Source organism: Cajanus cajan, chromosome 10 (assembly GCF_000230855.2).
Source record: "Cajanus cajan strain Asha chromosome 10, NIPB_CcT2T_4, whole genome shotgun sequence".
In the NCBI taxonomy this organism is placed as follows: domain Eukaryota; kingdom Viridiplantae; phylum Streptophyta; class Magnoliopsida; order Fabales; family Fabaceae; genus Cajanus; species Cajanus cajan.
In genome coordinates this window covers 33,424,390-33,496,478 of record NC_138526.1, presented here as the reverse complement: position 1 = coordinate 33,496,478, position 72,089 = coordinate 33,424,390, and the positions used below count along the sequence as shown (strand labels likewise).

Here is a 72,089-nt window from a genome sequence, read left to right as displayed (position 1 = left end):
ACAGACAAAATAGTTACCCAAAATGGTAACTCTAACACGAGGACAAAACTACTCATCCCGCAGCGGTCACAGCAACCAGCTCCAACCTAACCCCGACCTGCTCACATACATGATCATCGCAGCCCATCAACATGAAAACAGAAGGGTAAGTTAAAGTTCAAAAAGCAACCATATAAGTACAAAATAAAATTTATACTACACATGCATCCAAATCAAGTCCCAATGGGACTCCCATCTCAAATCAATCATCATTTCATCAAACATGAAGTCAATACTACACACTTCATCATACTAGAAATCATGCAATAATAGCAACTCATTACATATATCAATGCATATCAATCATCTAATGCGTCGTCACGCATTCACCTAAGAGATCTCCCTAACAGCAGAGCAGTATAAGTGACATCCCAATCCTATTGAAACCACCCCAACCGTTTTTACGCCCAATGTGCCTGCTCGGTCACAGCTAAACAGGATATAAATCCTCACTCAGGTTTACTCGGATGTTACTTACACACTTGGAAGTCCGATTCTACCGTCAGGTATAGCACAACTGGATACAAGCTTACCACGACCTTGGCATGCATTACCAAGTCATTTGTGGTGTTCGCCCACCGACTATCCGCAAGGAACTACACACCTTCCCCAGTACTTGGTTAAGGGAATAACCCTCGACCTCATACTCCGCTCCAACACTAGCTAAGGACTTAGAGGAGACTCACCCAAACCAGTGGTCTATCTAAGCATCACTCTCACCCAAAACCAATGGCCTATCGAAACACCACTCTCATTTATATCAGTGGCCTATCCAAGCAACACTCTCAAGAAACTCTATATGAACTCTTCTAGTTCGAAAATATTTCCCTCTCCTCAAGTCCTAGGCTAAACACATGTCTTAAGGCATCACATGCAATAATGCATCATACATCATACATGTCCAATCCACCATCATGATCAATATCATCCTCATATGAACATACACACATGTCATATCATGTTTAAACATTCATATATATATCACCACCAAGCATACATATGAATCATACATCACCATACATCATATATCATACATACATGATCAAATCTTCAACTTTAAACATGTATAAGCATCATTTACAATCAATACTTCTAAACATACTCACGCCCGGCACAGCCATCTCGCGCCCGGCCTAACATCCAACCCGAGAGCTCTAAGGCTCATTCATGCTCGACGCAATCAACTTACGCCCGGCTTCATTCAAACAAAGACTCACGCGAGTCTCCATGCCCGGCTCGCTTACCCTGCGCCAAATCAAATAGAGACCTCCAAGGGTCTCCACGCCCGGCGCACCCACCCTGCGCCCGGCGCCATATCAGTAAAATGCCCAACAAGGTCACTATTTGATATCACGCTCGACATGATTCTCTTCACGCCCGGCGTGACTCATCCAGAGACTCCCATCTAAATTCGCACCCGGCGTGGATTTAAAATGGTTTCCTTTGATGAATGCACGCCTGGTGCCAAGAACATGCGTCCGGTGCAAATTCAAACAGCAACCTCCTAAACTTCGAAAATTTCATAAAAACCTGAAAATCAGAAAATTTCCACCACATGCAATCCATGCAATATAATACTTAAACCCCATAAAATTCAAAAACGTCCCTAGATTTAACATGCACCCACCCGATGCATCAAAATCACCAAAAATCCCATTTTTTCCAAAACCTGGAAAATGAGCAATTTCTCCAATCCAACCATGGATTCTCAAAATTCATGCATCAATTGAGTTCCTAAACTTATATGCAACCAAACAACATACATTCTAGCTTCCCTCACCTGAAGATTGACTCAAGGTAGCCAAGAACTGAGAAGAAGAATTTCTTTTCGAAGCTCGACTCGTGAACTTCAATCCTCCAAAAGCAAGCTTCCTAGCCTAAATTCCAAGAGAAGACAGAAGAGATTAGAAATCTAGAAGAAAAGAGGAATCAAACAGAGAAATTTGGGAGAAAAAGAAGTTCACGGACCCAGAGTCCTTCTCTCTAAAACTTCTCTCTAAGTTTCTTTGAGAATGAACTTATGAAATTTCATTCTCAGATAAACTCTTATATACTCTTCTCTCTAGAGTTAACTAAACTCTAAAATCTACTTACTACGTTACAATTACAAAGACATGATACATATTATTGAATCACATTTAAAATTATTATTAAAATTAAGCATAATTATATGTCAAATAGATATCGATTTATATTTATATTATATATATAACGATAGTGATAATTTTTTTGTATGTATCATTATATATAATATTTCTTTTAGTATTATTTAACATAGTGAATTGACTTTCAGTGAATTTAAACCGGTTTTGAACTAGTTCAATGTAGAACCGGTTTTAAACCAATCTCCATAATAGAACCAGTTTTTCTATAAATCAATTTAGACCAGTTTTCCAACTTTTAATATTTTAGTCTTCGGACTTTGAAATATTTTTGAATTTATATTATAATTGTTTCTTTTTTATATTAATTTATATTTTAAATTTTCTGCTAATTTTCTTTAAGTACCTTTAACATGCATAAAATTTACCGACAAAAACTAAATAAAAGCAGACTCTCACTCAACTTAATATTTGGTATGATAATAAAATAAAAATAAAAATAAATCAAAAGAAGCACACTAGATTCACATCCCTAACGGAAGGAAAAACACTTCAAAGTAAAACAAATAATTATTAGATTTAATGGTCATGGGTAATCACAACAATTCACATAAATAATACTTTGTTAACTTTTACAGTAATTACTTTAAAATTTCTACAGATTGTGACTTCTGATAAATTAACTAAAACTTTTTATACCATACTGCATGATCATCAAACCATCAAACCATAATTATTATAGTATGTAAAATATGTATAAAAAATAAATATATATCAGGATCATGACTAAGGTAAGATCAATGAGATCATTGTCTAAGTCCCCGACCCAAGTTCTTATTTTTTTATATTTTAAAAATAATTAATTTCATTTAAATAATTAAATAATATATTTTACTATAATTAATTTGTTAATATATAAAATCATACAATTATTTAAAAATTATATAAATACACACATAAATATTATTATAAAAATATTAATTTGAGAAATTTTATTATAATTTAAAAATTATTTTACTTTTTTTGAATTTCAATAAAAAAAATGGTATTGAAAATGAATATAAGGATTAATTTCTATAAAAATAATATGATCTATATGAAAATGATAGTGATAAGATCATAAGAATATCATGCTAAGTTGGTTCATCTAAAAAATATATTTTATAATTTTACTTATTTTGTATAAATATCAAATTATTTTATTTTATTTTATTAACACCATATTAGAAAATACTTTAAAATATGAAATCACTTTAAGAAAATTATTTTAATTTGATCAATAAATAATTTTTTAAAAATAAATATTGTCTTAATTTTATATTAGTTATCATGAATTTTTTTCTCTAATTTGAAATTTTTTTAAAGCAATACTAACAAAAACAAGTTAGTGTTCCATTAGAAACATTAAACTATATTAAAAAATTAATTGGTTAAATGTGTACCGTATATGTTTATAGAATACACTACAAAATAGTGATTAAATGAATTATCATTGAGTGAGAAGTTGAAATTTCTTAATTATTAAATTTAACTAACAATTTTATTAATTAAAAATAAAAATAAAAATTATTTAATTAAATGAAAGTAAAATTTAAATAAAAAAAATTGCATTAAACTTAAAATTTGTTAGACACAGACATGGTGTATATATAGAGAGAGACTAAATGAACTGGTTTTATTGTAAAGAGTCTAGGATAAGCCCAGGCCCAGTGTTTAAATAATAAATGAGCTTTGGCCCAAATGCATCAGTAACAAGAAGCATAGAATGAAATATAAAAATAAAATAAAATAAAAAGGAATTGAGATATGGAGCTGATAGATGCAACCTTGTTAAAATAAGGAGAAGGACTGAACCGAAGTGTGATGTGATTCCACTATAATTTCATTTTGTTTAAAATTAGAGTGCAGGCAGCACCAAACCCTATTAAAGGGCTATTTGGAGTGATTTTTACTTTTTAGTTGCATGTTTTAAAAATTATAATTAATTTTAGTTTTTTAAAATTATTTTTTTAAGGTTTTCAAGTTCTAAAATTAATTAATTTGTTTTGAAAGTTCTTATCATACTAAAATTAATTTAAAAAGTGTTTTGTGTGGTAATAACAATTATGATAACAGTAGTGATTACTATAGCACTATAATAACAACAATGATAATAATAATATTATTAAAAATAGTAATGATAACATTGTCAAAAGAGTGATAATGGTATCAATAGTGGTAAAAATGTTATTATTAATAGTGATAACGACAATAACAACTATGAAAGTCATTGTGGTAATAATGGTAATAACAAGGAACAATTGTTAAAATTAGAAGGTGTGTTTTTTAAAATTAAAAATCAATTTCACAAATCATTTCTTTTTGTTTTAAAAATGAATGTAAAATGCTTTGAAATTGAATTAAAAATTGTTTCAACACCATTTTAACCAAATGAATTTTATTTTAAAAATTGCATTTGAAAACCAAAATCAAAAACCCATAACCACCCCCACCCCCAAAGATTTGATTTTTAAAATCTATTAAAAGAAATAAATGTTGTTCATTTAAAAAATGGTTCTATTTTTTTTTGTTTAACATATATAGTGTGGTTTAATGTTACTTTAGTTTGGTTCTAATGGTTTTTTTCTAACCTTCATCGGGCAATGATTCAAACATATGCGTAGTTTATGATTTAATGTGCATGTTTCTTTTCTCTAAATATGATTTCAAACATGCAATTATACTTAGATCTATTCAGGAAAGAATTTGTATTAAATTTTTACAAGAAAAAACATTTTACTAAATATTAATAATAAAAAAATAGATCATGGATGCGATGCACGAATAAATAAATTATTGATCCATAAACAATTATATAAAATCGTATGATAATTACCCATTGGTTCAAACTTGTCTCAAACTAAATACTTGTATAAGCACCTATTTCATCAAATTGCAAGTGATCCTTCATTTCTTCAAGTAGCATGCATAAACAACCTATAGAACATAAATGAATTTCCTTTGATCGCAATAACTTAGGATAAAATTTTGTATACTTCAAGTAGGTGTTTTATTCTTATTGTTAAGCATAATATATTTTGTAGATGATTTATTTGATAAGGAGACAATTGTGCGAAAATAAGATCTTTCCTAATTAATAAGAAGACTCTCTCATTAATTAGAGAAAAATCACCATATTTTTAAGATATTAAATGATGATTATTAAGAAGTATAATTTTTTAATCATTGAAAAATAACTATCTAGGATTTGACCTAATGGATCTGGCCTAAAGAGCCATGGTGGACGTAAAGGTTAGCTTGACACAAGTACTAATACAAGAAAAATAACAATAACATATAAATTATATTTATTATTTCTAAAGAATCACTGTATATCCACTATAATTGAGAAGAAGAAAAAAAAGTCTACATAAAATCTTAGATTTGAAACTTATAACTATCATCGTATTAAACAAAAATCGTTATACATATAATTATGAATTAATCCCGATCCGAACGATCGACAACAATTAGTAGAATTACTCAGGAGACTTTTACGAAGTTAGCATCATATGTTATATTAAAAACTGGTTGGGTTCATGTGCCATTGTCTTAAGCCATCTTTTCAACTAAGAAACCACTTGCATGCTTACCCAGCTGTATCACTAGACCTGGCATTCACATTATGATACACTACTTATTATAAAGGCAACAATAAGATAACCTCAAAATCGCTCTAACCCACATATACTTTAGTTTCAACAAGCTTAACAAGTAATTACAAGTTACAACCTTAATATATGAATGGATCGGTTTGATGTATATATATCGATCATTGTGATTCATATACAACAGTGTCACTCATGCACACCCAAAATTGAAAACTATGGTCACATACTATGCTCTATATCTTCCAATATTGTGTGTATATATATAAAACAAAAAACCCCATCCAAAACGCAAACCTTGTTACCTAACCTTATGACTATCTTGAACATAATGATAATAATAATTATTACTATAGTGGGAAAACAAATTATATGTACTGATCCCGTTACTCCTCACAGCATGGCCAAGCCTCTTCCACCAACACCTCCTCTTCTTGACAGTAGTCACGTGGGACTTGTTTCTCTTGAGAACCAATCCCTTAACTTCCGGTGGCCGGTAAGTCCTAATCAAAGGCCACTTAATCCCATAGAAAAACGCGTGTCGTTTAACATCAGTGGCACCCTTAAGAGACCCAAGCCTTCTCCTAGGGTCCTTCACGAGCAACTTCTCAATCAAATCCCTAGCCTCACCCATCCCCGCCTCCTCCCGTTCCGCCACGTGGCGGAACCTCACGCCTTCGCTCGACGCGATGTTCCTCAGCGTCCCCTCCTTGCTGCACCCCTTAAACGGCGTCGTCCCGTACAACAACTCGTGGATGAAAACCCCCAAAGCCCACCAGTCCACGCCGTTACCGTGTCCGTTACCCGAAACCAGCTCGGGCGCCAGATACTCGTGCGTCCCCACGCACGACCGTGAAAACGCCGTCACCGGCTCGGCAACGAACTCCGCGAGGAAAGTGCTTGCTCTGTCGGTTTTTCTGTTGTAACTGAAACAACCGTTTGTGGGGCCGGGTTTGTTACGCGTGTGGGCCCGGAGGGAGAACGAGGGTGCCACGTCGGATTTGAAGCATAAATCGAAATCTGAGAGCATTACGTGGCCGTCTTCGCGTAGGAGCACGTTCTCGGGTTTGAGGTCGCGGTAGACGATGCCGAGCGCGTGGAGGTACTCGAGGGCGAGGAGGACCTCGGCGGCGAAGAAACGCGCCGCCGCGAGGGGGAGGCGGTGGTGAGGCTGTTTGCGGAGGAGGGAGTGGAGGTCGCCGCCGGGGCAGTAGTCGATGAGGAGGCACGTGTAGTGCGAGACGTCGATGCGCGCGTAGAGAGTAGGGAGGAAGGGGTGGTCGAGCGCGTGGAGGATTTCCGCTTCGGTTTCCGCGTGCGAGAGTTTTTTGGGGGAGAGAAGGTCCTTGTCGACGACCTTGAGGGCGAAGGTGGCGGCGGCGGCGTCGCAGTCGCGGAGGCGGCAGAGGAAGACGCGGCCGAGGTTGCCGGAGCCGAGGTGGCGGAGGAGCTTGAGGTGGCGGAGGTGGAGGCGGCCGTCGGAGGAGAGCGTGGTGGCGGCCTGGATGGCGGACCAGAGGGGGTCGGAGGAGCGGTGGGGGCGGCGGTTGAGGGAGGCGGAGGAGGATTCGGCGGCGGTGGAGACGGTGGAGAGGCGGTCGTTGAAGCTGAGGGTGAGGCTGCTGGTGCGGGCGAGGCTGGTGCGGGCGCTGGTGGTGGTGGTGGTGCGGTCGGTGGCGGTGCTGGTGAAGCTGAGGTCGAGGTCTGTGTCTGGGAAGAGCAATGTGGGTTCGTCCATGGCTTGGTGTGTGGTTTTGGGTTGAGACATGGACGTTGGGGTTTTGTATTTAAAAGGATGGGAAGGTGGGTCCGAAGGTTCAAGAAGTTGACCCACAACTGGAGCATCTGGGACATGGGGCATGGACATCGACAGTCCACAGATGCAGGCAGGCAGAGGTTAGGTTGACCAACTGGACTTTCCATATATTTTATCCTTCTTGTTATTATATCATCATGCAAGTTTCAATTATTATTAGCTTGATTTATTGGGAGAGAGTGAAAATTTATGTGACCTAGCTATAGGGTTCGTATCTTATCCAACAAGTAACATTCAATTTCATCTCTAAAGTCTAAACTAATACTCTCATCTAAATAAACTAACAAAATTATATAAATAATATCTTGAATATTACAAATCATAATAAATGGTGTTAAAAGATTGTCTATAAATAAAAAATATATCTTATAAATCAATTTTGTAGAATTGAGTTAAATTTAAATATACTTTTTTAATTAGATATCAGAATTTATTTTAATAATTATTGTTAAACTTATTAGACTGAATTGAATCACTTACAAATATTCAATTGTATAAGTTTTATATTAAGTAATTCAATTTTTAATGTAAAAAAATGTTTTATAAAAATTTTACATCAACTAAAAAGATAACCAATTCATAATTGTATATAAATTAAAAGAAATAATCTTTACTTTATATTGGATTTTTTTTTAAGTTTACTTAGATTCAATTTCTTAATAAACTACTTTTTAGATTTGAAAGGTTTATTAAATTGGTTCTGAACATTAGTAAAATATACTAATTTAGGTACTAAATATGTGAGAAACTAATACTTTAGCGATTAAATTGATGGTGTGAATGAAAAAATGGAGTGGTGATTAATGGAATCTTGGGGAACAAAGTAACGGCTGGGAGTGGCTTGGCTTGTTTGTTTCTAACGTTGATGGTGTTGAGTCGGTGATAGTGACGCAGGGTTCGTGGATAGATACATGCAGGTAATTGAGTAATGAGTAGTAATTAATTGTGTTGGTTCGTTGGGAAATGGAAATGTGGATTTTTGCATGGTTTAATTTGATGCTATATTGCGAGAGGTAGCTAGGTATCTAGGTGCAGGCCATTTGGCAAACCAAGACTTCGTTACCAGAAAATAGGGACGGTGCTGTATAGTTGCATAGGATCGGGGTGCAGTCCTACGTAATTATATATACTATATTACAGTCTTGGGGAAGATCGATGAATACTACTAATAGTTAGCTAGAACAGATCAGGAGTTGGTATCATGTTGGAGGTGGTATCTTGTTAACTATAGTGAATACCACTTTAAGATTGGACTCAATTGTGATATTTTACTTCCACTAGAACATGACATTTGATCCAGTCCTCATTCTTTTCCTTTTTCGTTTCGGTATTCAGACATTCTTTTCTTTAAGGAGTTCTTACATCTTATCATATAATTTTGGTGAAATAGTTCATAATTGTCAATATAATATATATAGGAAGGTGACTAGGGTAATGCATGCACTAAGCTCAAATTATGATACCCTTGTTTGACTTTATTTATTTATTCATACCCATTAATCCTTTTTTATTTTATGAAAAACATCTGTTAGTTAATATATAATTTGTAAAGTACTAATTGAGCATCAATAAGTTAAGTTAAATACTATCTACAGTAGGTTTATCTAGCTGGTAAACAAAACCATTGAAACTTGTAACCAAACATCATTAAAGTAAAGCCTGTGTATTACTAAACTATCCTAATCCATATCCTTCAATTGTAGAACCTTGCTTTTATGATCGAAATACTATGATCATAATTACCAATAAATGAGAGAGGAAAATGGGTGGCGATTATGGTCCCATGTGACATGATGGTGGGGTAATATGAAAGCGTTGAAGCTCTTAAGGGGTTGGGACCTACCTGGGAGGAAAGGGGTTAGTGATGCTGTCTGCCACGTGGTCAACATTGGCCCTACATTGTCGCCTACACAATTCATTATTCCATTTTTCCCCATTTCTTAATGAATTGAATTACTAAGAGCAAGCTATAATTCAGAGTTCATTAATTAATATTGGGCTTTAACTTCCTTAGGTAGTACAAGTATTTAGTGCGGCTTAAATAATAATGGAGGCTACACCAAAATTATGAACCTCCATAACCCTCGTGATAAGAGAGATCCAACTGCTCTTCTTTAATGAGGAAATGTTAAATTTAAGAAAGTGTTAATATTCAATTCATAAAAATAGTGAAGGGGGGATGGGTGATGTTCCCTTGCTCTTACTCACTACCACACTTTAGTCAACTCCAGTTTTTTTTTTTTTAGGGGATCTGATCCCCATCCCCTCCAAAATTGACTAGATAAATGAATTGTTTATACAATTTATTTACATTGTATCTGGATTTTATGGAAGTGGTGTTAAATAGTATCCCACCTCACCTATATAAAATAAAATATATAAAAAAAAGTAATTAAATAGGAGTATTTGTACATATATCACATTTTGCTTTACATTCCAATATATTCATGCTAACTTTCTTACCAACTTTGTAAAGTTTACTTCTTTTTTCATTATGTGAAATCGAACCTAATAACAAGAGGTAGTATACTGATCAACCAATAAAGTTAGATTCTCTTGGTTGTAGGGCTTATTTCTTTAAACAACGATTAATTTGTTTCATTTTTACGCAATTACTTCATGTACGTGGAAGAAAAAAAATATTCAATGCCATGTTAAAATTTTTTCTTTCACATTTTCAAGTAAACAACGAATACTTGATTATAATGAATAGTTTTAAAAAATATGAATATCTGGATGGTATTAATTTTGTTATAAAAATAAGCCTTTGAGTTTTGAAATATCGTATTACGAAGCTAATTTGTTGCCCTTTCTTTAATTCTTTCACACAGTCTTTTAATTTTAATATAACATCGGATTCTTGTTTTACAAATCAAGTCTTCCGAATGCTAAGAATAATATCTCTTCAATTCTGAGTCATATCACACTCAATATTTGTATAGACATATAACATTGCAAAAACTACGTTCTTAACCATGTGCATATGGCACGCCCGTATATATAGTTTATTTATGAAAGATGCATATTAATAAATAAATAAAAAATTAAAGGGGAAAAAAAAAAAAAAAAAAAAAAAAAAAACATGAGCAGAAAGACAGACACAATTGATAATGCATATTCCTGAAACCCTCTCCTAATCTTACCATACGTCACAAAAGCACGTGTCAATTCAACAATCCCATGAAGATCCTGAGGCTTGTTGGCTTCATCGATCTAAATGGACATTGCACAGTGTGTCCGCATGAATCACATCATGAGAGTTTGGCTAATGCATGTCTTTTGAACTCTTAAAATGGCCCATTATCAAATGAATGAAATTTGATCAATAGAAACATTTAATGACATAGAATCAGTGCTGTTACAGCGAACTAATTTTCAAACTATATGGATGCCTAGCGTTATCTTCATTAATTTCTGATGGCATGGAGTAGTTGATAACTTAGGTGATGTAGTTGGCTATAATATAAATATTCAAATATTCAATCCAAGTGGTGAACACTCTAATTGAAAAGGTTTAGACATTTCATAAACCTTGGCATATGCTATATTTCATAAAGTAAGCTCAGCCGACTCAACAGCTATATTGCTTGTTTTAATTAAAACAACAATTTGGACACATTTCATACACGTCTAACTTGGTACACGTAACATCATGTTACATGTTGCTTTGTGATGGATGAGGGAATAGACCTTGTATCCTTCATTTTTCAAAGAGAAAATAATATTTTCCTTGCATTACATAAGACAGAATGGTATACTTATCAGACAAGCTATACCCCATATAGTAAAATACAAGAGAAAAATAAATTGTTTCAGTCGATATATAGAGAGAGTTAGCTATCAGTAAAGCATTTAAGTGACTACTTAACTTTAGAATTAAAAGACCTAAATATTTTTATTCAAGCAGTTACAAATTTACATTATAGCTAGTGAGAATAGACAGATATATACTTTCATTTTAATTGAATTATTAATATATTTAAAAATATTATATTTTGCACTCCTAATTTTATATATTAAATTTACTGATTATTATTTTTTATATTTATGTTGTGTTATATATATATATATATATATATATATATATATATATATATATATATATATGATAATAATTATTAATTTTTATTTAAAAGAAAAAAAAAAACCCCATTAAACTAGGGTCTTAGATCCACACTGCGTCTAAACCTCCCCTTATATCTAAAGGCTAGATCATTTTCTTTTCTGGATACAATTTCTATCTACCATCCTACCAAAAAATGCTTAATAACTGTCCACCCTCACGATGTTATAGCTAGTGTGAGATGCTAACTTCTAAAACATTAGGGTGTAATAAGTGTGTGGGTCAGAAAGTAAGAATAAACAAGTCGGTCAGTCAGTGACCTAGAAACAATAAAAGGTTATGATCTAGGAGGACACTACTAAAATTTTTCTTATTACATGCGATTTTTTTTTGAATTTTTATGAAAAATTTGCAAGAAACGTTGTTCTTACAAATTTTTCTGCGAAATTTTATCTGCAAGTAATACCTTCGTGGATAATATATTTTTGCGAATTTTAAAATTTGCTGGAAATTTTATAGCAAAATTTCTTGCGAAAAAATTCGCAGGAAAGTTTCCTACAAAAAAAAATCGCAGGAAAATTCGCAAAAAAGTTTCCTGCGAATTTTTTTGCAAGAAATTCTGCAGGAATATTTTTTACGAAAAAAAATAAAGAAATTACTATAAATTCACTCAATAATTTTTCAACTTTCAAATGCTCATAATGAATTCATCCGAAGCATTTGTTTCCATGCCTCAAACATGTGATACATAATCTTTGAAATTCTAAGATTGTAGATTATAAGTCTAACACTCAACCATACAAATCAACTTGTAAGGTAAATATTGTCCTAACTTATATATACTCTTTAATTATTTTATTTTTAATCGATGTAGGACTTGACGTTTTTTTAAAATATTAAATTTATAAATTTAAATATTTTTTTTTTATTTTTCCTGCTGATTAAAATTTGCAGGAAAATTTGCAGGAAAAGTTACCTGCAAAATTTTTCTACCATTTAGTAAACATTACTTGCGAATTTATTTTTTCAAGAAAATCTGCAAGAAACAAAATAAAATTCTTACAATATTTTCTGCAAATTTTTACCATGAAAAAAAATTTCTATGATTATTAAAATTATAGCAAAATTTGTAAGAAATATCTGTAAATTATTTTTCGCAAAAAAATTTAATTTGTAAAAAATTTCTGCAAATATTTTTTTGCAAAAAATTCGCAGAAAAATGACACTTTTCTAGTAGTGACAACTCCTTCACACTCAATTGGTCTCGTAAAGATGAAAATTATATTTAATTAACAATGTTGGTGAGCAAACTTAGAGCAATAAAAGATCGGTTGGAACAAATAATATATCTAAAAGGAATAAGAGGTAACAAATAATAACTAAATTATCTTAAGTAATTAATCACAAATTTTACATGAGATGTATATGGTCAAGGAGAAGTAGAACCTAAGACAGACATGCTCGCCGACCTTTTCATAAGGATTGATGCATTGCATTTGGCCATTCTGCTAAAACTCCAATTATAACTGTTAGTTTCATGATTCTATAAGGAAAAGAATAACACCTGACCTTTCTCACATTTCTTTAATGTTTCCAATTTCGTCTTCTTTCCACACAGTCACATGCATCGACTTCCCTTGTCTAATATCATGCACCCTCTGAAGCTCTCAATCATTAACTTAGATCCCTTCATATTATTTTATTTATCAATGCTCAAACAAGGTTAAGAGAGAGAGTGCTCAATCATGACCTTTAACTAAATAAGGGTACCCATCTGAAACATATTGACAAAAATAAATAATTGGTGAGATGACCATATACTTGTTTGTATCATACAGTTGGCCAAAGGCCCATCCTGTTTGGTGAACCCAGTTGGTGCTATTATACAGAAGCAAAGAAATTATATGAGTAGAGAAGATGCTCAAAGTTGTCAAATAGTAATTAAGTTCAATGATTCCATTGATCCTCAACCTGCAAATTGCTTGTGGTTATTTCGGTTAGAACCACCTGTCTTGAATGCAGACAATACACAAATGAAATAAACATTAAAATTATATAGGCTTCACTTTATTCAGGTAAATGAGTTTTTGTTTAATTATTGAAAGATAAGTTATGATAAGGGAACTTGCTTATAATATTATAAATTGGGGATACATGCATATTAATTATTAACTATACAAGTTGCTAATTATTTTTTTTAATTACGCACATCTTGTGCTACAATTAGAAACAAGGTAATTATAAAATATTTTAGCTTATTAAAAAAGTATAGGCATTATAAATAATCTGGTATATATCCACTTAGAATTCAATTACTTATCTCTACAATATTATGAACTAAAAAAATGTGATTTTCACAAGGTGGTGATATATATATACATGAACCTTTTTTTTTTATTACTAAAAAAGATAGTACAATGATAGCAACAAAAATTGAATGTAAGATGTTATGAACACTATTTGAATCTCTCCACCACTAAGCAACTCTAGTATTTTATATACATGGTTATTCAATTTTTTATATTAACTTCCAACCCTTATTTTGAAATGAGATCTTTTGAGTAGGCTATGAAACACTCAATTAATTAATGTTCTGATTCGGAGGTTGGCATGCATCTATCATAGGCCTTTCAAAGTCATATATATATATACGCAGAATTTCAATTTGGTGAAACATGTGATAAATTAAATAAGAGCAAACTATTTTTATTATTTCATGTCCCTCTCGTGCTTTGACATAAAGTGGAGTCAAAATTTTACTAGTGACATTTGCTGAACCAACTAGTACTGTTTTATGTTGATAGACATAGTGCTTTATTTTGGTATTCTTATAGAATAAGTTTCAAACTAAGACATGCATTAAGATTGTTCATTAGGTCATTGTAGGGGTTTTCATGGTTTAATTTAGGTTTGGGTAGGCTTTAAGATATCTTTGAACCTAATGTATTCTTGAAAGCAATGAATTAGCTAGGTTGGAAATTTTTCTTCTAGTTACTCTGACTTAACCCAACCCACCAAAAGATTTTGTCATTGCACTAAGTAATGTAGCATAACTACTTTATCTTTATAGACCGTTGGATTTAAAATAAAAATATGTTAAATTAAATATGAATACAAAACCAAACTCGGAATATATTTGAAATTCCCCAAACACACATACATGTTGATTTAGTTAAGCCCACAAGTTCATTTAACATACAAAATAAAATTAAACCGATTTGTTAATCATTGCTCTAAAGATAAAGTTTATTTACATCCCAATAGGAGAGTTTATTGGCAAATAAAATTTCAAAAATGATATGATAAAATTATCAAAATGCGTAAACTATGTTTAAATGTAGAGTAAACACACACTTTAGTCCCTAAACATAGTAAGCATTGTCATTTTAGTTTCTAAAATTAATAAATTATTCCTAAAAGTGCAAATTGACAACCACTTTAGTCTAAAATTCAAAAGAATGTGTAACTAAAAAAATAATATATATTGGTATATTTAAAGATTAAAATTAATAGTAAATAGTTAAATCTAAAGATTTATTTGATATTTTTTAAGAATTTATTTAATAACTTTTTAATTTCAAGAATTAATATATAGTGTTTTTCAAATTTAGAGAGTAAAGTACATTTTTACCATAAATATTTTTGAAAATATTTTTAAATATTACCTATGAATCAAGAATTTTTACTATATTAAATAAGAAAATAAAGGTAACATATTATTTTTATTGCATTAAAACTTTATTTTCATCTTAGAAAAGATAGTTTCTTAGCTCCCCATAAAAATAATTTCGTAAAAAACTTATGTAAAAACTATTCTCAAAAAACAATATTTTTTAGAAATATTATTTTTAAATAACAAACAAAATGGAAGAAACTAATATTTTCAACATCATATTTCTAGAATGGTAAAAATTTTCTGTGTACAAACACCTTCTTATATTTAAATATTTTATTATTTTTTCCTTTATAAACTATACAAATCAATTATATGTCCCAATCTTGTTATATTTTTGTTGTTATCAGATAGAATTTTGAGGTAATAAACTTAATATATCATTAACATGAATCAAGACTAAAAATGTGAACAATTAAAACTAAAGAGCCAAAATAAGCTTAAAAAAATTATATAAAGAGAGAGAGAGAGGTAGAGGAGAGATCCACTCACTCTCTCTAAGAGTAAGTCTATTTAGATTTACCTCATTTAATAATTTATATTTTCCATCAAAATTTAGCTATCCAACTATTAAATTGAAAATTCTTAATATATAAATTAAGTCTATAAATTTTTAAAAATTTTGAAAACTATTTGGTATTCTATTTCTAAAATTGACAGATAATTATAAAAATATTTTATACGTTAATTTGAGTTAATAAAACAGAATATCATATGACTTTCAAATTTTTTAAAATATTTGTAGATTTGATCTATATATTAAAAATTTCTAATTTAATTATTAAACTCTTAAAATTGGATGTAGAATATGAATTATAGAATGGAGTAAGTCTATCAAAATTTACTCTTAAAATAAATGAATTCTTCCTCGTGTGTGTACATATATGTGTGCATGTATTCCTTATTACTTTTAAATGATTTTTTTATGATTTTCTAATAGTTTTATCCCCTCGTATGTTTTGTTAATATAATTAAATTGAATTTGAAAAGTAAAAGAAAAACGGTGAAATTTTTCAAAACTTTGTGAAAGGGTAAAGGGAAAACTTAAAGCAATTGATAACTTTTTTTACTTGTAAAAGATCATACAATTTGTTAGATTAAAGAAATCTAAGACTCCTCAAAAGTTATTTTTAATGTTAAAATAAAACAAAAAAGATGAAAAATTTAAAAATTTGTGAAAAGGTAAAGGATATAAAAAAAAAACTAAAATGAAAAGTCATCTATATAATTAAAGGAACACTAAAAGTAATAGATAAAATTTTTACACGTAAAAGATCATACCATTTGTTAGATCAAAGAACAATTTAAGACCTTTTAAAAGTTATTTTTAATGTTAACATACGAGAACATTTTTGCAAATACATAAGATCATATATCAAATGCAATAGTATAAATTCTAGCCAAAGATGTTTCTAAAAGTATAAAATGTATAGTAACCTTTCAGACCGAATATTTTGTATGTCTAAGATTAATGTTTTAGATATCATAATTAATATGTTTGATATTTCTATCATTTGTTGTCATGTTATTCCTTAACAAATTGAAGGAATAAAATCTTCTTTGATACTTATAACAAATAAAGGAACAAGAATTTACTTTTCATTAAAAAAAAGGACATGTAGATATCTCAAAGAATGCGAAGTCAGCTAAAAATTATTCTCAACTAACACATGCAACAGTTCTTTCCTTTTCTACCATATAAGTGACAATTATTAGATAAGAAATGATCATTTGATAAAATTCATTAAATGTAAGCATTTATTACACCAAGAGACACCTAACTCTATAAGGAAATAAGATGAAGTAAGACGAAACAAGTCTAGATGTGTAACTTAAGGATTTATAATGGTTATCTTCAAAAGATACCTATATAAAGAAGTTTTTTCATCTTAAAAGAAAGAGTGGCACAACTTCTGAACATATTCTTCATTCATTTTTTGAACTTTGTAGTTTATCATGTCTTGTTTGTAAGATAGATTCTAGTTAGCTTAGTCAGTTTAGGGAGGTGTATTGAATTAGGATCTTAAAAGACTTTGCAGGATATTCATGACTTTTAAGATTTTGTAGGATTTCATAAGATTTTCAGTCAGGATTTTAATGGATTTTGTAAGACTTTTAAGTTAAAATTTCAATGGATTCTTTGTAAACTTTGCAGAATTTCGTAGATTTTTGACATACGATAGAGTTCAAGATTTTTTTTTCATACATTCAAATTAAAAAGAGTCAAAGATAAAAATAATAAAAAATAATAATAATGTCTAGATAAATAATAATAATAATAATAATAATAATAATTTTCTATACTATCATGTCCTTCTAAATAATATTCAGCCACATATTCATAGTTATACTAGTCCTCCAAGCATTAATATCTTTTCGCTCTTACTCTTGGGTTTTAATAATAGACTCAAAGTTATTATTTTCATTAACCGTTAACGTTGAAGATGAAGTTTCGTCTACCACTCTAATTAAAAATTTATCAGAATGACATCCTTTATACAAAGAAAGTTATGTAGTGTTGCATATGTTAAAAATTATTCTAAACAATATTTCAAAAAAATTTATAATTTGTGATTTAAAATATTTTATTTATAAATTTATAAATGATTAAAAAAATAGTGAAAGAGTTGTCCTACTCTCTTATAATTAAATATGTTCCTTCATTTTAAATTGATACTGAAGTAAAAATTTACAAACATCAACTAGGAGAAAAAAATATATATCTGAAATTTGTTACAAGTACAAAATATTTTTTAAAATTTTAAATTGCTTTTAATTATTCACTCGTGAAGATACTGCAATGTCTTATGTTAATTTTCTTTTTTAAAATATAAAAAATCCTAATTTCATAATATAAAAATTAAAAAAATAAAATTAATAGTAAAAAAAGAAATAAAATAATTGATGAGTCATAAAAGGAGAAGGATAACAGTAACAAATTCAAGAGAAGGAAAGAGATCATAGTAGGGATGACAAATAAACTCGTACCCGTGGTAATATCCGAACAATCGAACACGTCCTGACTTTGACAGGGAATACCTAATTTGATCGGGTACGGGTACGGGTAAAACCCGATATATTAAATCGAGTATGGGTACGGGTATATACTTACTCGCCCCGTCCCCATCTCCGGTTTAATATCTACCCCCAATTTAATTGTGTTAAAGAATTTTAATATTTTATTATGTGTGATTATTAATTATAATATGAAACATTTATAGTTATTTAATTATTAAGAAGTCTCTTGATTAAAATATGAGATAGAGAAATAACCTAATTATAATTTTAATATAATAGAAAAATAATTTAAAAATATTGTGTATTTTTTTTTCAAAAAAAAAATTGATACCTGACGGGAACGAGGATGGAAACGAAAATAATATACCCGATGGGTACGGGTACAGGAATGGGTTTGAGTTGCGGGGACAGGGACGGGGACGGGTATCATGAAACCCGTACCCGACCTGCCCCGTTGTCATCCCTAGATCGTAGTTTTTGTGCTGAAAGGATTCTTCTCCCAACTAAAATCTATTATCATCCCATTCTACTCATAAAAGCCCTGACTCAAATTTATCTTTTATATTTTTTTTTTTTGTTCTAATAAATCTAAATTGGTTACAAGGTCTTGAAGATTTATAGTTGATTATAGAGATCCTGATATTAATTTTAACTTTCACCTTTCCCTTTTCTTGACCATGTTATAAAAAACATTACTACAGTTGAAATTTCAAGCATTTTTTGTATTATACAACTGAGGAACAATCTCAACTAAATAGGCCAAGTCAATTAAAGAGAACGGGGAGAAAAATAGAGCAAGTTAATGATACTATCATTTAGTTATAGAAGTTTCACCAAATAGGGGAATGGAATGAGAACAGTAGTACAGTATTATATATGAGTAATAGTGCATTATTATTAGTAAGAGAAAAAAAATAAAGAAGACATGAGCATAAAAAAAAATATATATGAAAAACTCACTTAGAAATTCTTGAAGTACTTGAAAAGTCACTTCAAACAATCTTCCAAAATCTGATGGGTTTGGATGGAATTGTTTTATGGATTTGGTACTTATAGATACCACTAAAAAGTCCTTCAAAATCCCTCTAATACAACAATCCTTTAAAATCCTTATATTTTTTAATACCAATGGATTGTTTTTAAGTTGTAAAAAGTCTCAAATGAATACCAATGGATTTTAATGGACTCTTTAAAAAATCTTAAAAATCCATATTGAATACCACTGGATTATTTTAAGTGACATAAAATTCTAGTCGAATACCAACAGACTTTTTTACTTAAAAAAAATCTTTTAAAATCCTATGAAATCCTAAACTAATACATCCCCTTTAAATTGTGTGTTTTAACTTGAACCTTAAAGAAACATCGTTATTTAAAGAATATTTGATGTTGAAGTTTAAAGAGACTTTGTTGTTCAAAGAATACTTAGGTAATTCTTTTAAAAGGGCAAATAAAAAAAACACCTAGGTTGAAGTAGAATGGCTTGTGAAAGAATACTTGATCTTTGTAGAACATAACGAAACTTGAACATTGTGGAACATAATGGAACTTGATCAAGTTGGTCAAAAATTGAATATAGTCTCTGTAATTGAAACAAACTAGTATAAAAATACTTTGTGTTCTTTACTTTATTTGATTTGCACTTCTTTGGTCCTGCGTAATTACTTCACTGTTTCAAAAAAAAAGTGTTGAGTTTTTGTATAGATACAATTCAACCCTCCTTGTAGTATCTTTCTTTTCAACACACAATTGTTTTAAAAAAGAAAATATAACCAAAACTTAAAATGACATATTTTATATTCAAGTCCTATTAGAGAGAGGTACTCAACACAACATCAAAACAAGGCTTATGTCTCTTCTTTAGTATCTGCATCTAACTAATTTTTACCTTGAAATAATGGTGTTCAATCCAAACGCAAACAAACAAATGGAGTGAGATATGTATCACTCATGTTTTTGGGGTAAAACAAAAGTTGTGTAACACATGTGCCAAACATATAAACCAACAATACAATAGTTATAATTATTTACATGACAAAATAATATTTCATGTTATGCAACATTTTCTTCCAAGATCTAATGCAATTAAACTTGTGGCACCATCTCAAATCTTATAATAAAGAGGGAGTACATGATAATCATTAGAACACCTAACCAAATGCATCCACCACTAAAGATGAATCAGGATTACAAAGTCACCTAGGGCACTCCAACATCATGGAACTCAACATGATCCATATCAAAGATCCCAAATCAAGTAGATGCTCAAAGTCCATATATAGAATATCCTTAATTTGACCTCCTAAACATAAGACTCACTTCCATACCTCAAAACTCAATTTTATACATATAATGCATGTCTCTTATAAGGATGTTTGTATACAAATTAAAATATTCAATAATATTAATTCAAAAACTCATGTCCCAAATATCATTTTGTAAGCCTCATAGTGCAATTATTCTTAATTCTTAGCCACCCTCATAAATAAGTAAGGATTAATTCTTGTTTTGATTCTCAACTCACAGCTTATCTTCTAAGGGATTCACACTTAGCATGGAGTATCTCCATTTATCGCCAAAGGCACACAAAGCAGGGGTTGCTCCTTGTGGCTTTTACACTTAAGTGAGACTCCCTCTCGCTTAATGTCCAAACATGTAGAAAAATTATATAAAATTTTGCTTAGCAAGTATCAAAACCACTTAATTCTCGCATAAAAGTCACTCTTTATGACTGTTTAGTAAGAGCACATCCATGCTTAACACCAAAATTATGGGTGCTAGCTCTTTGTGGCTTTCCCATTAAGCGAGACTCTTGTCTCACCAAACATGTAGAAAATTTATATAAAATTTTGCTTAACAAGTATCAAAACCACTTAATGCTCGCATAATATTCACTATTTATGACTGTTTAGTAAGAGCACGCCCATGCTTAGCACCAAAATTATGGGTGCTCTATGTGGCTTTCTCATTAAGCGAGACTCTTGTCTCACTTAACAACAAAGGAACAAAGACAAACCCTTCACCTATAGGAGTCTTGCACTTAACAAGGGTTACCTCACATTTATGACCAAATAATCAATGTTTTAAAAATCAAATTGGTCGTTAAACCAACCTAGACATTGGTTCAAGGTTCAATAGTTCAACCATGACTGAATCGTGATCAAATCAGTATTGATAAAATAATAATAATAATAATTATTATTATTATTATTATTGTTGTTGTTGTTGTTATTATTATTATTATTATTATCATCATCATCATCATTACAAATTAATATTAAGTAAATATAATACTACAATTTATAACACTGAAAATTAAAATAAAATGTTATTTATAGATTCTTGACATTTTATGAATATGTAAAATTTTAAACTATATAATATAATATTTAAGTTTAAATTTAAAAAAAAAAATATAGCAATGTGTATCAATAATAACAAGTTTACATCTAAAATAAAAGATATCAAATTAATATAATATAAATTATAAAAATAAGGATATTAAAAATTATAAATCAACATAAATAATTAAATTATATTTATGAAACAAGTATTAAAATTAAGTTATTTTGATTTATAATTTTTTATTAAATATTATTTTTATTAAAAATATTTTAAATTAAATTTTAAAAATTAAAAAAAAATTCTTAACTAAACTGGTTCAAATCGATTTGACCAATACTACTATTTTTTCACTGATTCGATGCAAAATGATTCTCTTGACCAACTTGACTAGTTTAGGACCAATTTTCAATCAAATCAAACAGATCAACCAATTTTGTCTAATTGTTAAAACTATGTCAACAATATATTGACCTTTTAGTATACAAAGTATCATGTTATTTATGTTTATACAAGTCATTTCTTTATTGTATTAAGTATTTATTTAAGTAATTAATATGATAAAATTCTTAGAACAGTGTGTTCTTCCTGCAAGGCATTTAGTATGAACCAACAATGAATTCTTATTGGTTTATTTAGAACTGTGTTTTCAATAAAGTATTATTGTGCATCAAGACAAATATAATGGCTACGTCGTACTGGTTATGGATGAGATAAGTTCTTAACATAGATACACGTTAAGGGGTACACATCAAGTTTTCACACAATTTAAGCATTTCCCATATGAAAAACATATCATTTTTCATATTCCTTGAAAGGGGTGAACACACAAGAAACAATTTCATCTATCCACACATCACAAAAAATAAAATAAAATAAAAAAATCTAGATCAACATAACTTTTAAATCCATCCCCTTTCCTTTTCCTTATGACTATTCTTTTGTTGAATATCTTTAGCTGCTCCTCTTTTACCAGCACCTTGCACCCTAGGTGCCAATCTCCCTCTACTCCCAATGGAAACTCTAACTTTCTCCATCCCTACATTTACACCAACCTTCCTCATATGCTGCTGAAGAGGAGACTTCACCTGTATTTTCTTGTGCAGGCTTCTTCTTAGTATGCTACCTATCCTTTTAACGCCACTTCTAACTTCTTTGGGACTATCACAATGAGTCTGTGCAGGCACATAGTTAGTTTCTGATTCCCCATTGACATCTTTCTGATCAACTTGGTTTGTAACCTTTGGTACTAATGGTGATGGGAACTGGGTTAAGCTAGGTATACTTGGGAGTGGAATCAATGAGTTTCTCCTTGAAGCAATGGCTGAAGGAACACGTGGTGTCATCATGCAGATAGAAGCTCTTCCAGGCCTTTTCGGCAGTAGGGCTTTGTCAGACATGTCAGGATTGTTTTCTTTCTCAGCATGATCAATGCACTTGATGGAGCTCTCCATTGTAGAAAAGGGTATACAAGGTTTCAATATGTTGTTGTTCTCTAGTGGTCTAGCTGAATTTGTTTGTTGGTCTTTGCACCACCCACCACTCACTGGATCATTGAGATTCTTGAGACTTCCTAGTGGTCTATTTGCAAGTGCTGCTCTCATAAGTGTATTATTTTGCTCTTCTTGATGTTTCATTTGGTGCTGCTCAGCTATTTTTGAGTCTACATGTTGACGTGCGAGCTTTCTCTCAACCAAAAGTTGTGATTCTAGTTCCTTGACCTTCAAAGTGAACGCAGACAATGATGAGGTGTTTATTTATAAGGATAAAATTTTCAATTTTTTGCTTTGATATGATACCTTCTCTTGCAGATTTTTGTTTTTGCTATCTCTTTCCTTCATCTTGGACTCTAATCCATGAATTGTTTCCTCCATCTTCTTGATTTGGAAATCCTTCAGCTTTACCTCTTGTTTGACTTTCTCAGCCTAACAAAGGAGAATCAAGTTATTGAAAATGAAATATAATATCATAGTTAAGAAGTGAAATGTTGATACTTAATCAAAATACTACAACAGCATTACATAAATCATACCATTTGTTTGTGTCTCAAAAGTTCAAGAGTGTCCAACTGCTTTCTTGCAGGGCCTAATTCTATTCCTCTTACTCTACTAGCAAAGTTCAGAGAGCAAATTGTCTCACTCAAATCATTTTCATTAGGACTGATCTGTACAAACATGAGTGTCTTCGAATCTCCTCCTAGAAAAACAAGATTGTTCATCAAATTATATAACCATATTTGCGTACACCCCCGAGGATAGAAATCAGGTATGCATGCTCAAAAGCAAATCTAGATAAAGTTTCTTTAAGAAGCATGGTGAAATAAGTACCTAATGAGTCTTGCAGCAAGTGTGTAAGTTTGGAGTTCCTGCAACATGAATAACAAGAAAAACTTCAATACTGACCAATAGACCAATTCAGCATTTGTGATTGAAACATGAGCTAATATTTATATTTTCAAAATACCTGAAAGGGATGTGTGAACTTTTTGTTGCAAGAGCAGATATGACATCACCAAGTGCAGACAGAGACCTATTAATATTTTGTGTCTCCTTCAGTCTATCACCATGAACTTCTGTCTTTGCCACTCGCTCACTGCCTGCTAGGTCCACAAGCCATAACTTACTTCTTGTGCATTCCCCATTCAACAAATTCTCCCCCTTAACCATAACACAGTGAATACTGTATAGAGAAAGAATAATCCATCATAAGCAGTGTTTCTCCAACCATCCTATTCAAATATGGTTTAGGATTCTAATTTAAACAAACAATTGAAGCTGACCAGTGCGATCGGCTGCTATGCTCATTGGAATTGGTTGAGCTTACTGCCCTTGCATTGCTACCAGTTTGTAGGACTTCCCAAACTTCAGTCATATTGTTCACATGTGCTTCGACCAATCCTGGAATGTGATGCATTCCTTCACCAGCTTGCCTTATTTCAAGTCTACATTTAAACATATTTTTGTAAACCACATCAGCTACTATTCTAAAAAGATACTCCCTCCATTTTTTTTTCATTGTCTTTAAAGTTATACACAAGAATTAAGACAATTTTGATATTTTAGTTTTTCAAAGTATTTATTACATATTTTTCTGTTATACCCTTTAGGTGGTTGGAGAATAAATAATATTAGAAAATGAATAGACACATTGTTCAGTAAACATGCATTAATTATTAAGGGTAAAAATGAAAAAGAAAATTAATAAGTCATTAGTTTTAGAAAAGTGACAATGAAAAAAAACAACAAAATCTGACAAAACGACTATGAAAAAAAAAACGGAGAAAGTACATGTTAAGAACATACTGTCATGAGTCTGGGCACACTCTTTTGAACACACTTTTTTTAATTAGTTGAAATTTATCGAAAAACACAAAAGTTGGTAGGTTTCACACCCCAGTTAATATCTCCTGATTTTATGATTTGAATAAATCTTAATCGATAAAAGAGTGTATTAAGAGGAATGTGTTGGAGATTATAGTTTCACTTCAATTTCATTGTCTAATTTCAATTGGAAATGCTGTTAGGTTGAAAATATTTACTGGCTGTTACCTTTTTGCAGCTGTTCCTGGATGATTTCCTGAAACCAACAAATCTCTTATTTGCTCATTGTACACTTCTAAGACACTTACAGAGATATCATAACAGTAGAGCTTCTGTCTATCCTTGATTATGTCAAACATTTTTTCTAGTGTCCTGAAGTTAACACCTCGAGCTTCTTCCGTGCCCTCCATTGTGAAAGTTTTTCCTGTCCCAGTCTGCCCATATGCAAAAATGCATACATTGTACCCATCTAGGACTGAGGTTGCAAATGGTGCTGTGTCTTCAAAGATATCAGCTGTAGAGAAAACAACACAAATCAGTCAAAATGAGCATTACTGTTCAATTCAGGACGCCATCCTAAAGAATTCATGCCATTAAAGCACAGTTACCTTGCTCAGCTTGGGGACCAAAGACAGCATCGTACTTGAAAGTCTTTTTAGGAGCTCCATTTGACATTACAGTTAGCTCACCATCTTTCGCAGATTCAAAATCTAAGGCCATTGTTGCTCCTGAGGCTATCTCTTCGGCATTGAGAGGCCTACAACGGCAAAAGACCCTTATGTTTCCTGTGGAAAAAAAAAATTAGTATAGTTGGTGAACCATCATGCATATTTATAACTAATTTTGAATCTGTTTAGATAAATTTTTCTATAAACAATTATAGTAAAAGAAAATTAAAAAAAAATAAATAAATAAATAAACTTATCTATTAGTTAAAATTATCTTATGTATAAATTAATTTGTAGAAATTTTTTTATACTAGTTTCTTTAAAATCTTTTTTTTAGCTTATGAAGTTAATTTCATTTTTTTCTTGTATTTTTGAGAGGCCTACAACGGCAAAAGACCCTTATGTTTCCTGTGGAAAAAAAAATTAGTATAGTTGGTGAACCATCATGCATATTTATAACTAATTTTGAATCTGTTTAGATAAATTTTTCTATAAACAATTATAGTAAAAGAAAATTAAAAAATAAATAAATAAACTTATCTATTAGTTAAAATTATCTTATGTATAAATTAATTTGTAGAAATTTTTTTATACTAGTTTCTTTAAAATCTTTTTTTTAGCTTATGAAGTTAATTTCATTTTTTTCTTGTATTTTTTTTCCTTTAAACGTTTCTAAAAAAGTTTATCCAGACAAACCCAAGTTTAAGAAAACAAGATCTGCACTGCTTACCTCTCAACTCCAAAACCTTATTGTAAAGCTCTTTCCGTTCCTTAGCCCCTTCAATATATTTGTACATGAGGTCTTCATGGGACTCCAGTTGTTCATTCACTATAATACAAATTGAGGAATTAGATTATGCACAAATGCAAAACCGCAAACTATTAACGTGTATAAGATAATAAGCTATATTGTAACAAATATCTGCTTACTTTTGGAGTTGATAATAAGCCCCATTTCTCTCATATCTGCTTGATATTGTTTGCTTGCCTCTGCTTCTTCTAATAGCTTGATGTGTTCCATTTTCATAATCTATCCAATCAAATTTATTAACACGTTACAAACATATATTTACCCTTCTTGGTATGTCAATCAACTTTGTTAGCACATTAGTACCTTCAATTTCCTTGTCAAGTCTCTCAGCGATGAAAACCACCTACTTTTCTCTTTCACTTGCCCCTCAATGGCAAATGCTGCATAGCCAAAAACATTGGTTGATTAGATACACAAAAGTAACAAAACCTTACATGTTTAGTTATATGATAAGTACAGAAAAAGGGATATGCATACCCAAAGATCCTACGTGCATGGATTTTCGCATTAGCTCATTCTGAAGCTCTTTCAAGGAATTCAAAGCTTCTTGGCATTCTCTACTCTTTTGTTGATTCTCCCTCTTGACCTCACCCAACTCCTTCCTTGTTTCTGCCAGCTCCTTTCTCTGACACTCAAAGTCTCTTTTCAGCCTCTTAAACTTCTCTTCCACCTCAATATCCTCGGCATCCTACAAAAACATCATTGAAAATGAGACCACACATTATCACTCTCGTTTTTCCTGTTCAAAATAAAAATCTATCATCATTCACAAAGAGACGTACTTCTGATGACTCCAATTCTGCCTCCTGAGACACTCCAATATCTTCTAGCATCTCATTATCTCCTGAATTTAAAGCTAAACTTTGTTAGATAACAATCATGAATTTGTACTATAACCAGCATTAGCAACATCACATCATGTAGAGCCATGTTCAAATTATAAAACCTTTAACTACCATTAGAGATAACAAGAGTTGAACTCACTAGGAGGGTGATCTTGGGGTGATTCATCCTTGGCTAAAAGGGGAGGAAGAAGCTCAAAGGAGGCTTCAGGGGATAGTGGTTCTTCCCCTTGCTCAAAAGTTTGACAAAAGTTGGAGAATTTAACAGTTGTGGTCCTGTGGCCATTGTCAATTTCAACTTGAGACCCGTTGATTCCATAATCTAGAGAAAGCTCCATAGATGTATCCACATTCTTGCAATGTTTGTTCTTCAACAACTCAGGGGAATCACCATAGCTGATTCCGGCAATATCTGGTGAGCCAGCACAAACGACCAAATCTGGGGATGTCAGAGAATACCCCAAAATTGATCTTCCTGAAACCATATAATCCCATCATATTCTATCAAATGATCAGATCCCAAGTGACACTCAGACACCAAAAAATTCAAAAATTATAAAAATTAAAAATCTTGAATTGTGCTTGCAAACCCTAACCCCATTAGGCCATTACCATGAAACACATTTGACACTACCGGGTCGTCGAATTTCACGCTGTTCCCTTCAAAATTTCCGTTTTCCCGAGAAAACCCTGCAGCAGCAACCCACAACCCTCATCAAAATCACAAAATGGGGTTCATCCAAGACAAGAAAAGATTCAATATTTCATTTTCTTCTCAGTTCAGTGTCCTAACCGATACTGGGGCTGTCACCACGAGACGCAGGCTCATACGCCATAGCCAAACTCTGAGAGCTCAGTGATGTTTGTGAAAGAGCTGTCACGTCAAAAAGAAAACAAAAAATGACAAACAATCCAAAAGGGTGCACGAGGAGATCATCAAGTTAAGAACTTGGAAATTGAAAAAACAAAAAAAATGCTGCTTCCAGAAGAGGAGAGAGAAAGAAAATGAATGAGAAAAGTTGAAGGGTTCGCTCTTACAATTGAAGCAGTGAGTATAAGAAGAGGAATCTTGTTGCATAGAAACGTCTGTGAGAAGAAGTGGGTCATGGTCATAGAGACACCATTGATTATCCTCCATTGATAAAACGACCAAACTGTTTGAACTTTGAATTCCGCAAGAATAATAATAATTATTATTATTATAAAGATAAAAATAAATTGCAGCATAAATTAGAAAAAGGGGGTTATGTAATGGTGATGAATGATGATGGTGATAAAAAAGTGGTTTCTCAGAAATGAATTCGATTTGGTTACAAGGAAAGTGTGCGTGAAGATTGAACTTGCCTTAATGAAAATTCGACCGTTGGGGTTTGAAATTTGAAATGTGGTAAGCGGGGCAATATTTACAGAAATCACATTACAAAACATTGGATTTGGATTCTGATTCTGACTTTGGATAAACCAAAGTTATTGGAAGAGGACACGTGACACACTTCTTTTCACTTTGGATTGAAATTGAAAACTGAGGGAAGATAAATTTCATAGGATAGTGGAAAAAAAATTATGACGAATGTTTGTATGCTTTTTTATTGGACTGACACGTTTATATTGCTCTGAATTTTATATAATTAATAACTATTTTTTAATTTAATTTTTTTAACACATTTATCTATGTGCATTTTCTTACTATTTACGATAATATCATAATTATATATATATATAGGTACGAATCCACGAAAAAGAGAGGGGGCACATGCTTTCACTACCACACACACATATTTTTTTATCCTAAAAAAATATATTTTTAAAAATAAAAATTATATTTTAATTAAAGAAACATATATATTTAAATTATCATATTATAAAATATAAATTTAAAAGATTTGTTCATTTATTTGATATTTATCAAATTTTCGAAGGAGATTAGTTCTTTTATGTAATAAAAAATACTCTTTAATAATGAATTAATTTTTTTAAAAAGTTTAATTTTTGATAAAATAAAATTTGTAATATATATTTACCTTTTGTACTTTTTATTTATGTATACATTGATTAAAAAATCAAAATAGTAAAAATTGTAAGATTCTATACGTTAATTAAAAAAATCAAAATGAAAAAGATTGGAAAATTTATATTCTATTTAAAATTTTTATTATAAAATATATTTGAAATAAATTATTATCTAAAATATTATATTAGATATTAAAAACATGTTTATATTATAAATAAATTAAACTTGATTTTTATATAATTTAACATATTTATTTTTATGTTTTTATTAGTATTAAATTATTATAAAGTATATTTTTAGGATTGTAGTTCTAACCAAATATTTAAAAAATATCTATGATAGATAAATAAGTCATACTTAGGACATGTATTTTAAAAAAAAGTTAGGATCAAACTTACTAAATTATAACATAATATAGTTTGACTTAATTTATTTTCATCCTTAATCATAAACATAGATATAAAAGTTTATAAAAAATAATTATGATATATATTTATATTTTTAAAAATTATATATAAAAATTTTAATATTATAAATATATAAATAATTATTGTCTCCACTATCTAAAATTTATGGATCCGTCACTCTATATATATATATATATGGAGTTATTTTATGTACGATTTAGTCTAGCTTTCTACTTGAAAGCTTGTTCATGCAAAATGGCAATCTTCAATTTAAGTAGGAAAAAAAAAAGTACTGTCTGTGCTAGACAAAATAAAATAAAATGTTGTTGATATGAAGAAAAAAAGGTATTTATTGACATTGAAATGGTTTGATAATAAGATAAATTGATTTAAGTGTGTCGGTGTAAATATTTACTAGTACAGATTATAATAATCGAAAATTATTGATTTTATAATAATTATTTAGAAATTTATATCTAAGACTATTTTTAATTGTTTGGCAATGTGAAACAAATATATTTATGCAGACTACATATCAAAGTTAAACTATTTTTATATTCCTAAATTTAGGAAATCAAGAAATATAGAAAGAGTAATAAAGGAAAAATATTTTATTTAATTTTGTGAAAAGAAATGAAATATGGTGACTTTTTTTTTTATTCATAAGAAATATTAAGAAAAAAAACGGTAATATGGATTGAAATATGATAGCTAATTAATAACATGTTGAACTGGTGATTTTTTCCAAATGCAATTTTGAGAATTTAAAAACTGTTTTATTGGAAATTTTATTCAACTTTCGTTTCCATTTGTCCCACTTCGTTTAGCATTCAATATTTCTCCTCATTTTGTTTATTCTTTTACTTTTTAAAAAAGAGAATAAAACTATTTGACTTAGCTTCCTTTTTTTGTTTTCAAATTTATTTTACCAAATAAAAAATAAAAATAAAGACATCAAAATTAATGAATTCATCAATAAAAATGTTTTTTTTTCTAGTTCAAAATTTGAATTTAGGAGGCATATAGTAAACAAAAAAATTTCCTCTAAAAAAAAACCTAAAGATAGAAACGTTAGTTTCACATATTTAATTTGTTATTTAAAATATAACATTTTTAGGAAATGTAGCACATATGGTTAAAAGAAAATTATTAACATAAGAGAGGTTGAAAACTAACCTTTTGAGTTAAAAGAAAAGTTCTAATGCAATATTAATGTCACATTACCTTTATTTAATGTATTAAAAATATTTAATTTTTCAAATAGTATTTATAAATATTTTAAAAAATATTTATAACAAATCAAACGAATTTTAATTATTTATGAGAATCACAATCTCTTGGATTTATTATTTCTTGATTGAGTATGAAAAAAAATATTGTGGAGCACACCATCTTAAGATTGGACTAATAATGGTAATGATATATGTAAGTCAGGCGAAACTCTTCTCATACCATCATTAGCATAAAAGATTAAATATAATTTTATTCCCTAAACTTTTATCAATTGCTGTTTTACTTCTTAAATAATTTTTTAAATTATTTTAGTCTATAGACTTTTTTGTTAATTTTAACTTTTAACCTTTGAATTTTCTCTACCATTAACATTTTGATTTCTAACATCAAAATTTTAGTCATGAAGAAAACTTCTAAGAACTAAAACCAAATAAGATTTGTTCAAGTACAAAATAAAAATTGACAAAGGTTTAGAGACAGAAAACTTTCAATTCTAAAAAAAAATTACAAAAAATAAATAAATTAAAATGCATACACTAATGTGTAGATTGTTAAAACAACCGACCAATATGCATTCTCATAATTTCATATAATCCAATCATTAGGAGATAAAACGAACTGCAAATATTTTTTTACCAAGTATTTACATCAGTGCAAAACCTTGGATCATCCAACTATATTCCATCTAGGAGCAAAACAAAATAGAAATACAAATTTCCAGACCTCAGTGTAAGATGATGATGCATCCATTTTTTTTCTCCTTTTATCAAAAATAAGATGATGCATCCACCATAGAGCATCATACAAAAAATGAAGGAAAAAAAAGTGCAATTCTTCCCTTGTCTTATATGTGGTTGTTACAAGTAGTATTTTTGGGTCAAGGCAATGAAACTATTTCCCTCTCTACAAGGATCTGAAACTGATATACTTTGTTATATACACTTTTACATCCAACAATGGAACAAATCATTTGAACTCAGATCTTCAGCAGTGGCACCCTCAATCTCAATATAATGATGAGGGAATTGTTACCTCTCTCCAATGTCATAACATAAATTGGAGTGAAATACAGTGTTTTTTCAACTGGAACCTGGCATGCATTAGGACTGTGTCAAACACAAGATAGGAACCAATCTCAGTGGCAAACATCATTGTTGATTCTACAATGAAACTCCTACTCCCTCCACAGCAGCTGCCATTGATGCTGAGGCCTCCTCAAGGGTCCTCTTCTTCTCAACTGTGTTGAAGGCTTCAAGAATGTCACCCTCTTCCCAATCATCAAAGTCTTCTAAACCAAGCCCACACTCAAGACCAGCACTTACCTGATTACAAGGGAGAGAAAGAGAATGCGTTTATAGGCAGTAGCTACAATGAAATGGAGAAGCAACACAGATTTTCAACACAAAGAAAGGAACCAAAGTTTAAAAAAAATATATTCACTCTAGTTCCTATTATAAGGAACTTATATCATAATCACACAGATAAATATAAGTAATTATTTTAGTTAATTTTATTAGTTTACGATGTCCTAATTTTACCCTTAATACTTATTATTAAATTATCACCAAAGATGTGAAAAAATTACTCCATATCAAAATTTATACATTAATACCAATAATAATTGATAAATGGTAATTAGAAAGTTTAAAAAGTGAGAAAGAACATTTTTTTCTCAAATTTTCTTCTCATTATTTAACAAAAAGCACGTATACTCGCAATCGTTAATAAGGACAAAAATAAAAAATAAAATTAATACTTTATAAAAACTGTAAAATATCTTTAAAAAGGACTATCATTCCTTTCTAATTCGTGCCTTATAATAAGGACATGAGGAAGTATATATAATACACTGTCATGCAGTTGTTCAACCATACTAAAAAAGCAGTAAGAAAAGGCTATAACAACGTCAAAAGGGCAGCGTCTAAACAAGAAGCTTTCCTCAAAGCCATGTCATGCGATAGAGGACATCTTAAGGAACAAGTACCAGCAAAATATAAAGACTCGAGTTTAAATCTGACTCACAATTCAGACAAATTAATAAATTAGGCATTTTACTTGTAATAAAAACCTTTCATAAAATAATGGATTAAAATTGAATCCATTTAATTGATTCCAAGATCAAAAGGTTTGATTTTGGATAGAACCCGATGGAGTCAAATATACGTAGCTGACCCCACCTAGTTGGACTAAGTTGTTTTGTTTTATATCCTCACATTTTCACCTCTGAGGAGCAACCATTTGACATTCATACCAGTGATCAAAACAAGGTAAAAGAGAAATTCTACGATGGCCGTCATCAAAGCAACACGTCAAACAGGAAAATTGGGTAAATCACAAATTTCTCCTTCATAATATTATATGTAGAAGCTAATGATAAAGCCTCAAATGTTAAATGATGAGAATTTAGTTGATGCATGCAAAGGACAAGCTGCACTTGAATAAGATGATTCTTACTCTGCAACATGAGTGCAAATCCACAACTGCAATCATAATTAAAAATCTATTGCTATATAGATATACTGATTAAAAAATAATCAATTTGAGTCACAAGTACGAACATGCAACAATATCATCCAAAGTTTAATTAAAGGTTAAAATATGTTTTTATAACAAAAAAAAAAAGGTTAAAAAGCTCCTCAATTTTGCTAGATTGACACTCAGTGAATCAACCACCTAAATTTAATTAATTAGAGCAGATGCAAACAACAAAGCAGCAAATGTAGCATTCCTCTGAGAATCCCTTCTTATCATCACTCTCCATCACACTCGTGACATTATCTTCACTATACTAGCATATTTGATAGGTAAATTAAAAATGCTTATTTTTCACTTAGATAAAAAAATAAAAAAAGGCTTATGCCCATTCCTAGTAGCCAAATGCAAACAAAAATGGACTGACAAGTGACAACAATTGGCTTCAGAATTGGTATTTTTTATAAATTATGGAACAGTTGTCCAATCATCTTCATATGTGTATCATGCAATTGATGCAGTGATATTCTTGTGTATGTATCCTAAATATGGGAAGTAATACTAGAAGAAAGGTCATACCTCTTTAACAATCTCCTTCACTCGTCTCAAAGAATCAAGAATACCAACATGAACTATTTTTCCCTTCCGCTTGACTCGAATACCACAGTCTTTTACTACCTTTCCCTCATTGACCATGCATCCAGCAACACGACCACTACCACTGCTGAACACAGCTCGTACTTGTGCCGAGCCAATTGTTACTTGTTCCTGCCAAAAGATCACAGTAAGTCTTGCAGCTGAAGCTTCAGTAACTCTTAAGTTCAGAAAGAATATGAAAGTGATAAGAAACAAATTAACACAGTATGCCCAAGGATGTTGGACCGTAAATGCTGGAAGAGTACTAATTGACACTACCTAATGCACACTAGACAGCATATACAGTGGCAATATATCATTATGTCTTAGACACAATAAAAGAGGAACTATAATATAAATCTACAAGTATCCTTTAGAAATAGTTTATAACACAAATTTATGTCACTGAGATATTTTTACAAATTCCACTGTACTTAAATGTCATGTAATAATCAGTGTGTAGTGTACTCAAACAAAGGTGTGTATATGCATAAGCATAATCTACACTAAGGTTACAAATTTAAAGATATGTTGATTTACCTCAACTGGTTCTAGGAGCCCTTCCATTGCATTTCGTACATCATCAATTAATTCATAAATAACTCTATATAATCTAATCTCAACAGCTTTGTTCTCTGCATAGCTTTTCACAGAGCCTGGTGCTTTCACATTAAATCCCAAAATGATGGCCTTGCTTGCAACTGCAAGGTCCACATCACTTGTGCTTACATCACCTGTTGCTTCCAACAAAAACTTCAGAGTGACATTGTCTTGTGGTAGCACCTGCAGAGCTTTTCTGACAGCTTCAATAGATCCCTAGCCATGACCAAGAACAATGAAATTAATTGCACATGAAGCAATAACCACAGTGACGGTCTATAAAACATGTTTTAGTTGCAGCCATCGATTTAGAACAATACAGAAAATGCCAATTTCATAATATGTTTACCTATTGTGATTATTAGACCAGGCATACAACAGATTTGCATATTTACTATAGAATTGGATAGGTTATTGACACTTCCATACAGGCTACACTCAAAATTGCATGAACACACATGTTTAACACTTGAATATATATAAACAGGCAATGTTATTTCCTGACAGAGATATCTAAGCTTGTCTTAGTAAATAGCTTGTGTAAAAGTTTTATGCTATATCATCATTGGCTAATTATTATTAGCCTTATTAAGTAGTCTTCTTTTCTATTGGCATACACACGCTTGCCTGCAAGAAAAAACTCAAAGCCCTCTTGGTGTAGTTACATATGATAAGTTCATAAGGTAAACATTCAAGGTAAATTGGTGAGGTACACACTACATAAGTTATGCTTTTATTTCAAATTTTCAATTATTCAATATAATATAAAGTCATTGCATGACAATTGATATCAGTAACAATGTCATAATGAGTTCAACCAGGATGGCAGTTCCAAATTTAACATCAACTAGAAACTGTACAAATTCAAGTAACGCTAGCAGCAGTGATTATACCTGAAGATCAACCTTCAAAATAATATTTAGTTGATGCAAGTCCAGTCCAGACAGCTTTCCAGACGAAACTGCCGAAGCTAAGGAAGAAAGGGTGACTTTGCCATCCCCTGCCTTTGCTGAAATACGTTCATTTCGCAACGACTCAGCACGAGCCTCTGCCCTTTCACGTGCAGTATCAAGGGATTCAACAACCTCAAATTCATCACCAGCAATTGGAACATTATTCAATCCAATAACCTGTAGAGATGCACAGAAGACAGATCAGAAAATTTTGAATTCGGTCAAATTTCAAATTTTGGCAACACAATGCATGTGACTCTCAAGTGGCTGAAGAAGGTAACTAAGAAACTTCAAAATTTAAAGGTGTGATATATTCTCCACCATCACAGATCTTCCCCATGCAACTAACAGCAAAATGGATGCCGCCACCAATACATTTTCATCTATTGATTCTTTAATGTGGAAAGTGTTGGAAATAATGATATTTACTGTACTTAGGAAATAGTATGTTTATATATATCTCATGTTTATACTTTATTCACATTTAGTGTTCATGGATATTAGTGTCTAGGAAGTTGCATCAGTTATTATAATCCTGGGGAATACTCTCCACTAAGTCTATCAAGACTCAAGAGTCTATATATAGATGATATGCAGAACCTATTATGTACTACACATTCTACAAAATAAGAAGCTGTTTCATTCTCTAAGTTCTCTCTTTATTTTACCCCGAGCTAAATTCAACTGAAAACATTTCCTTCAATCAGTAAGTTTGTAACATGACATATCAATCTTCAGAGTAAAATCCTTTATCAAATGATAAAGTAACTCTGTCTCTATATTTATCAGCAACATGCCTTGTTCAAACTATTTCAGCCCACTAACTACTAACCAATCAGTACCTAACAAAAGATGAGTAAACTTAATCAGTGTCCGGTATTTGTGTTGATTAGCAAACTAATATTTGATAGATGCGGATATGCAGTGATTCAGTCCATGTACATGTCAAGCGAAATCACAAATATGTGGATGGGAATCATATATGAAATGAGCCACAGCACTGTTGTAGCAGAGTAATTGTTCACTTGAGCTTAGGATGCTTGAGGGGAAATGACTACGTATTCTTCATTTTGCTAAGCAATTTCTCAAAGAAAAAAGAATAGTAATGCATCACATGCCTCTTTTGTACTATGAATTTACAAACCTGTGCAGGTATAGAGGGTGTAGCTTCATCAACCCGCTTTCCACTGTCATCAAATAAAGCCCTCACCTGAAAGAAGTAAATAAAAGATGTTTACCAATGCAGAAGGAATGAAAGTAGAATGGCAGAAATCAGTAACCAAATGTTACAATCATGAAGTATTGGACTTTAAGTTTATGTATCTACCAACCTTTCCAAAAGCTTCTCCACAAACTACTATATCTCCACGTCTAAGGGTGCCATTCTGCACAATAAATGAAGCAAAAGGTCCCTTTGATTTATCTAGCCCTGCCTCAATGACTGTTCCCTTCGCACTTCTATCAGGATTAGCTTTCAGCTCTTGCAACTAAACCATTAAAGCTTAGGTCAGGATGAATGCCAGAAAGAAAACTAAATATGGGAATTGTACAGTATGCATCAAGGAGAATTGTACATTTATTAAATTAAATATGAGAAAGGGGGTTAAACAACACCTATTATTTAGAAAATATTGAGACGTTCTGAATGTGAAAAAAATAAAAAAAAATTACACTCGTAGTGTTTATTTCCATCTATTGATCACAATTTACAAGCATATGCTATATGCCAAAAAGCAACATTTCCTATCAATTCACAATAACATAAGAACATTAAATTTTATAAATTAATAAGATAAAGAGATAGAATATTTGTAAAGTGACTTAAGCTAGTCATGACACCAACAGTAAACAGGTTACCTCGGCAACAAGCATAACAGTTTCCAAAAGATCATCTACATTCTTCCCTTTAAGAGCACTTATCTGTCGACATAAGAGAACAAGAGAAAAATATAACTTATTGAAAGTTAAAGAAGCATAAACAGGATATGAAAATGATAGCAACAAATAAGAAATACAAACCGGAACCATTGGGATGTCACCACCCCAGTCTTCTGGCATTAAACCAATTGAAGAAAGATCTTGCATGACTCTTTCTGGGTTTGCTCCATCTTTATCTATCTGTCCCAAATAAATATATAATAATTAGTCAACAATTCCTCAAGACATCACCAAGTAAAACATAAGAATTATAAAATGAGGTTGGATACATCATGTTGACATACCTTGTTTATAGCAATGATTATGGGTACTCCCGCTGCTTTGGCATGAGCTATAGCTTCATTTGTTTGAGGACGAATTCCATCATCGGCAGCCACAACAATAATAGCAATGTCTGTCACACTTGCTCCACGAGCTCTCATTGCTCCAAATGCCTACAGCAGCACATATAATATATATCATCTAAGGGAAAATTTGAGTTGTAGTCAATAATTTGGCTACAAACTACATGCTAGCATAATGCAGCATGTCACAACATGGATTACAGGACTCAACCGAAATTTGGCTGAAGGAAATGTACAGGTAGTTTTACATATTATAAGAAAAAAAGTTAGAAGTGGAAAATTTTATTAAAATTGAGCATACCTCATGCCCAGGAGTATCAAGGAAAACACAGGGCAACTGCTTGCCATCAACAGGTACTTGCACTTTATAGGCCCCAATTCCTTGTGTGATTCCACCAGCTTCAGAAGCAGCTACCTGTTAACAATTTGTGCATCAGTCTAAAATTGAATTGTGTAATATGAGCATCAGTAGCTCCAGAAATTACAAATTTCATCATATTCTAATGCTATGAAAAGGACAAGATGCGCAAAGCAAAATCCAATAAAGGGAGCAAGGTTCATCATAGCATTTCATAAACACAAACAACATCTATTACTAATTAATAATTCTGAAGCAACTATCTCACATTCTATTTTACAACTTACAATCTAGCAACCCTTGTACTTTTCTCAGCTCAGTATCTATTTTCCTACAGGCGCTCAAAATGCTTGGGTTTTCATAGTTATACTAATCCCTAATCCCTTATATTGAAATTCATGGATAGCATATTTAGGAAAAAATCAAATATGCCTATGTAAACTATTGTACTATCCTAATCATACTACATAAAAGTTGTCTAAAACATGGTAATAATCACTCACACAAGTAAACATCCACATGAACTTTATATGCCCCTGCTTGCTTAAAGACACTGAAAGAAGCATAACGGTTTTATGAAAATGTCATCATACCTTGCTCTTCCGTATATAATCCAAAAGAGTTGTCTGCCAATTGATAATACCAAATAATATCAGAAAGGGAGGGATTCAGGGTAAAAAACAGAGATACATGAAAAATACAGAATGACAACACTTACCTTGCCATGATCTACATGACCCATAATAGTAATAACAGGAGGCCTATCTTTGAGTTTATTGAGATCTTCTTCATCAAGAATTTCCCTTTTCTTCGCTAAACCTTCAACCTTGACAGGATCAGCATCTATCACTTCCACATCATACTCTTTACAAATCATCTTTACCATATCTTTGTCTATTGTTTGTACCCCATCTGGCTTAATTCCCTTGGAGTACAGATAACCCAGGATTTCACCTTCACTTGTTGCCAAAGAGTAGGCTAATTCCTCCACCAGCATACCTTTTTCACCAACCTCTAGAATTTCTACTCTGACAGGAGCTGCATCCCTGGCAGCCTGGAGTCTTGCAGCCTTTCGACTTGCTTTACTCCATTTTCTACCTTTTCTTGCTGCTACAGCACCAGGAATAGAGACATTGAGTTCTGATGTGTCCTCATCATGAATCACATCATCATCATCATCCTCTAAAATCCGTCTTCTTGGTCCCCCAGCTGGAGCACCTTTCTTCCGGTAATCATCTCTAAACTTTCCCGGGGGAGGTGCCTTCCCTGGTTTTGAAGGAGCTAGAACTGCTTGTGCAATTAGAGGATCAACTACAGATTTCTTGGTAGCAAACTTATCAATCAAGATGGGTGACTTCTTTTCTTTAGACTTATCTGATGTTTCAGCAGCTCCCTTATCCCTCAGGACAATGGGTTTTTTGACAGGTGGGGGAGCTATAGAAGGTTTCATTTGCAGCATCGGTTGAGGTTTTGAAGGCGGTTGAGGCTTCGAAGGCGATTGAGGAGCACGAGTTTGTGAAACCACCTTCTCCCCTCCCCTTGTTTGAGACTTCTCCTCTTCAGTCTTGATATTAGGCTTTGGTATTTCCTTCACAACCTTCTGCACTGCCGCAACCGTGTCCCCTTTACGCCATACACTCTTTAAGGTTTTAGATTTCTGAGTTGCTACTGAATTCACCGGCTTATCAGCCTTAGGATTAGCATCTGCATTATTCCTCACCGGTTTATTCACAGAACCATTATCCCTTTCACCATTCACCTTAGAATTCCCAAGCTTTTCCGCCTTCTCCAACACCTCCCCAAGCGATTCAATCACCTTATTCCTCTCTTCCACATCCCCAGTAGCCCTTGAGGGCCCCAAAATGGGGTCACTCCTATTGTCTGGGGCCTTCAACACAGGCTTAGGGGGAGGCTTAAGCACAAAACCAGCGCCATCATCTCCACCCTTATTACTACTACTACTACTACTGTTAGAATCAAGGGACAATGAATTCCCTTGGTCAGCAACAAAATCAGTTGTGGTCACTGAATATCTACACACAGACAATGATACACAATGCCATCTCTTTCTCCCCTTACAGTTCCCTCTTGAAAGAGAGACTCTCCTCACCAAAGAATGGGACCTTCTAGAGGAACTCACACCCATGAGGCCCCCCAAACTCACTGGAGAAGCAAGAGAACTCATTGTTCCCTGCACGTTTCCCACCAAAATTAACATGTTGAGCCCCACCCCACAACACCAAAACACTAAAATGTTCCAAAATTAAAGTTTTTTTTTAAAACCTCAACAACACCCCCATTACACCACACACCCCAATTAAGAACTCAACCTACCCAGAAACCCAATTTCAATCAAAAGTGACAAAACAAGAGTAATATCAACACTGGTGGCCCAAAAGAACAAGAAGGGTGTGGTACCTCACTTGAAAGACAGAAACTTTGGGTGTGAAATTGAGGTGGAACATGCAAAAGGGTTGTGGGTATTGGAAGCGTGGGAGCGTGGAAGTGTGGGATAATAAGAAGAAGATGAAAAGAATGGAATGCGAAAGTGAATTTGTGGCTATAGAAAGTGGTGAGTGATAGGCTTGTGGCATTTTTCGAAGGGTATGTGTGGATGGTTTTGTGCCTGTCAAATTCTGTGTATGTGATAAGGCTTTTTTATTTTTTTTATTTTTATTTTTATTTTTTTCGTGGTTTTTATTGTAGTTCCCTCGTACAAGGCAAATGTTGGAAGAGTTTTCAAAACCAAAAATCTAAATAGGAGAATGTAATTTTGTCGAGTTTATGATATAAAAGGTTTAGGGAGGGACACGTACGATGTAGTGGCTGTAGAGATTATTATCGTTAGTTTGTTATTATTTAGAGTTGTGAAAATTCTATTATTAACGTTATTTTATTTGATCAAATTGGATATATTGGGTTCTTTTATTTATTTTTTTAATTATAAAATTGTTATTTTATATTCAAAATTGAAATATTTGCAGCGCAAAAATTTATGTAGTGCTTTCGGTATAATTATCTAAACAAAAAACGAATTGAAAATATGATGACATGTTTGTAATTAAAAAAATGGAAGTAGGAAATAAAAATACAAGTAAATAAACGTTTAATTAAAGTGTAAGTAAAGTTGTACTATGTCTTATTTGGAAAAAAAATACATGTAATTTGTTAAAAATAAGAATAATAAGTGAAGGCAGGAAGATTTGCACATAGTTTGGTGGTAGTGGTAATATAAAAAGAGTTAAATAAAAGGTTATTGTAATCGACAAACATGTTTGTGTGATGATTTTTTTATTAGACTTAAATGTATTTTTAATTTTTTATAAGATGTGAAGTAAATTATTTTATATATTTTTAAATTTGACATTAATTTTCTTCAGCTTAACTAATTTTTAAAAAAAAATAGTTTCTCAAATTTACAAGAATATATTAATATGCTTATATAATATTAACTAAATTTAAATATAATATTTCATTAATAAATATATTAGTAGTTAGAGGTATTCATGGTGTGATTTTATTCGATTTCACCTGAACCAAACAAAAAAGTTAATTATAATTTGGTAAGACTCTTATGAAATATGAACAAATATTTAATAGTTTGTATTTTTTTCATGTAATATCTTAAAAGTTAATAATTAAATATTAATTTATAATCACAAGACATGACTTTCGCCTTCATTCGACTTTTGTGCTTTTAAAAATATATAATTTAAAAATTAATTAAAAATAAATAATATTATATTATTTATTTAAGACTCATGACATTATTTTACATTCCAATTCAAAAAGTCAAACAAAAATAGGGTATGAAAAAAAACTAAACAAAACTACTAGTTTGCAAATTTTTTGATTGGCTTTTGATTTTTTTTTTATCATATTTCAGTTTTGAACACTTCTATCAATAGGTAAAATTTGTACAATAAATTTAATAAGTTTTATTTGAAAGATCCACTAATGATATTTAAATAGATAAACTAAAATATTTATATAAAAAAATTACATAAACTAAAAAATAGGGATGTTTATGGGTTAAATTGGTTTAAGTTTGGACGAAAATCCAATCCAAAGCAATTAAATTTAATTGATTTGGATAAGTACGGATTTCATAAATTATTTTGTTTAACCCAAACTGAACTAATCCAATATTGATTGGGTTGATTCGGTTCAAATCATTGAATAGCTAATGAATTTTTTTTCTCAAATTAAATAGATTTTTCAACATTAACTAAACTAATATATTGTCAAAAAAAATAATTAAATTAATAGATTTGCAATAAAATTCTTCTTAATTTCTTTTTTAATCTATTTAAGGATTTAAAATACACTATAGTGTATAAAAATGATACTCAATATATTGTAATATAATTTTTTTGGTTTGGATTTGTTCGAATTTTAAATGTGTAAATTTGATACTTGAATCAATCAACATCAAGTTAAATTGGTTTAATTCTGATTGACCCAAACAAACAAAAAAAGATCAAACCAATTTAAATGGTTGGATTAAGATTATTGGATTCGTCATATTCATCTAATTCGATAAACATTCCTACTAAAAAAATGTTTTTTAATTTGAGAGATAAAATTTTTTTTGTCTTATATTTAAAAGACTAAAATATATTTAAATCTTTTATTATTATATTATATATAAAAAAATATTTATTATTAAAAATAGTCACTAAGTTTTATGAAAAATTATATACAAGATAAGAATTTTTCTTTTAAAATATTATATTTGGTACGATAACTCCATAACATTCATTAATTCAATTGTATAAACATTTGGATTTGGATTGCTCTATTTATTTTTATGAATTAAATGGATTGATTATTTAATGGAGTTGGTAAAAAGATGTTTAATTATGTTAATTCATACATCTCATATTTTGTTTAGCAAGTTAAATATATTGATTCTTTAATTAACACTTTACTAATTGGAGTGGGACAAAATAGGTAAAGTAAATTGTCCATAGTTCTTTTTATTTCTCATCAATAAGTTTTAAATTTCCATCTAAATGTATTTCATATTGTTTTTTTAGGATTGAGTATAAAATATTTGCATAGTTAAATAATAAAAAATTATATTAAATATAACTTTTAAATTTAATTATTATAACATTTATTAATTTAATTATGTATAGCAAGTATATAGATGACAATATAAAAGATAAATAATTCTTATAATCTCACTGCATGTTAGTTAATATCTCTGACCCGATTATATAAAAAAATGTTAAAATATTTTTTTCGTATAGTTTTATTTATTTACCTTTTAGTTTTCATAGGTTAAAATAAATATTTTTAGTTCCTATATTTATTCTTTCAATCATTTTTAGTTTTTATAGATTCAGATAGATCTTTTTAAGCTCTATATTTGTAATTTTTAATTTTTTTAGACTTTATTGTTAATATTTTTCTTATAATATTGTTGTTTCATATTAATATGACAAAGGTATTGATTCAATTTTATGTGCTTAATATCAAATTATTTTGCTAAAAATTATTCTAAATTAAGTCTTTTAACATTTCGTATCTCTTTTATACTTTTACATCCAACATCCATTATTAAGACATTTTTTATCCTCACAAAATTGAAGATATATATCACATCAACATGAAATAGATAACATTAAAAAACTAATGTGACACTTATTTTGGAACTTATTTTTTCCTTTCTTTTTATAATAAAAACAACCTTAACACAATTCCATTAGAATTTGTTGAAAAATACATGAGGGTATATAGTAGTAATCTTTGAGTCCAAGAATACCATTTGTGGCCTTGACTAACTTATGAGCCACAAGATTTGTTAGTCTATGAGTGAAGTTGATACCACAACTTTGTAAACTAATGAGAATAGATTATAATCATTTATAACATCTTTATTTTCTATCAAATCGACTAGAGCCTTATTCATATTGTTCATTGCATATTGGCAATCGATTTCAAATATTACATTCTCTAAAATAAGCTCCTTGACCTAACTCAATATTTTTTTCATCATGATCACTTCTCACTCATGCGGTTCTACAACATATTGGAACACTTTTGTTCTCACCATGATGAATGACCTTTCATGGTCTCAAATAGAAAAACCTGCTCTAAAGGACCCATTATCTTTGAATGGATCTCCATATACATTGCATTTAAAAGACCCATTTGTAGGGGCTTGCCACTAGTCTCGTTGATGTATTACTACCATAGTTGATTGATTATTCTTTTGTTGGCGTGCATGAACTCATTCAACCAAGCATCCTTTGGTCATGTACAACACATCATTTGCATCCCTTTTAGCTCCTTCCCATAGCTTCACATTCCTACTATACCACATGCTTCAAATTATATGACAAAATCAATTGCCTGTCTATGGTCCTATGCATTAATTACACCTAACACCAGTTTTTGAAGGCTTTTCTATCTCCATCATGATGACCCTAACGTGATCACCAATGTGATTGGATGACCAACATTTTTTAGCATAAGGGCACCCTATGAACAAATGTCAAGTATTTTCGATGTTACTATATCACAAGACACAACTTGCTCAACATTGTAACCCCACAAGCCTGTAGTTGCGACCTAGTTGGCAGGCAATCACAACGTACCCTCCATAAGAATGACTGAACCTTTGTTAGGATAGGGTGTTTCCAAATGGCCATCCAACTTCCTTGCTCCTTCAAGTGTTCCACCTCCAATACTTGATTTAAGTATCCATGGTAAGCTGAACGTACAATGTAACAGAACATTTATATCTCCATACTTTTCAACCATTACCTTTATTGTTCACTAGTAGAATATGGTAAATAATTTATCGGTCTTATGGTTCAAAATACTTTTCTTTTAACTCATTTTTCAACATTTATTCACTTTATCCATGCTATCAGCTACCATCACATGTTGAATACTCTGTTCTTTTCGTAATGATTTGACCCTTATTTTGAGTTATTATTAGCCAAACCTCATCCCAAATCAGGATATTGGTACCTTTGCCTACCTTCCACCTATATCCTTCCTTAATAAGATGTTGTGCACTCCATATGTTTTTCCACGTGAAACTCAAATTGTGACAAAGCAATGTTGTCATGTAATCCCTTTTGGATAATACTTTGCCTCATACAACTAGTTAGTTAGAGTTTCTTGATCATTTAAAAGTGTCCATGCTTGCTTGCCCAACATGGCAATGTTGAAGGCATGAATGCTTCAAAATCCAAGACCCTCATGCTCCTTCTTCATAACTAGTTTCTCCCAACTTAACCAATCTATACCTTTGTTGTTACCCATACTTGAATCCCACTAGTAGGAATTCATCGTACTTTCCAACTCTTTTCCTGAGTTTTGTGATATCAAAAATATGTTTGGTACGTAAGACAAAATAAAGTTTTATTTTTTTCTTTTAACACAACACTTATTATGGGATTAAAAAAGTATGTTCTTTTTATTTTTTACTTATGTGTATAAATGAATTTTGTAATTGTCTAATCTTTCAAACTATTATATTTTATCTCCATTCTTTAGTTGAATTTTAATAGTTTTTTTAAAGAAATTGTCAAAAAATTAATTATTTTTTATATCAAAGTTTAAATTAGATTATAAGTTCAAAATTTCAATTTATATATTTAAATATATTTGTTATTAAGAATTTTAATTATGATATAATTTAAATATTAAAAATATTTTTTTCCTCTAAATTTTAGCTATATTGAAAGAAATTATCATCTATAATGTATAATTAAAATACTAATTTTTATATATATTTTACCCCCACAACTTAAAATTCATAGATTCGTCATTGTTTGTATCGTATCTTATTAATCTATATCAAGTACATGATCATATAATAATGTCATCTACTTGTTATCTCAATAAACATTTGATAAGAATGAAATTATCTTACTATTGTTATTTTTTTCCTTTGTCATATCTAATCTTAACTACAATAAGTCCTAATTGTATATATTGTTATTTTCTAAAAGAATAAAAAATTGAATATATTTAAAATCTTTAAAGTTTTTTCAATTTTCACTTCTTGCTATTGAATAAAGTTATTTTATTTTAGTCTCTAAATTTTTTTAGGAATAAAAAATCTTGACACTAGGGACCAAAAATGTTAACAAGAAAAAATGTTCAAGGACTAAAATTAAAAATCAATAAAAGTTTAAAGACTAAAATAGTGATAAAAAAAGATGAAGGCTAGAGTGGACCTACTTTATATATGATCCACCATGGACCAAAGATTTTTATCGTTAGATTAATCTGACTTTCACAAGTTACATGTGCATCAACTACCCATATTTTTTCTTAAAAAAAATTAGAACCCTTCTTCTTAAAGCGAATGTCAGATTATAATAAAGAGGGTTGAATTGTTTTCTTTTAAAAAGTGTTCCTTTTCAAATCAATTTTTCATACAAGTTTATGAGTAAAATTAATTTTTGCATTGAGTGTATTTTGCTATAACAGTTTAAGTTTACTTGTTTGTGATTCAAATTATGCAGTAATATAATAGTAAATACAGTAAGCTTGTTAACACAAGTAAAGAGATAAGAAAAAAAGAATGTGCACAAAATGTATACTAATTTATCCCAACTAAGCTACATTTAGTCCTCACATAACCTTGTGAGATTTTTTACTAACACCATAGCCAATTGTTGCACAAATTCAGCTCCCTATTGCATAAATTTAGTATCAACATTTAACCACCTACTTAGAAAATTTCACTCAATCACCTATTGAGAAGGACAACTTCACAACCACTTGCTATGGGACTATTCACAACACCTATCATACACCATTGTACTCTCATGATTGTCTAATAAATATTTACAATAAAAAAGGTTCTTGTGCTTTTACAAAGATCACAAGTCTATTTCTAACTATGGAGTTTCCACCAGGGAAGATATCTCATTTTTTCTATTATAGATCAAGATTACATATATGAAGTGGATTTTTTATGAAAAATTTGAGGACGAAGCAACAAAAAGTGTACTTTTTTTGTGCTTGAGTGATTTCTCTTTTTCTTTGCTATTGTTTCCTTCAAAATGAGACCATTGTTTTCCCCTTATCAACACTCAACAAATAGATCCATTGAAACTTGCTTTGTTCTTTATGTTTAATGCTAATATCATTGTACTTTATTGTATCAGTCAATCTTAACAAATGAGGTTTCTTTTGAGCAAGTATTTGCTTCAAGTCTTTTGAACAAGACTTTAAGACACGTTTTATGAGAATAAGTGTTTCATTTGAAGGTTTTTGATCAACAACTTGGGATAATCATTCAGTTGATTGGGATAACATTGTCACTATTACTAATCAACATTCCTTGATATATTCATAATTTACTTTTGTTTAAGAATATGTCATGTCATACAACCTTTTGATCGGTCTAATTTTCTTTTGTACAAACACTTGAACAAACTTATTAGCACATACATATATATTATTCTTTTATACATTTGAGACTAAGAATTTATCATTATTAAAACTAGGTTAATGCAGGATTCAACACTTCTCTCACCCAAAATCGTTATCTAAAGAAGGCACAGTGCTTTCTACTTTGAAGATTTGTGAGTGAACCAAAATCTTATACAACATGCAGTAAAAGTGTAAGACATGAATGTTTGTATATTCATCTACAGTATATTCTTTAAAAATTCAACAACCACACTGGAGAAACCTCCATAGTATCAATTACAAATTGAAACACTCGACAAAATTTCCAAAATTTAAACATTGTACGAGGCACATTAAAGAAAATGATTTTTTTAGTAATATAGTGCAATTGATTTACATATAAGATATGAGAGTGAGTTTAATCTCACAATTAAAAACCTTTTATTTGTGATGGACAATATATAAAGTTGGTCCACCTAACCTTGCATCATAAAAAGGTTATTTAAGTACTACAATTGAAAATAAAAAATAAAAAACACATTTTTCTTGGTAAACTACAGATAATTAAGGACTAATACTTCAAAGTACTAAAATTCATTTAAGTTATCGACTTCTTCCAATAAATGTTTCTTATACACAGAATTGAACCCTTAACCACATGCTTAAGGGATAAAGTCATCTAACTTTCTTAATGAAAAAACATATTTATTTTAATAATAAATAATGAATACTACCTTTGTCTTTATATATAAGATCTTTATATTTTTTGCTTGTCTCTTTTAATAAGACCATCTTTTAAGCATGAGTTGCATTAATTATATATTTTATAAAATTCTCAATAATTCTTTTAGACTAAAATATAAATGTTTGAAATTAATTAGATAAAAACTTTCTCCTTCTTATTAAGATTGGAGAGGCTTTTTGACCAAAGTAGGGTTGTCTGGGAAGTTATTTACGTAAATGGTGCTGTTTGAAAACTATTTACGCCTTTAGAGCTGTTTACAACGGTGTCACTATGGCCCATAGCGACACCAATGCCACGTGGTTTTTTTTTTTTTGTGTGGGCTGGGCTCGAATGAGCCAAAACAGTGTCGCTATGGGCTGAGGCGACACAGTTTGTGCGCCATTAAAAATGGTGTAGCCCATAGCGACACCATTTAAGAAAAAAAACAAAAAAAAGTAAAATAATTTCTAAATTTAAAAATAATGAAGTGAATTATATATTTATAAAAATAAAAAATATTTATTTAAAAACGTAATCATAAAAAATATATATAATTATTTTACAAGTGGCGCTATGGCCTATAGCGACACCGTGTCGCTATAGGCTATAGCGACACTACTAATTTGTTTTTTTTTTTTAGTTAATATTTTTTTTTATTTTAAAATTATTTTTATAATACCAGTTAAAAATGTTAATTTGTAATTATAAAGTTAATTTTTCTCTTATTAGTTTTATGTATATATATTTTTTTCGTTTATTATTTTATGACAAATTAAATAATGCATTTATTTATTTTTTTAAGTGGCGCTATGGCCTATAGCGACACTGTGTCGCTATAGGCCACAACGACACTATTTAATTTGTTTTTTTTTTTATAAATTATTTACTTATTTTTATTTTACCAGTTGTTTATTTTATATTAGCAGTTAAATAATATTGTAATTGTAAACTTAATTTTTCTGTAATTAGGTTTGTGTATATATATTTTTTTCCTTTATTATTTAATGTTTTTTTTTAAGTGGCGCTATGGCCTATAGCGACACTGTGTCGCTATAGGCCACAGCGACACTATTTAATTTGTTTTTTTTTTAAATTATTTACTTATTTTATTTTACAATTTGTTTATTTTATATTAGCAGTTGAATAATAATTTGTAATTGTAAAATTAATTTTTGTGTAATTTCTTTATTTTTCTATGTATATTTTTTTCCTTTAAATTTTTTTTTATGGTGTCGCTATGGGCCATAGCGACACAGTGTCGCTATGGGCCATAGCGACATTATCAGTATATATACCCACACTCAGCTACGTTCTTTTCACAGTTGAAGTCATATATATTTATCAATTACGTTTTGGTCTGATTTAAGACTCTGAGCCAGTTACGTTTCTTTCTGATTCGGTGAGTATAATTTTATTTTTGTTTAAATATAAATTATAGATATTTGCACTAATTAATTTTTTTTGTTGTAGATATTATGGATCAAATGATTGCTTATATTTATACTGGAAAGATGTATGAAGGTGCTGAAGGTGTAACATTTGATGGACCAAGAAAAGGAATGTATATTAAACGAGGTATCACTTTGGATATATTAAAGAGAAGGATTCATAACAAATTTAGTCTTAACTCAAATCAAGTGATATTATCTGTAAGCTACAGATTTTTAGTTTCACAAGGTGATAACAACATATATTCTTCATTGGAATTGAGTGACGATGATGATGTACAATGCATAGAAGCATTTCAAAGCCAGAATGTGATGCCAATAATGGAATTATATGCTGAAATAGGTATGCAAGAATCTTCTACTTTTTCATTAGAAAATTTGTCAATTGAACGATCACCTTTGATCACAAGAGATGAAGATGAAGATGACGAAGAAGATGAAGACTATCATGTTTCATCATCATATGAAAGCATTGATGAATCCAATGAAGATGAAATTGATAATTGTGAACCATCTGATGATGAGGTGCAGCCAGATGTTCTTGTTAATAGTCCAATGGTTGAACCAATTTCAATGTATCCATCTACTGAAGGTATCATTTGAAAAATAAATTTGTCAATAATTTGTTATTTGTTTAAAGTAAATTGTTGAATTTTATTTTATTGAACTTACTAAATTCATTATTATTAAAATAGGTGGAAGTCAATTTTGGGGTAATTTACCCCACTACAGTAACATAAATTGGAATCATCCCGATGAAGAAGATATTCCAGGGATGGATGTGGGTAGTACTTGGTCAATTGGGCAAGATTTATATGTGGGGTTGGAGTTTGAAAATAAAGATGCAGTTAAAAATGCAATCAAGCAAAATGCAATGAGAATGCATCAAAGTTTTTATGTGGTTGAGTCGAAAAAGACTAAATGGGTTGTTAGATGTCCAAATGCACATGATGGATGTGGATGGTACATGAGAGCCATTGAGTCAAAGAGATCTGACAACTGGAAAGTGACTCAGTGGGGTGGACGTCATACGTGTTTGAACATGTCTTTGTCGCAAGATCATGCTAAGTTAGATTTTGAGTTAATTGCAACATTTATACAATGTAAGTTCTGCAAAGTTTATAGTTTATATTAATAATAATTTATGTTTGTGTTTACTAATATTTAATATGTTAGTGTTTACTAATATTTAATATGTAGGAATGGTTAACCAAGATCCATCAATAAAGATTAGCCTTATCCAAGAGAGAATAACATCTCAAACTGGGTTCAAAATATCTTATAGAAAGGCTTGGATGGCGAAACAAAAAGCAATTGTTAACGTTTTTGGAGATTGGGAAGAATCGTATGCTTATTTACCTCGATGGCTGCAATACATGAAAGAAATTGCTCCAGGGTCATTTTATGATCTGTGTCATGATGAGTTTTTTGTTGGTAATCGTTGTCATCGTGGTTACCGTCAATTTCACAGATTATTCTGGACATTCAAGTCGTGTTGTGATGCCTTTAATTTTTGTAAACCGTTGATACAAGTTGATGGCACTCATCTGTATGGCAAGTATCGAGGTACATTGTTGATTGCTACAACACAAGATGGTAATAACAACGTTCTTCCTCTTGCATTTGCTGTGGTTGAAGGAGAAACATTACTTGCGTGGTCGTGGTTCTTGTCTCATTTGCGGTTACATGTTACAAACAAAGAAGATATATGTTTAATATCTGATCGACATCGTAGCATTAAATCGGCCATTGACAATGAAGCAATTGGTTGGAGATCGCCAAATGCATATCACAAGTACTGCATTAGGCACATTGCAAGTAATTTTAATACTCGATTCAAGGATGTCAAACTTAAACAAAAGCTTGTGAAGTTAGGTACATATTGTTATTTTAAATTTTTCAACCATTTTAAACAAATTTATAGTGCGTTATTTTTAATTGGTATGCAGGGTATACACCGTGTAAGCACATTTTTGATCGCAATTTGGAAAAGTTTTGTCAATCTAACCCTGATGTTGAAAGGTGGATAGGAGCGATATCTAAAGACAAATGGAGCATGACATATGATGCAGATGGTCGAAGATATGGTCATATGACAACAAATTTGTCTGAATGTGTTAACAAGGTGTTAAAGGATTGTAGAAATCTCCCTATCACTGCATTAGTTCGGTCGACGTATACCAGATGCGCTGAGTATTTTAGTGTTCGTGGTAGTCGTGCTTTAGCAGATGTTTCATCTGGGAAGGTCTTCGTTTCAAAGTTAGTTGAAGCTTTGCAAAAAAATCAAGAAGAGGCTTGTTCCCACCAAGTTTGTAGATACGACATTCAATCTTCAAAATTTGAGGTTGAAGAGGCCTTTGATCCAATAACACAAACAGGAGGGAAGAAATGGGTAGTAAATTTAAAGGAACGATACTGTCAATGCGGAAAGTTTACAGCATTTCATTATCCTTGTTCTCATGTTATAGCTGCATGTGGTGTTGTTAGCATTGATTACTACCAGTTTATAGATCCTGTTTATACCAATGATTATGTTTTAAAAGCCTACTCTGGTCTGTGGGAACCAATCGGAAATGAAGACTTAATCCCTCCGAGTAATGAGGATTGGATACTTGTCCCAGATCCAACATCAGTGCGCGGGAAAGGGAGACCGAAATCCACAAGAATTAGAAACGAAATGGATTGGGTTGAGAGCTCACAACGACGACCAAAATGTAGCATATGCAAACAAGAGGGTCACAACAGGCGCAATTGTCCATCTAAGTCTAATAATCAGTCGATAAGTTTTGAAGATGTTTAGAATTTGTTAAACATATTGTAATTAGTAATGTGTATTCATGATGGTCATTGTATAACATAATGTAATTACTATTGTCTATTGATAATTATACAAAATCTACTCATCATCGTCTTCCTCATCTTCCTGATGATGATGCCCTCTATCAGTAGCAGGAGTTAGAATACACCGTCGTCGTCTTTCCCTTGCAGCCCTTTGAGGATTTCTTCGAACACGTCTTTGTTCTGGCGGTGATGGGTGATGACTAGCCTCCGCAGAAAATTGTGGACGCAAATCAACACCTGCAACGTCATATTTGACACAAATTATTAATATTGATATAATTATAAGAAGAAAAGAATAACAAAATAATAAAATATGAGTAGACCTGATGTATAAGTATGACTGATATAATCATCATCATACGGAATATGAAAAGGTGCTTCCTGACTCGATTGTGTGGCATCCTGTGGCATACTTGGCTGTGGAGTCATTAAAGGGGAATGTCCAAAAATATGATCCATCATTTCTGATGACATAGTTGGTTCCGGTGATGAGTCTAAACCAAGTGACTCACAGATATGTGTAGTAGTCATCGGAACTGATGTCTCAAAACCTGGAGGGCGAGGTGGAGTGTACCAATATGTGTATTGGGACTGCGATGGATAAGTGGGCTCCTGAGAAGGAATATAATATAACCCTGCTGCTCTGTCTGGCACTGTAGGGTACATCTGATCAATCGCCTCAACTGGCGTTCTTCGTCTAGGTAACCCTCCAGCCTCCCTTGACTGTGCAGGAACATTGAAAGTCCCCACGTCATATGAACCAGGGGGAAGGGGTGCTTCCTCAGCTGGCTCAACGAATCTAGCCCTATAGTCATCAGATATCGATAATAATCGATTAGTCTGCTCTGTGACTGCTTCCATAGAAAACTCTGGGCTGCCATGAGGAGATGTCAAGTATGCCAAGCATTCAGTTACGTCTCCCTACATATACAAGACATAAAAAAATTAGTTTACCACTTTATAATTTAACAAAATATTATATTAAAATATGAGTTGTAATATGTACATACCACAATCGAGTCTTTAACTTCATCATGATCAATGTACAATTTCCCCTTTCTGCGATACCACCTCATGTATTCAGAATTTGGACCTAATAGTCCAACCTGTGGAGAAGTAGCTGGAAAGTGGTATGCATATCGATTGGCCCAGTGCTCAAGTGCTGGACTTAATATTGTAGTCCAATCATCATCCGTCTTTCCCCGCAGGGTCAACGCATGCACATGAGTAGGAGTGATCGGAGCATTTGGAATTGGTTGCTGGAGTCCAAATTGCCGCATCACCCTATCTGGCTGATGCCACTCACAAATACACAGAGAAAGTAAGGGGATTACAGAACCCCAAATACGTATCCCCTGTGTACAGTCCTCGGGCATCTGATCCAAAGGCGGATATGGTTGCCAAATAATCTGTAAATAAAAAAATTAAATTAGTTTATATTAAAATACTAATAACTTACACAATAAAAACCGAAAACCCTTAAATTTTAGTTACTTACTGATTTTCTGGACAAACTTCAAAGAATTTGCGATAAAATTTAATATCATCGCTCATGCTTATTTTAGTGGCTGTGTTCGACCACCTGAAATAAAAATGTAAACAATTAATTTCTACAAAATTTATTGAATAATTTTAAAAATGTTAATATTTGAATTTGATCATACCTTAAACCAATAGGACTGGCGGGAGGAATAGGTGGGAATGGAGAAGACAGAATGGTTGGGAATCGTTCCCATGCCCATAACTGCAATAAAAGTGTAAACCCACCACAACTTGGCGTTTTGTAATCAGTAGAGGTGCATAAATTGCGATACAAACATCCAAGCACAGCTGCACCCCATGCATACGTCTTAATGGTCTGAAAGTCACCTAAGAACGCCAACCACCTCAATGAGACATAGTTAGAAGATCTATCAGGAAACAAAACGCCTCCTATAAACCGTAGTATCCAAGCTCGAGCATAAGGAAGCAACTGATGTAGCTCCTGTAGATCATCTGCAATCTCATTAAAATATGTTGCCAACCAAGATAGCTTGACCCTATGACCTTTCATTTCTGACTCAGGTGGAATAACACCTAAAAAATCATGAGCTGCATAAAACAAAATAAATTATTTACCGATTTTTAATATTATAAAACACAATTACTATAACAAAAAAAACTTAAAGTATAGTTATTTTAGTACCTGATTCAAATATATTAGCACTGCCTCGACTTAACAGTGCTTGACCGTCAACTGGAAGACCAACAATCATACCAACATCTTGGAGAGTAACTGTGCATTCTCCAAATGGCATGTGAAATGTGTGTGTTTCTGGTCTCCATCATTCTACCAAAGTAGTTAATAAACCAGGGCTCACTTTGATATAACTCAACCGAGCAATCCATCCAAATCCAGCCTGGTCTAATAACGGGACTATTTGATGTGGAATTCCGTCAATTCCATTGCGTGTTGGAGCAGCACGTCTTGCTAATAATCTCCTATCTTCTTCTCTATTCCAAACATGTTGTGAAACATGTATGGATTGCAATGACAATAAATCATCCTCAACGGGTCCACAACTCACACGCATAGATGTAGAAGATGATGCCATCTATAACAAAATTTAACAACTAATTATTTCATACATTATATAAAATACAAATAAACCAAATTACACATAATTAAATTTAATAACAAATTAAATTAAATTATTTTCTAAATAAATATTATTTAAACAGATTTAAAATAAATCAATTTATATTTTAAATATCATTATTTTTAAAATTAAAATAAATTACACAGAAATATAACTAATTAAATTTACACAGAATTATATTTAATAAAAAAATATAATTAAAATATTTTCTAAATAAATATAAATTCAACAGAATTAAAATAAATAATTCAAATTTTAAATATAATGATTTTTAAAATATAAATAAATTACAGAAAATTATAACTAATCAAATTACACATAATTAAATTTAATAACAAATTAAATTAAATTATTTTCTAAATAAATATTATTTAAACAGATTTAAAATAAATCAATTTATATTTTAACTATCATTATTTTTAAAATTAAAATAAACTACACAGAAATATAACTAATTAAATTTACACAGAATTATATTTAATAAAAAAATATAATTAAAATATTTTCTAAATAAATATCAATTCAACAGAATTAAAATAAATAATTCAAATTTTAAATATAATGATTTTTAAAATATAAATAAATTACAGAAAATTATAACTAATCAAATTACACATAATTAAATTTAATAAAAAATTAAATTAAATTATTTTCTGAATAAATATTACTTAAACAGATTTAAAATAAATCAATTTATATTTTAAAAATCATTATCTTTTAATTTTAAAATAAACTACACAGAAAAATAACAAATAAAATTACACAGAATTAAATTTAATAAATTATTTAAATTAAACTATTTTCTAAATAAATATAAATTATTCAGAATTAAAATAAATCAATTTATATTTTAAATATCATTATTTTTTAAATAACAAACAATTACACAGAATTATAACTAATTAAATTACTCACAATCAAATTTAACAAAAAATTTAAATTAAATTCTTTCCTAAATAAATATAAATTTAACAGAATTAAAATAATTCAATTTAAATTTCAAATATTATTTTTAAAATAAAAACAATTACAGACAAATATAACTACCTCAAATTACACAGAATAATTTCATAAAAAATTTAAATTAAATTACACAGAAATTTAACTAAATAAAATAAATACAAATATCATTATTTTTAAATTAAACATAAATTACAGACAAATATAACTAAATAAACTATAATAATTATAAAAATCAATATATTTAATTTAATTACAAAACTGATAAAATAAAAAATACCTCAAATACTTGATATTTCTGGAACTCTGCAGAAATCCAAATAATACAATTTAACCTGAAATATTAATTATAATATATATAAGTTAAACAATATTTAAAAAAAAAATTAAATGAAATTCAACAAAAAAAGAATTTTTTTTTTTTGAAATTTACCTTGCACCTGATGAACGTTCACGCGGAGGGGGGGGGGGACCAGCAGGGTAAATCCATATATATATAGGAAATTTTTTTTTTTACTGTGCCAGGCCACGTGTCAATTACCCATTGGTTCCTCAGACGGTAAATTGACACGTGGCCACTGTAATAAATGGCCTCAACCACCACCACCAGTGTCGCTATGGGCTATAGCGACACAGTGGCGCTATAGCCCATAACGACACCACTGTTTTTTTTTTTTTTTTTAAATTATTATCTTATTTTTTTTTAAAACATTTCTATATTTATATATTATCATATAAATTATACTATTTTATAAACTTATTTTTCCATTATTTTCTTTTTTTAATATAAATATATTTATTTTTTTCTGTATATAATAGTGTCGCTGTGGGCTATAGCGACACAGTGGCGCTATAGCCCATAGCGACACCAGTGTTTCTTTTTTTTTTTTTTTTTTTTTTTTTTTTAATTATTATCTTATTTTTTTTAAAACATTTCTATATTTATATATTATCATATAAATTATACTATTTTTTATAAACTTATTTTTCTATTATTTTCTTTATTTAATATAAATATATTTATTTTTATATATATATAATAGTGTCGCTATGGGCTATAGCGACACAGTGGCGCTATAGCCCATAGCGACACCAATTGTATTTTACGCTTTAATATTTTAAATTATGTAGTATATTTTTTTTGTAATTTTTTTATTTTTACATTATCATATAAATTTTAATAACTATTTTATAAATTTTCTTTTTAAATAAATTATATTTTTTGGATTTTAGTTTTTTTAAATTTCGAATATGAGTCGCTGTGGGCTACAGCGACTTCATTGTAACTACTTGTGTCGTTATAGGCTGGACCAACTTCCTCAATATGGCTCTCATGGCTTCTCTGGAGTTTAAAAAATGCCACGTGGCAGTGGTGTCGCTATGGCCCATAGCGACACCGTTGTAAACAGCCCTAAAGGCGTAAATAATTTCTAAACAGCCCCATTTACGTAAATAACTTTCCATGCAGCCCTACTTTGGTCAAAAAGCCGATTGGAGAAGATAAATAAATATAAAAATATATCTCTTCCAAATATTAATTAATTAAGTAAAAAAAGTGAAAGTAATTCTTGAAAAATAATTTAAATTGCTCACAAATTTAATATCTTAAACTAAATTAAATAATTTTTTGAAAAGTGTAATTTAATAAAAAAGAAATTTAAAATAGTAAAAGAGTAAAATATATATTTATATTAAAAAAAATGTCAGACAAGTGGTGTTATAGAAACAATAAATAATAATAAGTTGTTGACAATGGATCCCACAGAAGGCTAGTGGAGAGTGGAAGGAATTTATCTCCCACGTAAATAACGTGTCCCCAAAGTCCAAACCCGAAGGGAGGCTTAGAAGGAGAAAGAAAAGAGAGAGCGAGTGACCAAAAGGAAAACATGAACGAAGATGGCGTAACCTCTGCCAATCCCAAACCTCCCTCTTCTCCTCCAACACCCGCTGCCAGGTTCTCTCTCTTTCTCTCTCTAACACCGCACAATTATTGCTAACCTTAACTCGATTTCAAACTCTTCCATTTTCTAGGGTTTTGCGTTTTGCGTTTTCCTTTTTTTTTTTTTTTTTTTTTTCAAATTCGATTTTCCATATTAATTTCCCTTTCCTTCCTCTCAGCTCCGCGGGGGCCTCGTCGCCGGCGTTTCCCGCGCACGCCGGCAACGGAGAAGCTCGCCGGCGCGACAAATCCAGCTCGGATTCGCACGCGGTGCTGCGAGGGGCTTACGTTCCATCCTGCCGGCCCTGGGAGCGCGGCGATTTGCTTTGCCGCCTTTCGACGTTCAAGCTCGCCGGGAAATTGCCCAAGGTTGGGTTCGTTACGGTTGAATTGTGCCGGGAGCGATTAGGTTTGGGGAATTTTGGGGGAAATTAATTGTTCTGAGGTTTGGTTGCTTTGCAGGTTGCTGGCTCGTTGGCTTGCGCGAAGAGAGGCTGGGTGAATGTCGATGTGGCGAAGATTGAGTGTGAGATATGTGGTGCTCAGTTGGATTTTGCTTCCTCTTTTGAAGGTGAGGCTGTTGTTGTGAATTTGTAGTGGCTATTTTGGTGTGGTCCTTTTAATGCTGTGTGTGTGTGGAATGGGGATTGGTGATTCTGCTAGATTTTGAATCCAACTCGAAGCTTTGTTTAGTGTATTTATTAATGTAGATGGAAATTGGTGTTTGTGTTTTTCTTGGGGAAGGTTATGTATTTTGTATGCTTGGTTAGTGACCGGGGTGTGGGTGGTTTTGGTAACTAGTTGCGGTGTATTATTTTTTGTTGTTAGCTTAAGTGAGGGTTATCTGTTCCACGAGATAATTTGGCATTGTAGCTGAAGATACTTAATTGCTTAACTCCACGGATGAGCTCGCACTAATTTGTCAATTTGAGATTTTCCTCGGAGTTACCAGGAAAAGTTGGAATAATATAATATTTAATTCTTATATAGGCACTGAAAAAAGGGTTATCTATTGAATAAAACCTTGTTACCTTATGTGATAAGAGGATAGAAAAGAGGAAAGGCCGAAAATTTCACTTGGTACTTTTGAACAAAAAATCAATGCGATTTATTTTGTATCTCTTGCTTAATGAGAAAACAGGTCACGTATTCTACATGTCCAGTTGATTTGATGGAAGTGACTTTCTAAAAGAGTTACGGGGAAGTTTGTTAGACATTATAATTTCAACTAGAATTTTTTTAGAGGTTGCTTTTTTTACCATTTTTGTGCTAGATTATGGTATATAGGTATGATATCTGTAATGTGCATTTTAAACCTTTTGTAATGTTAATTATAGATAATATTCAATAAAGAAAAGCCTTATTCTTTATTTTTGTAAACTTTATTCTTTTTTTTTAAGCTTCTTGCATTTCACCGTAAGCCCTTTTATCATGACTTATATACAACTTTCGATGTTTCTTTCTGGGCCTTGATTGTTGTTTCTCATTTATTTGATGTAGCTGATGCCTCCAGTGAAGAATTTTCTGAACAGCTTGATAGAGGACACAAAGTCACCTGTCCTTGGAAAGGCAACAGCTGTCCAGAAAGCTTGGTGCAGTTCCCTCCTACTTCACCTTCAGCTCTAATTGGAGGTTTTAAGGATCGGTGTGATGGACTCTTGCAGTTTTATTCTCTCCCCACTGTATCTTCATCTGCAGTTGAGCAGATGCGACTTACACATAGCCCTCAAATTGATCGCCTACTTGCTCAATTCCATATTCAGACAGCTGGAGAATTGGGTTGCAGAGCAGAAAATGCATGCGGAATGGGCTTCACTGGAGAACAAGCTCCTCATCCATATTCTTCTGTAAGACTTTTTTCAGATACATTGTTTCCTTATAATTATTTATTATATAGAAGTGTATTTTGTGCCAATTTTTCCTTTTTGTTTAATTATTTCTATCCTTATATTAATATTCCACTTCAATAGGCTCAAAAGCTCATTAGTCTTTGTGGATGGGAGCCACGGTGGCTTCCTAACGTGCTTGATTGTGAAGAACAGTCAGCTGAATCTGCTAAAAATGGTTGCAGCTCTGATCCAGCTAAAGGCTCTGGACCTGATCCTGCTCCAAGCAAGAAGGAGTTTTCAACTTCTTCCAGGAAAGATACCGGGGATAATGATATACTGGGCTCAGAGTTTAATTGTGAGTCAAGGTCACCATTGTTAGATTGTAGCTTATGTGGGGCCACAGTTAGAGTATGGGATTTCTTGACAGCCCCTCGTCCAGTTCATTTGAGTCCATGTGGGATGGATACCCCTCAAACAAGCAAGAAAATAGCATCAACACGAGGAATAAGTGCAGCTAGTGGTATCAATGAATGGGCTGCTGCAGATGGTGTTGAAAAAGAGAGGACTGGAGACCGTGATGAGGCGACAACATCTGATAAAAGGCAACTTGTATCCAGTAAATGTTTAGATTTAAGTCTTAAAATGGCTTGTGGGCCATCCTATTCACCAATCAAAAACTTGACTTCGACCTCAGGTCATATGCAAGATGCTGGTGAAGGAAAAGATTTAATGATTGGGCGCCCTTCTAGGAGTGAGGTTGGTGACCAGGCAGCATCTTATGAATCACAGGGCCCTGATGCACGCAAACGCAAGTTGGATGATGGTGGAACCACAGCTGACAGGCCACATCTAAACATGCAACAGGCAGACAGTGCCGAAAGAACTATAACTGACCATGATAATAATGAAGTCATTGGTAGTCAGCAGTATTCAGCTGGTCCTTTCAAGCGTGCCCGTGATACTAATCTAGTGGAAACATTCCAGTTTCCATTAAGAAATTCTTCTGATGTTGTACCTAGCCATTCATTGGATATTCTAATTGAACCAGATGCAAACATCACTAACCAGTTAAACCCAGAAAGGGATCATGCCATTGGCATCCTGTCCAACAGGGATTCTGCCCATGCATCTTCTATTATTGCAATGAATACCGTTTATCACGGTTCAGATGATGAATCAATGGAAAGTGTGGAAAATTTTCCTGTAGATGTTAATGATGTCAATTTCACTTCTGCTGATTTGAATGAAACATCAGAGTTAAATAGCAGCTATCAAGCTCAGCAGAGTGCTTGTTTTCAACCACTTTTAGAAAGGGTGGGAGGGGAGACAGGTGTTAGCAGTTCAAATGCGTGTGGGGAAGTTTTGAACACGGAGATATTGACTGCACATGCTAGGGATGGACCTAGTTTTGGTATTAGCGGGGGAAGTGTGGGAATGGGTGCAAGCCATGAGGCTGAAATCCATGGGACTGATGTCTCAGTTCACAGAGGTGATAGTTTAGGTGATGTTGAAACAATTGCTGATGTGATTGAAAATCAGGGCCAAGCAGGTGAATTTGAGCCTTATCATGGACTTACAGGGGAATTTGTGCCTGAGGAGGTGAGTCGGGAAGATCCTCAAGGGGATAGTCAAGCTGTGGTGTCTCAATCTACAGCAAGGGCTGATAGTGGCTCAAAAGTTGTAGCTTCAGCCAAGGTTGAATCTGTTGAAAGTGGTGAGAAGACCAGTAGTAGCATGCAGATGCTAGGCCTTGGAAATGGTGCCCATCCATCCCTTTCTTGTAATGCTGTTGTATGTTCTGCCTATGAAGTATCCAAGGAAGAAGTTACTCAGACTAGGAAGGCATCTCACAATGATGATGGTGCATATAATGAATCAGGCCATTTAATTGCTGATGTTATGGGTATGTCTGATTATTTGTTTTTTATTTCATTTTACTCGTTTAACCTTGAAGATGCTCTTCCCTCTTCTGCTCCTCATCTTAGTGTGACTGGTAAATGCTGTTGGTCTTTTCAATTTTTAATAATGTCATTGTAATATTACTACATTTTCTGATTTCTCCTCTAATGATGTAATTATTTGATATTCAATTGTACAAAGTTATTTGGCTTTTGAAGCATCCTGAGGTCAATTACAAACATTATTAATAATATCAAAATGCCTTAACTAAAATTGTTTGATTATTGTACTGGGAGGAATAACTTATAGGTAGAGGGGGGGGGGGGGATTATACCTAATGTGGATATTTAATGAAAGGGGAAGCATGCATCCATCTTTATTTGGGAATCAAATCTTTGGTCCTTGTTGTTTCCCTTCAGCTAAATCTTATAAATGAGAGGAAATAAACTGAGAGATATTTTTTTAAACTTTTTTTTGGAATTTTGAAAAATGTTTTCCCTCCCAAAACCTTTTTTTTTTATTTAACCAGAGACCCTTAGTATTTGGAAGTTACATCTTGCCTAATCTGAGTTGAGCTAAGTGAACTCTTTTAGGGACTGTTTAGTTCAAAGGAGGAGGGGAGAGATTTTAAAAAGTAAAAACTAGTTTACCTTTGTGCTCTTATAATTTTGAATTTCAGAATTTATTTTTAGATGCTCTCCCCTCCCCTCCCAATCCCCCCCAATATTGGAGGGCAGCAAAAATTGGATGAGGGCTTTTGCTCCCCTACTAAAATTTGATCCAGACAACATTAGTTTATAAAAGTCCCTCCTATCCCTTCCATTTCCCTCGAACCAAACATTATGTTGGGAGTAAAGTTCTCAAAACATATTTTCTCTGTTCATAAGAGTAAGCCTCAAAGATACTTGAGTGGAACTGAGCTCCTTGAGTCTTGAAAGGATGTGGAAGAAATACAATTGTAATATAGTATTTAAATATTATGAATTTGGCTTCTGTATCCTGCCTCCCACTTTGATATTCGAATCTCTATCTCCCCCGCCTGTTAGAGCGAATCTCCTTTTCCCTTCCTCCCCCATCCCATTCGTCCGAACTCCAAACACACTCAAGTAGTTACACATACATTCTCTTATTTTTCTGCATAACTCTTATTTGTGATCATAGTATACATGTATACACTGGGTTACATATTCATAATCATAGCTACATCCATTATTTATGATGTTCTTCCATTATATGTGTGTGTGTGTATAATATTTAATTCAGCTAATATTTTCAACCATTTCAATGTTTAAACAGGTTTCATGCTGGCCACATCAAACAGTAACTAACAAATAACTTATTGACTAATTTTTAAATGGCTTTACCCAATATATACAAATACATTGTATTAAACAAATCTCTAATCTTTTGCTGAATTCAATCACTGCTGATAAATTGTACCCAAACTTTCTGCCCCTTTTTTCAGAATTTTTCTTTCGTAATAAATGCTTCATATTATACTGAATATCCATTGCCTCCCACCTCCCCCCCCCCCCCTCCTCTCTCTCTCACAGCTTTGTTGTGCTTATGCATTAACTAATGTACTTGGTTTCTAATGATCAGGGACTCCTTACAGAGGCAACAATAATGGAGGTGTTGAATTTGATCCGATCAAATTACATAATGACTACTGTCCTTGGGTGAATGGGGTTGTTGCTGCTGCTGGTGGTAATAATCCCTGCTCCAGTTCTGGTGTGGGTAGCGTAGCTCTTTGTGGCTGGCAGCTGACTTTAGATGCCCTGGATTCTTTCCAATCTCTTGGACATCTTCCTTTGCAAACTCTTGAATCTGAATCGGCAGCATCCATGTGCAAGGTTTGTTCTGGTTGTTTCACTATAATATTATCCTTTATTTCATGGACAACATCGTATTTAGATGTTGATATTTTAATGTGTTCCCCATTTTTCAAAATCCAAAGTCCTTGAATTTATGATAAATAGTTCTAAAAGATATAGATTCATTCTATCACAGGTAGGAAATTTTGGCCAATCATAGACGAGATGTACCCTATGTTTGGATGAAGAAAAAAAAAACATTTTTGAAGTTGAAAATTTATATTGTTTGGTAGAGGTGAAACAAAATTTTCTCTAATTAAAATTTCAAAATTTTCTCTCATCACCCATTTTGTTTCCTATCATCCAAACGGAGTTGGTACCGTACAACAGAACATGTAAACAACGATGCAGAAGATAGAAAATATAGTAGTTATCAAATATTTTGACTTGTTTAATGTAATAGGATTCTTATATCATCAAAAATTAAAATCCTTGTCTATGAAGCCCAAATATTCTAAAAATGGCAAAGTATATATTTCCTATATATCCTTAAAGTTCTAGCAAATAGTAGGCCGTTAAATAGAGCCAATATTCCTTTTAAACAGGACTAAGATGTTTTTTGTGACAATCTGACATGGATTGGGAAAAATATATAATTTTTGTGACATGTTAATTGTGCATGGAAATATTCCAATATGGGAAAAGAATATATTTTGATATCAAAGGAAAACGCAACAACAGTTTTTTCTTATGATCACAAGTGTTGCCTTTTGTAAGTTGTGATCATCATCCAGTGATATAGTTATGTATTTATTAGAAATCATCGATGCCTCTTTACAAATGTGGTGCATTAATGTAAAGTTTGTTTCTTGCAGGGTGATCGGTTCACTTCCAGCCAGAAATTATTAGCACGCAACTCCTATGTAAGAAAACATGGAAGAAACTGAGACCTGCAGGAAGTTGTCAAAAGTTTTGTTGAGCTGTTTCTCTGTGAACGAGTATTACACCTACATCCTAATTCAAGCTATGTTTTTAATCGGATGTTAGTCCATTCTTGTTCTTTTCTAAAGTCAGTTTTGATGCTATAATATTTGCTGTTTTTATATTGGATTTTGGATTGGTATTGTCAGTTTAATAAAAATATCAATGTATCAAAAGCCTCTTTGAACTGTAGATAATTGATATTGGATAATAGAGAATGTCAGCTAGTGATGAAGTATTTTTGTAAAGTATTTTTTTTTTAACTTATAAAATTAATTTTAACATATCTAGACTGTATCATATCTTGAATTTTTAAAGAATTTTCTGTATCCCCGTACGTGTGATGCATTGTGCTTGTGTTATATTTAGTACCTGGGCTTCATAGGTCGTCAATAGTACATATATAAAAAAGTTTAAAATATGATATATTATTATGTGCCTTTGTACTTGTGATATCAATGAGCCATTAGTTTATGATGACTCTATTAATGAGTCTTGTACCCATTTTTCATAAAGTGGTTGCATATATTGAGCTACTAACACTTAAAGTTATAGTCATTGATGAAAAAAGTTTCTCATGATTTATGAGTAGTGTCGATAAATATGACTACTACTTGCATCATTGAATTTTATGGGCATTTTTGAAATAAAAACTTTAATTTATGATATTATTAATTAAAACTAATTTAACTACTTTTAATGATCTTGATAAGTTAAATATTTGTTTTTTGTAAGTTAAATTACACTTTTGATTTATCTGTTTTTGTCTATACGAAATTTATGTCCGCTTATCTTATGAGACATTTAGTCTTCTTATTTTGTGAGACATTTAGTCTTCTTGATTTAACAAATACGGGATTTTAATCTTACAATCACTGTTTCCTTGTGTTCTCGAATTGTGGAACTCTATTGGGTGTCTGTCTACTTACTTTTTATCTCACTTTAATAGGTAAGATTTCAAGATATCATTTTGTTGTCATAAAAGAAATATTTAAAAGGGTCATTCAAATCATTTTGTTCATGGAGGGGTCTAGTTAAATTAGCTAAGCAGATGCGTGAGTGCTATAAATTCAAATTCTGAGTATTGAGATTGATTTTTATGAATAAAAAAAGATTAAACTATATTTTTGACCTTTATAATAAATTTGTAATTTTAGTTTTTATTTTTAAATGGTTAAATACCTAATTTGGTACCTTATAATATTTTAAAGTTTCAATTTAGTTCAATTTTAATTTTTGGTTTCAATTTGGTCTCTAATAATTTAAATTATTGTAATGTCGGACCTTCCGTTCAAATTTCTTAAACGGAGTTAACTGTTAGTCACGTAGATGCATAGGTGGATATCAAATTTCATTAATACATCTGGAACTAGAACGGCCCGTATTGAAACTAGAACGGTCCGTTTTGCTGCACTCGTCGTGTGTTAATTTTGCATTTAGAACGGCTCGTTCCAAATGCATTATTTAACACATCACGAGTGCAACTAGAACGGGCCGTTCTGGTTTCAGAACGAGCCGTTCTAGATTCAGAACGGACCGTTCCAAAACGCCAACCACATACGTATATTCAACAAAATGCAATAATGTGGTTTAAAGATTGAAAACAAAAATTCATAATATAACATAAATTCAAGGATTGAAAACAAAAATTCATAACATATACTAAGAAAGTTCAAAGAAATTAGTGAGGAGAAAAATCATCTGGATAACACTAAAGGTGCCAATAATACATCCTATCCACCATATAATTATAGTGTTGTTGGCGTTCATCCATCTCTTGTAATTGATGATTCATACACTAAATGGCTGACAGTGACAAGATATTAGCATTATCTACTGTACATGTGGTTGTGTGGTGAAATGTTAGTCTTGTGTGTCCTCTTCCTCTACTTCAGGTTGTACCTCCTCAAGAACATGTTGTTGTTGGGGTGTATCGGTTAGTGACTCCAAGGGGAAATATCATGTCGTTTCATCCTTGACTATATAGTGTCGATTTGGTAGTAAGTGGTTTACTCCAGTTTGATTAACAATGAAATAAAACATGCCATCATTGTCCTTAGTGATACACTGCATTGCATAACAAGTATTATAATTAATACTTTTAGGAGCTTCTATATCCTGCAATTGGTCTAGAAATGGTCTATAGCCCAAATGTTTAGCAATTGAAGTTATCAAATCCCCCATTGACAATATTACCAAATCCAGTGTTTGAAATGCTTTGTACCTTGAATTTTTTTCCTTGCACGATTCACAACCGTGATTTAGAATCACGGGCGTGAATTATAACCATTGACCGTTTGTGTTTGGAATTTGGAACCAGAACGACCCGTTCTGATCGTGGTGTGTTAATTTTGCATCTGGAACGGCCCGTTCTAGATGCAAAATTAACACATCACTATTGCAAGCAGAACAGGCCGTTCTGGTTTCAGAACAGGTCGTTCTGGTTCTAGATGCATTAAAAAAATTTGGTATCCACCTATGCATCTACGTGGCATCCACGTAGCCAACAGTTAACTCCGTTTAAGAAATTTGGACGGAAGGTCCAACATTGCAGTAATTTAAATTATTAGGGACCAAATTGAAACAAAAAACTAAAGTGGGACTAAATTGAAACTTTAAAATATTATAAAGGACCAAATTAGATATTGAACCTTTTTAAATCTACAATTTAAGTATCAATTTTATAAAATTTTGGTTTAATTTTGTTTTTGATCACTCAAGTATTGCTATTGTGCAATTTTGATCTCAAGGTTTTAATTGGGTAATTTTAGTCCCTAAAGCATTATAATTGTGTGATTTTGGTCCTTCAATTTTTAATTGAACAATTGTAGTTCTTCAAATATCATAATTGTGCGATTTTAGTCTCTCCTATTAAAAATTCAATAATTTTAATATATATATACAATATTTTAAAATTATACAATTATTTGTCTATTCAAGTTAATATATATTATAATTTTCGTTAATGTATCAAATGATATATATTTATTATTACTAAATAAATAAAATTTATATATTATTTTTATAATATTACTGATAAATTAATATCAATAATATTATTAGCATATTTATAATAAACTAATAATTTGATAAATATAACTTATTATATATAAATATACTTTTACAAAAGTATAAGTATATTAATTAGAAATATACATATCTTATCCAATATATTTATATTTTTGTAAAAGTATATTAATATATATTTAGTTATATTTATCAAATTATTAGTTTATCTATAAATATACTAAAAATATTGTTAATATTAATTTATCAATAATATTAAAATACTAATAATACATAAATTTTATTTATTTAGTAATAATAAATATATATCATTTGATACATTAAAAAAAATTGTAATATACATTAACTTAAATAAACAAACAATTGTATAATTTTAAAACATTATATAAATAAATATATATATATATATATATATATTAAAATTTTAAAGTTATTAAGTTTTTAATGGTAAATACTAAAATCGTATAATTATGATATTTGACGGACTAAAATTGTTTAATTAAAAATTGAGGGATTAAAATCACACAATTACAAATTTTTATGGACTAAAATTACTCAATTAAAATCTTGGGATTAAAATTGCCTAATTGCAATACTTGAGGGATCATCTAAATTGTAATGATTAAATATCATAATAATTAACAAACTAAATTATATTTTTAATTTTTATTTTTATTTCATAAAAGTGATAAAATAAGATAAAAATAAAAAATAAAAAAATAATTTTATTTAAATATAATTAAGTATATAATCATCTATATGTTAGATAATAATAACTATTATAATTTTAACGATTAACGAGATAAATATTTAATTAGTAACCTAATCTCATCACAAAAAAAAAAAATAATTAGTAGATCAAATAGGGGTCAAAATTGTGTTTTTTAAAAATAAAGTAACCAAAATTATAATTTTGATATTATAAATTGATTTAAAGTGCTATTTAAGAGATAGAAAAGTTTAAATCATTTTGTCTTTTAATAGTTTCACCTGGTATTTTTTGTTGGTCTCCTCTCGACTTCAAACTATTATGATGTGTTTAGATGAGGAATTTTACAAATTCAAGGAATTTTAAATTCTTGATATTTGAATTACTTTGATTTCAATTTCTATCATTCTTAAAATATTTTGTTTAGATGATTCAATTCAAATTTCTTAAAATTTAAATTATTAGGTTAAATATGATAATTTGATTCCACCATAGTAAAATTGATTTTAAAAATATATTTATATGTTGAGATTTTTAAATTAAATTTTATAAAAATAAATATTAATCTATTTTTAAATATTTAATAATTTTAAAAATTAATATTAGATAATATTTAATAATTTTAAAAATATTTTTGAATATCCAATAATTAAAAGAATGAAAAGATAAGATAAAATATATAGATGAAATAAGAAAAACAAATATAAAAAATTTCAAATTTCTCAATGTTTGAGAGAATTTGAAATTATACTATTTTAAAGAATTTCATAAATTCATCCAAATAAAGTATTTCACCTCAAAAAATTTAAAATTATTCAAATAAATAAATTACTCTATATAAATTTTCTATCCAAACATAACATTTGATCTTCTCCTCAGTCCTCATGTATTCAAATCACCTTTGGTGCGATTTTCTGGTATGTCTTCCTCGATCCGATGCATTCACCTGATCTTGTTCCTTCTCCACTCTTCCACTGCAATATTCTTACTGTAGCACTAACATTATGCTCCCTTGGCTCTTTATCCCCCAAAGATGAGAGCATGGTTTTAAATTGTGGTTGCGATCATGTTTATTGTGGTTGTGAGTATTGCGATACAGATTAAGGTCGATGTAATATGAAATTATTAATTATTTTTGTTAAATATAAAAGTTTATAATTATCAATATATATTTTATATTTAAAGATTTATATATTTTAATTTTTTTTTAAAAATATTTTATTATTTTAATAAATAATTTAATTTATTTTAAAATTACAGTATCAATTTGTCGTATTACCGATGTGTTATAGACAAAACACAAAAAGTGTAATTTTCGATTTCACTATAATTGCGATCTGATGATGCTGATGCTGTTGCGGATAAGGTCCCGCAATAGCTGAAGCCGTACGCAATTTAAAACACTGGATGAGAGTCTAACGTGAATGACTTGGAATCTGTCTTAACCTTTTGAAAAAGTGGCTGCATTCACTCTTCTAGTCACCTACCTATGTCATTCCCCCCTTATTAGATGTGTATAACACCTTTCTAGATTTTTTTTATTCATATTTGATAAATATCGTTTATTTGCAATAACTAATAATTATAAAATTTGATGACATTTTAATAAAAAAATTATTTAATGGATAGCAAGTGTTTTGGTTCGTGGTATGTCTCCAATTTTCTTTTCATTCCATCAAATAGTTTTGCATTAGATGTCCGTGTTTGCCAAAAGCAATATCCAAAATACTTTTAATATATACGTATAGAACAATCTGCTAAGAGTATGTTTGAATCCAAAGAAAATGTCTGGAATTAATTTTATTGTATCTAAAATGATTAGAGTCAAGTCATGCTGGATGCATGTTTGGATATGTTTATTTATTTATTTTTTTTTTCGTCCCTTGAGTATTTACCGCCGATAATAGTGACTAATTTTCTCGTTACGTTGGAAGAACCTCAAAGGGTAAAATAGCTGGCCCTAAGATTTAACACAACTGCATACACAAGTCATGCTGAATGCATGTTTGGATATGTTTAGTTCTTCACCAAATATGTCTAACTTTGATTGTATTGCATCGAAAATAATTGAAATTGTGTTTATAACATGTTTGCCTATTAATATAATAGATTTTAAAATGTGAAAATTCACTTGAAAGTAATTATTAATAATTTCTTTATCAAATAAAATCAATTATGAAGTTTTATTTATCTATATTTATAATTATACATTCAAAATCAATTTTGATAATAAATTTTTAAATAACATTTAATATGAAAATTAAGTCCATATCTTTCGTCATTCAAACAAACAAAAATTACATTATTTTTAACCTACATTTATTCAAAATTAATTATGAAAATTCACGTTGATTATAAATTAATTATATTAACGCATATCTAAACACATCCTTAACTATTAGTAAAATTAATTTCGAGAAACAAAAATTTACATTTGCTTGGAAGCAACTGTTAGTAGCTTTTTCATTAAACAAAATCAGTTTTGAACTTTTATCCGCTTAGATTTATAATTACACATTTGAAATCAATTTTAATAACAAGTTTCTAAATAACATTAAGTTTCTAAATAACATTCTATATGAGAATGAGTTCATATTCTTTGTTATCCAAATGAAAGTCATGTTAAAGTCAATTATGTAAATTCATGTTAAATAAAAATTAATTATATCATGCATATCCAAATATACGTTAATTAATTTTGGCTACAAATCTTGGTGAGATAATTATGATAAAATCATAATAATGGATTATGTTTTACTTTAGGTAAAAAATTTATTATGATTTATTTTTACAGTGAAAGTTAAAATTCTATTAATTTGAATGAAGTATTAAAACTATTAATATAACTTGGCTGTAAAAAATAAATGAGAAAATCATTTGGAATTGTTGAAAATCGAGAGATTGTTACAAGTTTCTAAATTATGATAGATAACATAAATATTTAAGTTATTTGTTTTTTCTTAGACCAATATGTATTATTTGTTAATCACAATTATAATGCAGTACTTGATATTGTATTTTTTTAATAATCATATATTAATACTGCAAAAATAGTGACTAAATTTTGTTAAATACTTAATATTACATAAAACAATAGAGTACAACAATTTTGTAAACGTTGATTTGTCTATAGTCAATTCGAATACAAATTATTTTTAAATTAGGCTAAAATTATTTGTTGATGAATTTAAATTCAATAATGGGATAAGTTGCTTTCCTTTTGAGCTTGCCTTGATGATTAAAAATGATCATCAATTCATGACACTTCTAGCGAGTTGATTTTATATACCCAAAAATATTCTCTTATTTTTCAACTTTCATATATTTAAAATTATATATCTAAGACTCAAATTATTAAATTAAAATAATTATAGTTACCAATGTTATATCTGATGTTAGATTAGAGTATTTTATATGAAGAGAACAAAATGAAATGCACCCCATTTCATATTAGAATTTAAACGAAAAAATGACAATAACCAAGTTTAACATTATAATTTCTATAAATGAATATTGATTCATGAACAGTTATATGAATGAAAATGACCACCCAATGGCCACTTATTAACTGGTTCTAAGACATATTTAACCATTATTAA

At 30.9% G+C, this 72,089-nt stretch overlaps 6 protein-coding genes across 6 annotated transcripts; 2 read left to right on the top strand and 4 right to left on the bottom strand.

Annotated features, from left to right (window-relative positions):
* Positions 1-5,840: 5,840 nt before the first annotated feature.
* Positions 5,841-7,686, bottom strand: LOC109802885 (serine/threonine-protein kinase WAG1). Its single transcript, XM_020364295.3, has one exon. It carries the CDS (start codon positions 7,653-7,655, stop codon positions 6,090-6,092), a length of 1,566 nt encoding a protein of 521 aa, XP_020219884.3. The 5' UTR covers positions 7,656-7,686; the 3' UTR covers positions 5,841-6,089.
* Positions 7,687-22,402: 14,716 nt separating this feature from the next.
* On the bottom strand, positions 22,403-28,736 carry LOC109803048 (Di-glucose binding protein with Kinesin motor domain-containing protein). Its single transcript, XM_020364505.2, has 17 exons — positions 28,380-28,736; positions 28,135-28,215; positions 27,954-28,031; positions 27,484-27,816; positions 27,282-27,343; positions 26,977-27,187; positions 26,803-26,879; positions 26,619-26,718; positions 26,419-26,517; positions 25,629-25,805; positions 25,249-25,534; positions 24,480-24,641; positions 24,164-24,379; positions 24,028-24,065; positions 23,733-23,896; positions 23,500-23,625; positions 22,403-23,421 (listed from the first exon to the last, which is right to left on the bottom strand). The coding sequence occupies exons 1-17, from the start codon at positions 28,477-28,479 to the stop codon at positions 22,603-22,605; spliced, it is 3,129 nt and encodes a 1,042-aa protein (XP_020220094.1). The 5' UTR covers positions 28,480-28,736; the 3' UTR covers positions 22,403-22,602.
* Positions 28,737-31,716: 2,980 nt separating this feature from the next.
* FUG1 (Translation initiation factor 2, small GTP-binding protein) lies at positions 31,717-40,885 on the bottom strand. Its single transcript, XM_020362902.3, has 12 exons — positions 39,012-40,885; positions 38,887-38,919; positions 38,237-38,350; positions 37,876-38,025; positions 37,673-37,771; positions 37,511-37,573; positions 36,985-37,140; positions 36,798-36,863; positions 35,594-35,830; positions 34,641-34,916; positions 34,044-34,232; positions 31,717-32,314 (listed from the first exon to the last, which is right to left on the bottom strand). The coding sequence occupies exons 1-12, from the start codon at positions 40,509-40,511 to the stop codon at positions 32,153-32,155; spliced, it is 3,045 nt and encodes a 1,014-aa protein (XP_020218491.1). The 5' UTR covers positions 40,512-40,885; the 3' UTR covers positions 31,717-32,152.
* A 6,145-nt stretch (positions 40,886-47,030) lies between these two features.
* Positions 47,031-52,751, top strand: LOC145952859 (uncharacterized). The gene is made up of 3 exons (XM_083065922.1): positions 47,031-50,444; positions 50,548-51,727; positions 51,802-52,751. The coding sequence occupies exons 2-3, from the start codon at positions 51,055-51,057 to the stop codon at positions 52,650-52,652; spliced, it is 1,524 nt and encodes a 507-aa protein (XP_082922048.1). The 5' UTR covers positions 47,031-50,444; positions 50,548-51,054; the 3' UTR covers positions 52,653-52,751.
* Positions 52,752-52,844: 93 nt separating this feature from the next.
* Positions 52,845-54,584, bottom strand: LOC145952860 (uncharacterized). Its single transcript, XM_083065923.1, has 2 exons — positions 53,704-54,584; positions 52,845-53,614 (listed from the first exon to the last, which is right to left on the bottom strand). Exons 1-2 carry the CDS (start codon positions 54,067-54,069, stop codon positions 52,973-52,975), a joined length of 1,008 nt encoding a protein of 335 aa, XP_082922049.1. The 5' UTR covers positions 54,070-54,584; the 3' UTR covers positions 52,845-52,972.
* A 3,489-nt stretch (positions 54,585-58,073) lies between these two features.
* LOC109805626 (uncharacterized) lies at positions 58,074-65,038 on the top strand. Its single transcript, XM_020367791.3, has 7 exons — positions 58,074-58,246; positions 58,411-58,600; positions 58,694-58,802; positions 59,732-60,078; positions 60,202-61,963; positions 63,562-63,812; positions 64,649-65,038. The coding sequence occupies exons 1-7, from the start codon at positions 58,179-58,181 to the stop codon at positions 64,718-64,720; spliced, it is 2,799 nt and encodes a 932-aa protein (XP_020223380.1). The 5' UTR covers positions 58,074-58,178; the 3' UTR covers positions 64,721-65,038.
* The last annotated feature ends 7,051 nt before the right edge of the window (positions 65,039-72,089 follow it).

What these genes read in the sequence shown, in the direction of transcription:
- LOC109802885 (XM_020364295.3), bottom strand. Translation starts at nt 7,655, where the DNA reads ATGTCCATGCCCCATGTCCCAGATGCTCCAGTTGTGGGTCAACTTCTT.
- LOC109803048 (XM_020364505.2), bottom strand. Translation starts at nt 28,479, where the DNA reads ATGGAGGATAATCAATGGTGTCTCTATGACCATGACCCACTTCTTCTC. An exon ending in TGGTGACAGCCCCAGTATCG is followed by an intron (nt 28,032 to 28,134) that starts GTTAGGACACTG and finishes TTGCTGCTGCAG; the next exon opens with GGTTTTCTCGGGAAAACGGA. An exon ending in CATGCACGTAGGATCTTTGG is followed by an intron (nt 26,880 to 26,976) that starts GTATGCATATCC and finishes TTGGCTATGCAG; the next exon opens with CATTTGCCATTGAGGGGCAA.
- FUG1 (XM_020362902.3), bottom strand. Translation starts at nt 40,511, where the DNA reads ATGTTAATTTTGGTGGGAAACGTGCAGGGAACAATGAGTTCTCTTGCT. An exon ending in GTGGAGAAGCTTTTGGAAAG is followed by an intron (nt 36,864 to 36,984) that starts GTTGGTAGATAC and finishes TACTTCTTTCAG; the next exon opens with GTGAGGGCTTTATTTGATGA. An exon ending in CACCCTCTATACCTGCACAG is followed by an intron (nt 35,831 to 36,797) that starts GTTTGTAAATTC and finishes GCATCTCTACAG; the next exon opens with GTTATTGGATTGAATAATGT.
- LOC145952859 (XM_083065922.1), top strand. Translation starts at nt 51,055, where the DNA reads ATGGTTAACCAAGATCCATCAATAAAGATTAGCCTTATCCAAGAGAGA. An exon ending in ACAAAAGCTTGTGAAGTTAG is followed by an intron (nt 51,728 to 51,801) that starts GTACATATTGTT and finishes ATTGGTATGCAG; the next exon opens with GGTATACACCGTGTAAGCAC.
- LOC145952860 (XM_083065923.1), bottom strand. Translation starts at nt 54,069, where the DNA reads ATGCCCGAGGACTGTACACAGGGGATACGTATTTGGGGTTCTGTAATC. An exon ending in AAGTTAAAGACTCGATTGTG is followed by an intron (nt 53,615 to 53,703) that starts GTATGTACATAT and finishes TTGTATATGTAG; the next exon opens with GGAGACGTAACTGAATGCTT.
- LOC109805626 (XM_020367791.3), top strand. Translation starts at nt 58,179, where the DNA reads ATGAACGAAGATGGCGTAACCTCTGCCAATCCCAAACCTCCCTCTTCT. An exon ending in TTTTGCTTCCTCTTTTGAAG is followed by an intron (nt 58,803 to 59,731) that starts GTGAGGCTGTTG and finishes TATTTGATGTAG; the next exon opens with CTGATGCCTCCAGTGAAGAA. An exon ending in TTTAATTGCTGATGTTATGG is followed by an intron (nt 61,964 to 63,561) that starts GTATGTCTGATT and finishes TCTAATGATCAG; the next exon opens with GGACTCCTTACAGAGGCAAC.